General features: G+C 42.5%; 2 protein-coding genes across 2 annotated transcripts in view; both read right to left on the minus strand.

Annotated features, from left to right (window-relative positions):
• Positions 1-2,198: 2,198 nt before the first annotated feature.
• On the minus strand, positions 2,199-13,289 carry efna1b (ephrin-A1b). Its single transcript, XM_050047138.1, has 4 exons — positions 13,017-13,289; positions 4,030-4,325; positions 3,746-3,937; positions 2,199-3,616 (listed from the first exon to the last, which is right to left on the minus strand). The coding sequence occupies exons 1-4, from the start codon at positions 13,112-13,114 to the stop codon at positions 3,495-3,497; spliced, it is 708 nt and encodes a 235-aa protein (XP_049903095.1). The 5' UTR covers positions 13,115-13,289; the 3' UTR covers positions 2,199-3,494.
• Positions 13,290-67,481: 54,192 nt separating this feature from the next.
• efna3b (ephrin-A3b) overlaps positions 67,482-72,089 on the minus strand; it is a 78,225-nt gene continuing 73,617 nt past the window's right edge. Inside the window, exon 6 of the mRNA XM_050047269.1 lies at positions 67,482-71,459. Coding sequence (XP_049903226.1) covers positions 71,341-71,459 — 119 coding nt within the window. The 3' untranslated portion in view covers positions 67,482-71,340. The remainder of the gene's footprint in view (positions 71,460-72,089) is intronic.

Raw genomic sequence — 72,089 nt, forward strand, 5'->3', positions numbered from 1 at the left:
GTGTTTTCGTGTGTGATTCATGTAGATGTACCATCTGCATCAGTAATGTCACACCCTGATTGGTACCCTATTTCACAATGGGTGCTTTTAGTTTGGATACTTTGAATACTCGTCATCGCCTGACATTTGTAGGCTTTATAGGCTTAAAGGTCCAGTGTGTAGGATTTAGGGGGATATATTGGCAGCAACGGGATATACTACAGATAATGAGTACATTTTCTTTAGTGTATAATCACTTGAAAGTAAGAACTGTTATGTTTTCCTTACCTCACATTGACATACACAAGGAGCGGATTGTTGTCTGTGGATATTGCCATGTTGCACCACCAGGTTTCTACAGTAGCCCAGAATGGACAAACCAAACACTGGCTCACATTTTTCATTGGCCACCATATTTAGAAGCCCACCTGCAACAAGCAGCGCCGGAGGAACACTTTTTTTTAATGTATAATTTCTTTATGCAGTGTTTGAATGGGGGAATGAGGTCAGTTTGTTTTGGAGAGGAACTCTGCGGATAATTCAGCTCCTGGTAAAAACCTTCTGAACATCTGGATCTCAACTTATCAGAGAAAAAAGATGAGCACATATTAGCAGGTGCTGGCCTAGCCACCCGTCATGCCAAATAGCGTCTGATTTGCAGCGTGAAACTGCTTTATTCGGTGTTGCTGGTTTAAACCACTGGCCTGGATGTTTTGGAGAGGATAATTGGATGCAAAGTTCTGTAGATAATTCAGCTCCCAGTGAAAAGCTCCTGATCAGATCAGATCAGAAAAAAAGGTGAGCAGACATTAGCATGTGGTGGGCGAACCGCCTATCTCTGACATGCCAAACAGCGTCGGCGAAACACTGATTTATAATGTGAAAGCGCTTTATTCAGTGTATTTATCAGTTTTAAGCACCTGGTTCATTTGTTTTGGAGAGGAGAAGACCTCTGCGGATAATTTGGTTCTCGGTAAAAACCTCTTGAACAGTGAACACTGAAGGAATTCTAGCTGTGAAAAGTTTCAGCTGGTTGCAATCTGCAGTCCTTAATGACTATATGCCACTAAATCCCCCTGAATCATACACACTGAACCTTTAAGTGCAGATTTTGGGAGGGGTATGCAGGGGACACGTCCTGCTCAATATTTTAAACGTGCATTTGCCCCTACAATAAAAAATGAGAGTGGTAGACGACTTTTATTTTGACAAAATGAAAAACATTTACACTTTAAACTTATGCAGAAAATGCGTAAATTGGTGCAAAAAAAAAAAAAAAGTGTTATATGCTCAGATTCTTTTGGCAGAGGACCCCCAAGCCCCTGTGTCATATGTGTTCCACCCAATGTTGAAATGAAACCTACGCCCTTGTTTATATTAATTTTAAATCTCACAGATTCAGTCTGGCTGCATTTCATCATTTTTGCACATTGCTGCATGACACCACCACACATTACCGAGGCACACATTACCGTGAATACCACCATGTTTGGTTTGTGTCATGAGGCACAGTGAAAGCATGCATTACTACACAGACCTCCACAGATACATGGGTGCTAGATTTCTGAGACTGTGTGATCATCTGCAGTAAATTTAAACTATGACGTGATTATGGAAAGACAAACAACTCAGTTTTATGCCCTGGTTTTGAATCTATATGTTGCGTGGTTTTACAGGGGATGGTGACTTTTAACAGTTTTCAGTCAGCTCTGAGGTTTGCAGGTATGAAGGTGTGTGTGTGCGCTGCGCTCCTCTTCATTCCAACACACCACTGTGTAGATGGATCCTCTAAAGAGCATGTGCAGAGCAGTAAAAGAAAGGGGGGAAAAAATGGTGTGAGTGAGGAGGCGAGAGTGACACCTTCACACCCAGTTGTCAGTTTGCTTGTGGGCCTCTCTCGCTGCACTATCCCGTCCTCTCACTCCTTCATCGTCCCCCCACTCGGTTCTCGTGTTTGGTTTTCAGACTGTGAAATCTAAGCCAGGGCAGGCCGTGTCACCAGGGATGAAAGACGGGAGAGGGCAGAGAAGAGGGGATGAGAATAGAGGTTGGGAAAGACCTGGGGGTGGAAATGTGGAGGCAGATGGAGAGATGTCATCACACGGGGAGATGGATCGCTTTAAAATATTGTATCATCCATCAAAATCTCAATGATGTCAGTGGACTTTCAAGATCCCAAATAAACACAAGAGATGATAAAAACCAGACAAAGATTTTCATTACATCACTTTTTTTTATTTCACTGAAGATTTTTTTCACATCATAAAACAGTTTCTTATAGTTTTTTCTATATACACATTTACATATAAACATTTACAAAATGACACGAGAACAAGAAAACAAACATCTGTAAGTGTATTCTGGGAATTCCCTTCAGTTTGAGGTTTGACAATGTGCGAGTGGAACCACATCTGCACACCAGTGTACCATGTACAGTAGAAATGAGTGAATTACCATAAGCACTGGAGAAGCTCAGCTCCCTAAAACCCCTGTTAGTTATATAATGTATCTTAATGTGTCTGCGTGGCGCTCAACCTCAGGTCACAATCCCTCCGGAGAACACGTAATCGACTAGTGAAGACTTGTGACACAAAAAATAAATGTATTTTATTATTGTTTGTTTTTGCAGGCACGGCGCACAATTAAAAGTAATTGCAACAGAGTTAGCTAGTGGCTAATTTGCATCTGTTGTCCCTGGGCAGGATCCAAATCAAATTTTTAATATTATCAAACGTAAAAAAGCACAATTAACTTTACTGTTTAATCTGCATAGGCAGCTGTAGGCATCACTTTAAGGGCTTGTGAGCCAAAAAAGGCAGAAAAAAAAGGTTGAGAACCACTGGTCTGAATAAGACAATTTGTTTGCCTGTGTTGTCTTATAACTGAACTGAATGTGTGTGTTCATCTAAACCACAGCGACTGCTTTTGTATCAGTGATGCTTTGACAGACTTGAATAGATATAACAGACTCAGGGAGATTTAACAGGGAGCTGAGTGCTACACAACAACATGACAAAAAAAATCCTACATAATGCATACCACTTTGGCAGTCGACGACAACATTTCCAATACACAGAATTAATAATGTCTCTACATGTAGAGGAAGAAAAATAAATGACATTAACACCTGGAGATGAGGAGTGTAATGCAACTCTGTACCAATGGTGAAAACACAGGATAACGAAGATAATGTAATCCTCTTGTCATTCTTCAAATTTAATACTACCCATTATGTATTTTTGATCAGTTTGCTCGCAGTTTTGTTCGTAATGACCGAAAAAAAGAGTGCATCTTAAAAATGAGAACTTCCATCCTCATTATAAAGTCATAAAAAAAAAAGGTCCTCTTCTTTGGAACGATCCACGTTCCACATTCACGCAAACAAACACACAAACACACACTGTCCACTCTTGTATAAAAAAATCTGTTTATAAAAAAGTCTTTGAGAGTTCATTTGTGGTCCCAATGGCCAGCATTGAGTTAGCATTGTCTCTGCTGTGGCGTCCGGCTCAGCCTTAGTGTAGCATCAGGCCTAACAGGACTGGGATGGTGGTGAAGAAGAGCGACAAGGAGACCACCTGTGCTCCTGAGCTGCCGATGCTCCTCTGGACATTTGGCTCCATCACAGCAGGGTCATCTGAGGAAAGAAAAGGGAGGGAGCGTCAATATTAGATTTCATCATTCAGGCAGGATAAACACACCCAGCTGAGCTCCTCTGCTGTGACTATTTTGCGTCTGTCTGGTATTTTTTCAGAAGAATCCTCACCTGCTGGGAGCCGGTTAGACGGGTTGTGAACTCCTCCAGCAGCAGCAGGAAACTTCCCTTTTCCTCCATCTGGGCTTTTTCCTGTATCTTCCACCTTGGATTTATCTTGATTGGGCTTTCCAGATCCTTTATGCCCGACAACATCCACTCTCAGCCTTAAACACTCCTGGCCGTGGTGATGCATTGGCTTGGCTGTGGAGAGTCAGAACGAGGGAAAAGTTTTAGTACAAGAAACCATCACAGGATCAGAATAAGTTTGTAAAAATCCTTTCATTGACACTTACAGATATAATAATAGCTCTCTCCTTGTCTGAACTCCTTGCCAAGGGTGAAGGGAGTAAAACGCTGGAATTTCTCAGAGAATTTCTCAGGCGCATGGGGAGCGAATGGCCGCGAGCACTCCCAACGAAGCTGGTCGAAGGAGTGAGGCTTGCACACCTCGTAGTCTTCCCTCTCCACCATGTACAGCACGTAGCGCTCGGCTGAATGCGATGGCACCTCGCCGTGAGCGTAGTGGGGGCAGATGATGTCCAGATAGTCGTTGATGCGCACGTTCACTGTGTACTCGTCCCACAGGAAGCTGCAGGGAGACAGGAAGAAAGGAGGAGGTTACTGACAAAGCTCCTCACCCATGGAAGTGTTTTTCTTTTATTTTGCAGAATTAACACCATGAATAACAGATACTGTCTGTCAGGACACGTGTTCAACACACACCCTGAGAGGCTGGCTCATTCAACACACACAGTGCAAATAACAATGCGGGCTAATCACTCGTAGACACGCGCAGCGACAGGAAGCAGGCTCACTCACGCGAATAACATCATAACACACAGGTAGAGCTACAAAGGTGGCAGTCAGATAACACGTGAGGGTGTTTGTGTTGAAGTCTTTAGGTATACATGTGCAAACCCGTCACTGTGACAGAATTAGAAAGAGCCTGATCAGGCCAGACTTGTTCACTTTGTTTACAGACGAGGAAACACACCTAGAATCCCATAAAGCCTCACCGCCATCCCACTCACACACACACCTTCCTGCTCTCCTCCCTATTGCCTGCAGCAGAAGTTCACTTCACACCTTCTTTAATAGATTTCCTAAATCTCTGTTTTCAACTTCTCTGCCAGTTCACCTTTCTATCTGTATAACCCAGTGTCTCGTCCTTTCAAACTGTTTCTGTGCCACTTGTTTCTTCACCTGGATGTTTGTCCGTCAGTGCCGAAGCGCCTGTTGTGACTCCTCACACTAATTTGCTGTCTCTATGTGAGACTGTCTCTCAATTTCTCCCTGATTTCATCAAAGACAGAAAGAGAGTGGGTGGAGACAGTCAGACTGTCGCTCTCTTTCCCTCTTTTCATCCTTACCCTTCATTTAGTTTTATGGCTCTTTTTAAGCCTCCCCGTCTCCTCTTTGCTCACTTCCTGTGCTTGTTTGGTGTCTTAATGAAGAGACGGTAAAAAATAGGTAGGAATCCTGCTCTGCGCATCTGCAGCAATGATTTTCAGTGTGAAGCACTTTCCAGGAAGTTTTGTTAAATTTTCACCTCAGCAGAACTTTTACTGATTGTTAATAAGAAGCTACGACTCAGGAAGGGACGACTTTGTTGGGGCAGAGGAGGAAATGAATTTATGCGCAACTCCTGGTAGCTTCGCTTTCACTTTCTCATTACTACTGAGTCTTTCCTTTATTGTAAACATGCTGCAGGTGAGGCGGTGCTAGGCTGCAATTTGGGCTTTGCAGCTTTCTGGTAGTTGCTACTGCTGTGAGATCGGCCAAAAGACAGGAGGTGAAGAAAGATTGATATGTGTGTATCACTCTGATTACATCCTGGAAGGTCACAGGTCTCTAATCCTCAAATCTAATCTGTGTTTAAACTGAATGACTGCTTGTGGATGCTTGTGTTTAGCGTGTTGCAGAGAGTGAAAGTGACAAGAAAACAGCCCCTGCATGTCTGCCGTTGTTTTTGTGTGTTTGTGCCTCGGCTTCAAAGTGTGGGACGCGGTGGCCCCTGGCCCCCCTTGTCCTGTTGTTGCTGCTCCTGTTAGGACCCCCTGGCCAAGTCACAGACATGCTGGCTCCAAATCTGGGCCTCTAACCCCTCCTTCCTGCCTCTGCATGTGTGTGTGTGTGTGTATCAGTTAGCGCAAACCTACCTGTCAAAACATGCTTTGTTAGCCGAGCACAACTCTACACTTGTTATCCAGGGCTAACAGGCTGATCACCACCCTCCCCATGCAATCACTGCTTTCTCTCAGAAAAGGCTCTTTGTGTACACTCCTGTGTAGGTGCACGCCTTTGTTTGTATGTGTGTTTCAAGTGTTTCAACGAAAGGGAAACAGACACAGCCTGTAGCAGCCTAATTGGCTAAATAATCTCTGCTCTCATTTTGTTCCTCTCTGCTCCGTTTTATTTGACTCAGACCAGTAATAAGAGAGCCGGAGAAAACAAGGCACTTGGAGATCTCTAGTTGCTCCCTCTGAAGTGAAGAGTAGTTTTAAATTGCATGGGATACACCTTTTTCCCACACTGCGTCCTTGTTAGCGGCCTTGCCGACCTCTGCATGAAAACACCGGCTTGTCAGAAGCCAACAAAACAGATAGATTCTGTTGCTAATTTCATTCACAACTCGTGCTTTTAAGAAAACTCTGCTTTTATCCTTCTCTTCACCTCCTCATTTCCCCTTTCCCCCTCCTCTCCTCCATTGGTCTGGCTAATTAAAAGCTGTTAGGGGTCTGGGGCCAACGTGTTCTCTAAAAAAGAAAGGGGAGGAGGAATGAATGAGGTGTAATTAAACCCTTTCCCTCCCCAAAGACAGAATGCCTGAAGGCTACAGGGCCCCTTCAACCCCTGTACCTTACCCCATGTGGAGCTTTCACTGCCCTGACTGCTGTGGATGTGTGTTATATGTGTGCTCATATGACTGTTAGGGTATTTTAGTGCGTTCACAGCTGCATTTGAGTTGTCTAGAAATGCTTCTTCTTCCTTTCTGGTAAAACCATAGCCCTATGGATGCCTGTTGAACTAGGTCAGACTTTTACAGTGCAAAGCCCGTGTCTTTCCCCTCCATCCTCCTTGCCCCCTCTACTTTACGTTTCACTCATCAAAGCTCTCCACTCCTGGAGACTCTTGTATCTCCCTGCGTCTGCTCTCGCCCCTGACTGACAGCTCTCGGGAGAGTGAGAGTCGCATTAACGTGATAGCTATGTCGTATGTGAGAGTGAGGGCCAGGTGTGTGAGTTGTTGCAAACCTACTTTTCAAACAGCCTCTTCTTCCCGTGAGTTAGTTTATCTCAGTGTGTGTATGAGTGTGTGTGTGTTTTCAAGGGGGGAGGGATTCTCTGAAGACCCTTATTCAGGGCGTCTCATGCCCCGGGCTCATGAGCACATCTGTTTATCAATGCCTACTGAAGCCTCTTGTGTGTTTCAGTGTGTGTGTGTGCGCGTGTGTTTTCTTGCATGTGACTGAGGTGTGGGCAAACAGCAAGGGTTGAAGGTGGCTGTAGTCTTTCTTCCTCTCTGCCGCAAACAGGTCAACTCACACTACAGAGCTACTTTTGCTTTTGCGTCAGTGGGCAAGGTGTGTGTGTGTGTGTGTGTGTATGTATGTGTGTTATAAGGGTAACAGCTACAGCACTGGTTGTGTTAAGACAGTAGGTGACTCCTCCAACACTTGTCCTCCTCACTTAAGCTTTGAAGTCTTGCTATTGTCCTCTAAAACCTCATCCTTTTTTTCCTCCTGCCATCCCTCCTTTCTTTTTCGTCTTCTCCTTGCTGTCCCCGCAGTTTGTCCCCAGAGCTCTCACTGGTGTCGGTCAAACAACTGACACAGGAACTCTGTCTTTCACCGTCCCTCTGGGGAGCAGTTCAAACTGCCAGCCAGGGTCGAGGGGTTAGAGTTCAGGGTCGCAACTTACTCACGCACGCTACAGTCTGAGTCAGCGCTGAAGATATTTATTACACACAACGCACCCATGTAGCGAGTCAGCACCACTGAAACACCAAACAGATGCATCCCCTCCGCCATTTGCTCTGCAGGTAATCAGTAGTAAGTGTGCACACACTGGAATGTCACATCGGGGGTGTGCAGGGGGGCTGCGGTTTGGATAGTTTACGATGTTCTCACAAGGCGTACTCATCAAATTTCCCGGCGCACTCTCACACACTTTTACTTTGACGTGTACACTTAATACCCTATTAATTTGCTGTGGCATGGCAGATTCACACCTCCTTTCACACAGGCCGAGGAGCTGTCAGTGGTTCTAATGGGTTTAGCTGCTCACTGGTGGGATACTCCATTAAAGCCAATCTAATATACACCGAAAAGTCTTTCTATATTAGCTTCCAGTGTAATCTACCCTCATTCTTCCTCTATCTCATTGTCTTGCAATAAGAAACCCAGTGGGATTCTTCCTCTGCTAGGCACCAATAAGATCTTCTGTCCCTACTTACACCGTAAATCCAGCACTCAACTCTATTCCACTACATGTTAATCTGTGTGCTTATATACGCATGCATAATATAGTGAAGACATTGAGAATCCTTTTGGTCCTTGGAAGATGAGCTTTTAAAATTGTCAACCCTGCCGTTTCTCACTTATTCAATTCCAAACTTATCCCCTCCCTTCATCCATCACTGTCCACTCTCTCCTCCCTCCGTCTGCCTCTCCTTTATTCTTCCAAAAATAGGCCCATCCCCCCCTCTCCCTCTCCTCTATTTTCTCCTGTCTCTTAACGCTGACATAATATACCAGAGCTCTTCATCCAGGCTAATTTCTCAACACAAATCCCTTTCTCCAGTTCACCCTTCTCTCACCCTGCACCCCGGGCCTCTCCTCCTCCTCCGCCTCTCTGCCCCCCCAAAATCTTTTCACCCGGCCTCCCTTTTTGTAGCCTCCCATTCTGTCTGCGATGAATAGAAGAAGGCCAAATGGTATCATGCTTGGTTTAATATGTTTTGGGGTCACGGGGAGTTAATCTGTTCGCTTGTGTCTGTCTAGCTGCGAGAGAGAGAGGGAACAAGTTCAGTAACTTCTAAGAATTCACATTAAATATTTAACTTGTCTCATGTGAGAAAAAAGTTTTGAAGGCAAAACATCCTTAAAATACTCCAACTGGAGTCCATCTGACTGAAATCCGTTGCCAATTCTGCCCTTTAGAGGGCGATGGTGGGCTATGAGTGGACAGCAATGCCAAAGTATGCCTGAAATGCTATGAATGAGCAGTACACACATACACACGCATGCTTGCCCACACATACTACGGTAACGCTAGGCAAAAGCAGGCCCCTCTGGTGTTAGCAGAGGCGAGGGCTGAGAGGTGCTCTGTCCTCCTCCGGTGGAAAACTACTGAGGGCCAAGACAGAGGAAGGTCTGTGAGAAAGAGGGGGACGGATGGAGGGAGGGGAGGAAGTCTGGACCACAGATAAGGAAGCGAGAGGAAGAGCAGAGAGAAAACAGAGGTACATGGATACTGTGACGGGGGAGGAGGGTGTCCACAGACCTGAGACACAGACAGAACTGTAGTTTATGCAGTCACTACAGTCCCCAGGTGCTGCTGGGTGCTACGATGCATGAAAGTATGTCTATAAGTGTGTTAGGTAAGAGGACGGTTACATCAGCGGGGAATACACACAAAGCCTTCTGATATTAATTTGGAAGGATGTACAGCAAGATAAGTGGAGATGTTCTGCACTGATCGTAATTGATTGTTCTGATGCAGAGATCCATCATGCATCACAACAATCAATTACAAGTACTACAGGACATCTGGGTGATTATGGTTGAAAAGATCCACTTTGACATCCACAGGTTTATTAAGCAACTTATATATATATATGTTGTAACGATTACACAATAACCCAGATACACACAAACTGATGAAAGAGGTCATAATGAAACAGACAGAAGTTACATCACAGGATCATAAATATATATATAGAATGCCAGCAGGATGATGGGTTTGTGTCTATGGGTCAGATGGTCAGATTACAAGCCGTCTGTAATCTATGTTAGTGTGTGCGTAAGTGTGTGTGTTCTCATTCTGGTGAGATTAGAGGCCAGCAACCAGACGGGACACGGGGTGGGGAGGGGTGAACGTAATGAGTGGAAAGGGAGACAGACAGAAGGGGGAACAAAATGTATAAAATGTACATGTTGGGGGGGGGGGGACGCATCCTCCAGGCCACATGTACTGTACGTGTACAGGCAGGCCCGGCTGCTTCAATAACAGCACTGGCAGACGGAGCCAGAGATAAACAGAATATTACATTACACCAAACTCCTGATAAAGATATTTGCACAGATATGGGGGAGCATGAGAAATAAAGCCGGGCCACTCCGGATGGATGAAAGCAGCCAAATAACACAGAGATAGCATCTATAAAGGAGACTGTGTTAATAGCACATCTGTGCAGAAAAGTAGAGATCTTGTATGCACTTGAATCAGTAAGTAGAGGGGGGAAAGAGATGGAGGGCTCAGGGCCAGTCTGGGAGGAGACCCAGCTGTTACAGAGTGAAAGAGGAGTGAAGATGGGGAGAGGAACAGACAGGTACAGTGAGAGAAACACACACACACACACACACACACACACACACACACACACACACGCAGCTGACGGAGTTGAGTATAGTAACAGCGGAGAGGAATGCTGGCTGTAGCTAATATTAACATCCCAGTCCTCACTCTTGCCCCCCAGTGTGTGTAAGTGTGAGTCACACATTTATCATGTCTCGGTAAGACTGCCTCCGGTAACAGCCACTCCTTATCTTACTCTGACGTTGGGGCAAACACACACAGCAGACACATCAACAATTACGTACTCGGTTCCACAACAACAAAATCACTTCCCGTTAAAAGCTGTTAAAGGGCAGCACAAGTTCAAACTCTATCTCTGTCTCTGACACACACACACACACACACACACGCTCATATGATCAACACAGGCAGAGACACGTACTGTAAAAACAAGACCGGACCAGACTTAGAAAAACATGCCTCTCCACCTGTCATGTAAGAAAACTGTACACACACTCACTCAGAGTATCACATCCCTACAGGGACTTGGAGTACAGGTTTACATTAAATTGCACTGACAGGTTGGTGATAATCATACACACTCCTACACACACTGTGTTCAGAGAAACACACACACACACACACACACCTAAACTGCTGCCAGCTTAATTCACTTCCTCTATACTCCTCAGACTACATGAATGGGCAGACTGCTGCCATCTGGTCACCGTCCTCCACCTATGACAAATCACTGCCGCTCACAATCAGACTAAGAATCAATTAGCATCAATTATCCATGGCCTGCTGCTGTCAAAGCCCCGCTGATGGATCAATGTGATCCTCCGAACAGGTGACTGATTGATCACTGGGGAACAGGGAACAGTTTGGGGCAGGTGCTGGAAAGCAGAAGACAGGAGAGATGATGGAAACATGGACGGGAAGAGAAAGGAGTGAGAGGTAAAGGAGGGGGTCGAGGAATGAGGGATTACAGAGGAGTAATGGAGATTAGGCTGTTAAATTTGGCCAGAAAAATATAATACGAGTAGCATGTGGGGGTCAACTGATAATGGTTTCATTTTGGCTTTTAGCTGCCATTATCCTCCTGATACACATTTCTGTGGCTGAGAAACTATTTCCCTGTAGCTCTTGAGTGAACAACAGAGAATGAGAACGGTCTCGGTTGACTGGAAGTATGACAGATATGACAGAAGCAGAAAAGCCACATGTTTGTGATGTGTGTGAAGTTTATGTCTGTCTGTGTCAGGGTCTATGTTTAGACATCCAGCAAAAGGGATTAGAGTATTATTATGGTTTTTCTTCTGGTTACACAACTCCCATTTGACAGCAGAAATAGTCCAGGGCCGGATTAGAGACAGCAGACCACCCCCGCTCCCCTTCTCTTTTTGTCTTATTTGAACTAAAACTTGGAGCCCCAGTTTCCTCTTTGTACCCAGACCCCCAAAAAGCCTCTTGGTGTCACATTTCCTCTCTTACCTTTCCTTTCAGTCTCACCTGAACCACAGTTCCTCCCCTCTCTGTGTGTGTGGTGACTCAGGTGTAAAACTCAGGTGGGTCAAACCCGGCCGGTGAGTCACGCATGGACTAACCCATGACACAAGCACTTGCTTGTGACGACAGGACTTTCCATTAGACTCCTTATCCAATTATCAGGACAATTGTTTGCCTTGTTGCGGGGGCTCCTTTTTAGCCCCGCGTCTATTGTCATTCTTAAAGGGCAATTAGAGAGCCAGTAATGTAATCAAGACAAGATTTAAAAGGCCATAATGGCTTTTGCCCTTGTTTAGTCTCGGTGGCGGATTTTAATCGACCTCTCTCGGCAGCAGATGAGCGGGGACCGTCCTTCTGTTTCAGCTCGGTTATAAAATAATACTGTCTTTCAAGCGTGGTGGGGGGATCACTCGCTCCACGCTAAAAGCTCAATAAATCGCGCTGCGATATTGCGCGTCTGTCAAGCTCCATCGATCCCACTGAGTGGTCGGATAGCATTACATTTCTGACCTCAGAACAAAATAATCAGCAATATGTGCCTCTCTCTCTCTCACACACACACACACACACACACTGCACACACACTATCACTATCTTCCCCAATGAAGAAACACTTTACTGACAGTCCTGATGCATCTCTATAAAACTGATTACGAAATGAACCCACTGATTTTCATTTATAGACTTTCCATGACACACACTGCACACACACATATACACACAGGTGCAGACCCTACAGACAGCGTCACTGGCCAAGTTCATACTCGTCAGTCTATTTTCTACTATTAGAGTATGTCTGTGTCTATGTGTTGCGGTTAAATATAGTGGTGAATCTGTCCATCTGTCTGGGCATCCGCTCACAGTCCTCTGCTTTTACGCCCCGCTGCTGCTGTGTAGTCTAATACCCTGATCGCAATCCTGTTAGGCGGGTTTAAAAGGTAGACCACACACACCTTAAACGTCACACGAACCTTTAATTGTCACATGAATGAAAAACAACAACAACAAGCTTTGTTGTAGCAGTTTAAGAGCGTGCGCAGCCTCGGGGCCCTTGGGTAATGACACTGCGCGCAACATGGGGACTTTACATGTGTGAGACACACACATACACACACACACACACACACACACACACACACACACACACACACACACACAGAGCAGTGATTGACACTTTACTACTAGTCACATATTAACTTCAGGCACAAACACACGCAGCATTTTCGCGCACAAAAGCACAAACCAGGACTTACTTTGGGTTCGAGCCGTTCCAGTAGACGCTGTGTCTCTCCGCACAGGCGAACCAAGCACCGATGCTCAGCGCTAAACACACCAGATACACCAAATCCATATCTCCTCTTCTCCAAAGGAACCTCACCAAGCTCAGCTAGTAAGCGACAACTCTAAAATACGTCTGCTGTTGAAGATTCAAATGCGTAAATACGCACAGTGGATTTTACGCACCTAGAGTAGTAATCAAAGCTGTTCAAACTAACGCGTCTCACCAAACACTGTTGCAACTCTTGACTGGTTCACAGGAGCGCAACTTGTCTGTTTTGTCTGGCAGTGGCTCCACCCCTCCATGCGGCGCCAACCAATAGCAGTGAAAAGCAAAGTGGATGCCCCGCCCAGCGCAGCCACTGGAGACGCTCCCTCCAGCTGCTCACTCTTTACACCACAAAACACAAAAACAACTCTACTAGAGCTTTAATAACACCATAGAAGAGTACTAAACTAATATAAGTCAGAGTGGAACATTAATCTGATAAGATAAGAAATTATAAACAACATAAGTGAAAACAGAAGTTAAAAAACACACATTTGAAGGACATTCAGACTTAGGAGCAACTTAATTATAATCATGTCAACAGGTTTCATAAGATGTTAAAGAAAATCAATTAAAAGCACAAGTGGGAATATGCACAACAAGACCATCTAAAAACATCTAATCATAAAAATGGCAATGGATAATTTAAAGTAATAATAACACACTGTACAAATAGTGTATTAGCCTACAAGTCTTTCACTCAAAAACATACAGAAGTATTGCAAACAAAGTGTTCTGTGTTGAAATGTACTTAGTATCAGTATAATTCATCATTAAAAATCATTATGCAGAATGTCAGCACTGCCTGTGTTATGATATTATCAGATCAAGTCAGCAGAACTTAAATGTTAACGCTCATATGAACTGCTTTATACACTTTTGGGTAGTTAATCTACAATAATGAGTCATTTCACACACTAATTATATGTTTTTAATTTAAAATCTTAATCTGACAGGTAGCTATAGCTTTTAAATAAATGTAGTGGAGTAAAAAGTGCAATATTTGTCAGTGAGATTTGGCAAAACAGAAGTAAACATTTGCCTAAAATAGAAATACAGAAATAAGGTAGCCGACTTTCCCACTGAAAAATGATTATTTATTTTGATAATTAATGTAAGTTTCAACAGCCATTATGATATGTTGGTGTCTGTTGTTGTTGGAATGTGGTTTTTTTATGTCGTAACAGTCATGTGTTGTTGTTCAGCTGTGTTGCATTGTGTTATGATGCACTACATGTTGCAATTATATTGTGTTGAGGTGTTGGGTTGTTATTATACGCTGTAATACAAGTTTGTCAACTTGTGTTTTTTTGTATGCTGCTAAATTGCATGGTTTTGCACTGTCTGTTGTCACGGTGAGCTGTAAATATGTTGCTGCACTTATGCTTCAGACACAAATTACTTTTATATGTCACATACTGACAAGATTTTGGCGTTCATCATCCCAGTGGTTGTGTTTCAGTCATCTGAGAACCCTGTGCAGAGAGGTGTTCCTGCAGGCTGTTGTTGTCTAGGCACGCTGCTGTACTGATTGCCTTTTGTCAGATAGTAGAGAATTATTACCAGCTTATCAGCCAGTCTAATCTTGTGGTCTCCGCTTAGCCGTGTCCCCAGACAGGTAACTTTAGAAAACAACCTCACAGATGGAGTGGATAAAGTCCAGACCGTGGGGTGTCAGCGGGATTGTGGACCCAGCAGGAGAGGGCTTCCCTCGGGCAGAGATGGAGCCCAGCCTGGGTTAGCTGGTTCAGAGCTCCAGAGCTGCGGGGGAAGTGGAGTGTGTGTGTGTGTGTGTGCGTGTGTATTTGTATGTGCAGACAAGCTGAGTGTCTGACTGTCCCAAGGCTTGGCTGGGCAAGCAGACACACGTCCTGGCACTGACATGATCACACACACACACACACCCACACACTGACTATAGATCCCGTAGGCAGTGGGGGGTTAATCATGGCTGAGGGTGCTTTTCCATTCTATAATGTCTCCCAAAAAATAGGGGTAAAGGAGGAGGAAGAGGGTAGAGGAAGTGAATTCATGTTTGATGAAGAATAATGAGTGTAAGTCCAGGTCATGATAAATTCTTCTAATGCAAAACCTCTGAGGTGATTTCATATATACAAGCAGCTATTCCTGTAATGCCCTCCACTTAGCTCCACTGACACCAGAAGCAACTACATGTATTGATTTCTTCTAAAGAATGACTGAAATGCAAATACTGTTACAGCAGCTCCAAAACTAGCCAGTGATTCACCGGCCCAATTCTCACTCACACACAACACCAGGAGTGACTCTCATAGTGCCCCTCGCTGCCAGCAAGACTTCCGCTGCTCAGACATGGGATCTCCTCATGATACGTTCATGTAACACATCTAGCAACCAACCATGTAGCAAGACAGAAACTCAAATTTAGAAATCCACAACCCACAACTACACCTCCTCTCTGCTGCTGCAGCCAAGAGTCAGATGGTTGGGATACATGTACACGAACACACAGAGAGAGAAACACGCGTGCAAACAAACATTTAAGTCCTCTCTACAGGCTCTTGTGATATGTGTTGTAACTAGTGGAAACCACGGATGACTCTCTGAGGGAGACTTAATCCTCCCACAGCCCGTACGGGCACACACAGATACACACAGACAGGGAAGACCAAGGCTTCTGCGAATGACAGTAAAGCAGAGAAAACTTGATGGCTCCAAAAAGAAACTCACAGGGAAAAAAACGTGTTTGAGATGATGGAAAGCTCGACAGCTCTAAAAGTGGATTAAAGGAAGTCTGGGGGAAGACCTGACAGCCATACAAACCTCTCAGCAAAAGGAAACCGCCTTGTTTATTTCCAAGGGACTTGTCTCCAGGCGTCACACTATCTGCTACAAGTTGTTTAACATGCTATGGAAATCCCACAATTACATAACTTACGTAATGAAGCAGAAGGAAACACAGAGAGCGCGTGGTGCTACCTGTACCTGCCAATCCCTGATTTTCTCTCCAGCTTATTTTATCAGAGGCAACCGTGCAATGGAGTTTTGGGGAGTGAAGACACACATAAAACAAAAACAGATGGTGTCAGAGGAAGATGAAAAGTATCAGTCCAGCTAGAATAAATGTTTTTGTAAGAGGGGTTAAGGATATGTGGGAGACAGCTATTTTGAAAAAAGACAGCGTCCCCCCCCTCAGCCTATTAAATTCTCAGTCTTGCTCCTCTCTTCCACTTCTTCCTCTTCACTCATCCTGTCGGCTCCAGGCTGGGATCAGAGCTGGTCAGGGATCTCTGTCTCAAGATTTGAAGAGGTTTCTTGAGACACACACAGAAATATGAAGCAGGGGTGTTTAATAGAGACGAGAGAATAAATCGAAATGAGGCGGAGTGAAACTTTGAAAAGTTGGGTAAAAGACACATGAAAACCACAGATGGATTACTGAACTGGCCTGGTACAGAACCACAGGCCCAGCGTGTCAAAGGGCCCCCTGGCCTTCACTTGCAAAATGTCAAATGTCAAACTGTAATGTAGCAGCCAGGAGGAGACTCTGAATGACCACAAAAAGGCATGAAAAGACTAAGAGATGCAAAGAAACTGCAAAGAGACACTGAATAACTACAAAAATGGGTAAAACAACCACAAAGAGACACACAATGACTACAAGGAGACGCTTAAGGATAAAGAAGACATACAATTACCTTAAAGAGACAAAAACAACCTAAAGGAGACACAAAATGATTAAAAAAATTGCACAAAATTATCTCAAAGAGACACAAAACAACCCTAAAAATACACAAAACAACCAGAAAAGACACAAAATGACCACAAAAAGACCACAAATAGAGGCATAAGAACTGCAAGGAGACACTGAGGAACCTCAAAAATGGGCACAACAACCATAAAGAGACACAAAGTGCCTATGAAGAGACACAAACCAACCACATATAGACACACAATGACTACAAGGAGAGCTTAAGGATAAAGAAGACTCACAATTACCTTAAAGAGACACAAAACAACCCTAAAAATACACAAAACAACCACAAGGAGACACAAAATGTCCACAAAGAGACATATAAAAGGTGGATAAAACCTACAAAGAAACCCTAACCCACCACAAAGCCTGTGTGTCTTACTCCTGTGTAGGAGAGTTGGAGTGGCCCTTTCCATATCTGTGCCCAGGGGCCCATTATTTTATTATTGTATAATCCACCCATGATGGAAACGCTTGGCGTCAGCCGCACCGAAACATAACAGTGAGCCAAACAGGGATGGTAGAGAAACTACTTAGTAACGTTCGGGTGAGCGTGTGAACACAGATACATGTATTTGCTTGCACAGGTTTTCATTGAAGTTTAAAGCTGTGTAGGAGTGCTCTCCGATCCCTGCTGCCGCTGCCTCTGTTGTTGCCGCATTGAAAAAAGCAAGATGTTGAAAATGTTTCTGCCTCCTTTTTTTGTCCTGACTTCATCACGTCATCACTCGCCGTGCCCTCAAGCCTCAGCCTCAGCTGCTGATGTGCCATTTGTGCCTCTCCTTCCAAGCCTCTCCCACCGAGAATAATCTTAGCTGTTATTGGAAAATGAAAGGTCATGGGGAACAACAACATTATGATACAATAAAAAGGGTATAAAGGGGCTTAAAGGGGCTAAATCATTGTAATATGCTCCTTATTGACTTTAGTTGATCACAGATTGCATTTCAAATAGTTGCCTTTTGTTCACCCAACCTCTGTCATTACCGCTAGCTTAGGCTTGTTAACACTTGGCATTGTTTCATCTACACATGGACAGCTTGTCACCCTGCTGCCCTCTGTCCCTTTATCCCCGGCCTCCTGTGGGCCCTTGGCCCTCTGGCTCATACCGGCACACTCCGACAAGCTGCTCCTTCTCCGGCACCACAAAGGCATGTCTCCCGGCCTCTATTCACACCCATTCATCTGCATACAGGTGGTCACCCCCATTCAAACACAGGGAGGCACACTTCTACTTAATAGCGCTCCATGTGTCTAGATTTAGCCCGGCTGGGGGGCGAGTAGTGATTCTTGCAATGACAAACACGTAATGAGGTGGCGTTTCTGCTCCGAGCATCTTCTGGAAAGTCGCCATGGAGGCTGGGCTGTTTCCAAACGTGCAACACATAAGCTAACAGGGTATCAAAACAAGCCAAGGACACGCATACAAACAAACTAAAACAATGTTGCATGTGTGCGTCGGCAGGGGGTAAATGAACCTCCTCCCTCCCTCCTGGACTAACACTGTCTCACTATTCAGACCGCAGGAATCATTAACTCGCGCAGTCAACAGGCACACTTCACTCGTTCGCTCCCTCCCCGCCGCTCTGTCCTCCTTTCTGTCTCCCAGGGACTCTCACTCCCATGCCCACGCACACACACACACACACCAGCACACAAAAGCACAAACAAACCCCGGTGAAATATTTAACCACGCTACTCATCTTGCATCGCCTCTGCCATCATTTGTTATACTGTATCTCCTTGTCTGTCTCCCTGCCTGTTCTCTCAGCTCATCTGTTGTCTCTGCTGTCTTTCCTTCCTTCCCTTTCTTCTGTTCATCTGTTCAGTTATTTCCACAGAGCGCTCACCAGCCCCTGGCCAGACCGCACTGGGTACATCTCTCCCCGTTTACTTTACTGTCTCATGTTGTCTTTTCACATTGACTAGCTCCTCAGCGTCGACCCGTTACCCTCTTTTATGCTCTGCTGCTCCCTTTCAGTTCGTACTCTCCCCATCTTGGTGTGGTTCGGGTCTCCTCTTCCTACTTTCCCTCCTCCCCTCACTTTCCATCTTTTCTTATCCCTGTTTTTCTTCCCCTACAAGTACCTCGGGCAGTGCATTTGTTAGGAGAGAATCCATTATCCTCCTCCATCCTCCCACCTTCTGTCCTCTTTATCTTCCTCTCTCTTTCCATCTCTTTCTGCATCCCTCTCATTCTCTCTCTCTCCTCACATGCTCCTGGCCCCAGCCCTATATTCATTAACATAGTGTTAATGATCCCAGATGGACTGACATGTACTCTATGGGGGCGAAGTGTGAGTGGCTTCTTCCAAGGGTGTGCGTGGGTGGTTGTGTGTGTATGTGTGTATTTGTGCACGCACGGCTGTTGGCTACATGTGTGCATAATTGTGTGTACATATGTACGTGGCTGTGTCTACATGTGTGCATGTGTGTGGGTACATGTGTTCATATCAGCATTTGAGTAAGAAAGAGCTCGCTTGCTTCTCTCCCGGCAGTGGATTGCTCTGTTATGATGATATGCATCTCTCATGCCCTTTTTTTCAGCGAGCCAACAATAGAATTGATCAGACTGCAGCTGAGGAGGGATGTTAGTTCACAAGGAATTTGCTCTGCATTGCTTTGTCCTTTAGTTTGAAATGAGTCATTTTTGACAAGCTGAACTCAAAATAAGCAGCTCTCAAAGAACAACTTAATGTTTCATCACGTGGACAACAGCTTCATCATGCACATTGCTTATTGTTAATAGCAAAATTTCCTCACCTTTTGTGCCAGTGCTTCAGTATTGCTGATATGTGGGGACACCTGAAGAATTCCTAATCTAGAAAAAGGCTGCTGCAGGAGTTTGAAAACCACTGTAAAGCCATTTTGTTTGTCGACAGATAATCCTTTCATAGATGATCTGATTGACTTCTGATTCCTCAAAATAATGTTTTTTGTTCCACACGCCCATTCCAACTAACTTCCCAATACGAGTGACCACAGTAGCCGGAAGCACAGGGAAAGGCGTGTCTGTTAACTTTTATTCTGAAGCTCGCTTTAAAGGAATAGTTTGGCATATTGGGAAAAAAATGATGATGATGCCCAGAACCCCTATAAAACCATTAATTACAATTTTTACACTTTTTTGTTGGCACATAAAGGCCTAGAACACCAAACCGATGTCAAAGAACTAGCAGCAAAGATGGTCGACTGTTGCATTGCTTCACGTCATCTGTATCTCGGCCAAAAAGTTGCATTTGAACGCACATTAACAACACAGAGAGAACAAATGATAACACAAACAATTACAAACTGTTTCTGCAATTGAGCTTAATGATCATATCTAATGTAACAAGTTTGTTTCGGTCTTACGCCCTGCTGACTTTGGTCATTGTTTACTTTCCTCACTTCCATTTCTATTCTCATGCACTGTGCTGAATCAGAGTGATTTCACTCACCGACAACATGAATAATCAGACGCTCACCGACAGCCTAACATTGACCGACAGCCGGCTGTTGGCTCAGTGTGTCAGAACTCTTGAACAAACGACATATAAATTGATCATTCGGGAGCTTCAGAGGTGTTAGTCGGCAGATTTTGCTACCCTCTGGGCTGTTTCTCCCTATTTCCTAATACTAACAGTCTGTTTTTATGCTAAACTAACAAGATGCTTGTTCCAGGTTCATATTTATGTCACAAACGTTCTGGTAAACAGACTAAAGTTACATTTACAGTACATTCAGTGTTACTCACCAAATGCAGTGTGTATCCTTGAGCTTTAACAAACCTAGTGAATGCATTCCCTTCCTCATAAAACATGTGCAAGGCTGTTTTTTAATCAATTTTAATCCAGAATTGTTTAAATCCATGTTTACCAGGGTTGGAAATTAGCACCAGCCACCAGCCAAATGCTGGTAATATATGCAAGTGGCTGCTATATTTGCGTCCCTTGCCAATCAAAGTAACAATAGTAGTGTATTGAGTGGCTGGCAGATTTTGGAATCCACCAGCCACAGTGGCAGGTGGGGGAAAAAAAAGAATTTCCAACCCTGACATTTACTAGCTGGCAGGTAGTTACCACCACCTGTTGATCAGAGGAATGCTGTGACACCATTGGCATGACTGTGTATTGTGTCAACCATGAGCACGTACACAAGATAAACAAAGCAGGAGCCTACTAATGGAACAACAGCTCCATAACTCAACTAGAGGTAAAACACTCCACAGAGAACTTTTAAGAGATGTATCAATTGTCTCTTGTTTCCTGAAAATGGAGGCTGAAAAATCTCAGATCAAATGGTAAAGCTCAGCAGCGTTGCTCAAATTTTAACCAAGATTCTGTTACTGCATTTGTCTATTACTTGCATAAAATATTTTCAGAAACCAACCCGATCTCATTCCAAAGTCGTCGAATACGGGTGCCTGGGCAATGACTTCCTCGTCAGACACAGATGAAAAAGCTGTTCTTTCACATCAGCATGATATGTGTCCTGACAACAATGTTAAGGGGGCAAAAAGTCCAAGGGTGGTTGGGATGGGTCGTGGATGAGTCCAACAATTTCCAACTTTCACCTGCTTGCTTCCTGTATGAAACTGTACATTTCCTGTGGAAACAAAAGTGTATTTTGAAAAGACACAATGCATGTAACAGGCTGTTGACACGCTGTCCCAGATTGTCAACAACAAAGGCACCCAGGCTATCTTGCACATCAAATGTCGACATGAAAGATCCATGACTAAGCGTCGTTATCTGACGAAGTCGGAGTGAGAATGTGTTGCAGAAACATATTTTAGTTTAGTGTTTAACTGTAATACGAGACCATTTGTTACCAGTTGGTCATCATATTGTTTGCTGACGAGCTCGCATAACCTCAGTGCATTGTATTCTGGTAGTCGTTGGTTTTCTGCCTCCTACCTTCGACCTTTCTCTCTGTGTTTTCTGGTCCTGTAGCACCAATTCCAAGAGTATTCTTTCTACTGCATAGACAGCCTAGTTTTGTAAAAACACAATCTTGCCAGCAGTGAAATATTTCTTTAAGTCGCCACAGGAAAGCATATTTCTCAGAATGAACCACTACTCCTTTAATGGTTTGGCCTTGGCCTGTGTAGTTCCTATTGAGGGAAATCTAAATGCTGCAGCGCGCAATGATATTTTAGACAGCTGTGTGTTTCCAACTTTGTGGCAAGATTCTGGGGAAGGCTGTCAACATGACAATGCCTCTGTGCAGAAAGCAACGGCTATAAAGAAACTGTGTGTAAGACCTTGACTAGCCTGCGCAGAGCCCTGACCTCAACCTCACCCATCTCCTCTATCATAAATTGAAATGCCAAATGCGAGCCCAGCATCAGCGCCCGACTTCTCTAATGGTTATGTGGCTAAATGGAAGCAAATATCAGCATCCTTTTTTTAAACTCCTTTGAAAAGCCATGATTTCCAAAAGTCCACATACTTCTGGGAATGTGGAGCTATAGTATCCATGTATCAGTGATAAAACAATATGATTTATCTTTGGTGAAGTGACCCTCAGACTATACAACATGCATGCTATGGTGAATGTGTCTGTGACTAGACCCAAAGGATCAACAACTTAGAGAAGGCAAGAAGTTAATGGCCTGCAGCTAACCAAGTTTAGGTCCTGTGGTGCACACTCACACACACATAAACACTCACAGTCTGCTAAGGTTACAATGTTACAGGTGCAAGGGCAAAGTTCATGTATGTGTGTCATGGATACGTTAGCATTCTTTGGATGCATACATACATTGCTTGACCCCCTCCAAATATAGTTTACTGCATGCTTACTAGTAGCATAAATCCTAACTTGCACAACATAAAAGTTTCCATCCGACTAACAGAAGAACGCACCAAACAACTCAACTTTATTCTTAAATGCTTCTCTGAAATACTTTTGTTTCCTCTCAGTGGTGTTTCTTTTCTTTTCTTTTCTTTTCTTTTCTTTTCTTTTCTTTTCTTTTCTTTTCTTTTCTTTTCTTTTCTTTTCACATGAATCCATCCAACCGAGTCACGTCGTCCTCTCTGCCTCCTGTTCTGTCTCTCTGTTCTTTCTTTGTCTCTCATTGGCACAGTCACGCTCATTGCATAATCGCACAGTCGCTTAATTATCAAGAACACTCAGTCTGGCACTCGCCATGTCAGGGGGCTGTCCCTGTTCCCTTCTACACGTAAACACGCTCAACCCAGGAGCACACACACACACACACACACACACACACACACTAAATCAATCACTGTCTTTATCGAACCCATCATCTCTGCATCTCCTGTTTCCTCCTGTTGAGCACAAGCGTGGCATAATGCTAATGTGCCACTAGAAAAAAATAACACCTGTAGATGTAATTACAAAAGGCAACTTCCAATATAATACCGGCAGATCCACCCACACTTAGCCACTCAGCCTCACATCTAGACTTATTATGCTCTTCTGTTTGCTAGATTTTTTTGTATGGCAGGCTTTTGTAGTTTCAAATATTCTGTAAAGGATCCCTGAGATCACGTTGTGCAAATGCTGATGATGATAATGAGCACAATGAGGAGTCACTCAGAACGGGAGCACAGATGTGATCCTTGAAGAGATTGCTTAATGAGAGACTGGAAACGAATTTAGTGAACACAGCCCATTAATAATTGATGTGCTCTCTAGTCAAACAGGAGATGTGTATTTGTTTTTGTGTTTGTGTGTGCGCCCCTTGCCAAAGAGTGGTCACCATGGTGATCTCCTAAACTAGGGTCTCCTGAATGACACAAGTGGGTGGCAGCAATGTCTAGTCCAGCTATCACACTACCACACAAAGGCAAGAACACATGTACACACGTATAGGTTTTTCCCTGCTACTGAGAGCATTGTATTGATAGTGTATTATAGTAGAAGGATTCACTGGAGGTCTTACAGGAAAATTTATTTTCTGTTTACAACATGACTTTATCTTTATAATCAGCTCTGCTGGCTATGATAGTTTACACATCATTAGTTGTGTAGATCTGTGGATGTGGCAATGCCACTGCAACAGTCCAACAGGGCAAGAGACGTGAGCGATCATACCCAGGCCAAAGCTACTAATGAGGACACAAAGGTAATTTCCCTCTGGAAATGCAGGCAGTTTAATAGCACAAAGGAGACTTAATATCCTCCATTAATGCACATATTAGGCACACTAGGTTTCAGAAGAGTGACTCTAATATTTGAAACATTTTTACCATAAGTGAAGGAGATAAAATTAACAAAAAATATTATTTCACAGCTAAATGAATGAATAAAATGTACTTTTTTTGTAATACTCTGGAAAAATTAAGACTTTAATGATGGCTAGTCAAACAATCCTTCCCTGGAAGTAGTTTTGCTAGAGGAAGATTGCTCTCCTTGCCTGAGTATTTCTAAACTCCTGGCTGTGGCCCTGCATCAGATTGTCAACTCTAGCCATGTTATCTCCACCACATTCACCACCAAATCAAAAATACCTTTTTTTTCTCTCTTACCTGTAGTGCTATTTGAGATAGTGTTGGTGTGAGCTGCCGAAGTTGGCGATATCAGCTGCAGAGATGTCAGCCGTATCTCAAATATAATGAAACTAGATGGCACTCAGCTTGTGGTGCTCACAGTGCCAAAACAACTCAACAGCAATACCTCTTTCCAGAAATAATGACCTGGTTACAGTAGGTCTACAGACCTTGTCATGAGCAGTTTCATGTAGGAACTATTTTCTTTCTACTGAACTACACCAGCCATATCACTGCACAGGAGGAAGTGCGCATCTACTCCTAGTTCGCCTAGGACTACTGAGCTAGCTAATGTTACAGGTTAGCCAAGGAGAACGCCATTTAAGTTTACATTTTGGGCTGTCTTTTTTTGTCCATGAGTAGATGCATGCTTCCTTCTGTGTGGTGATACAGTTGGTGGGTGTAGTTTGGTAAAAAGATAGACAATAGTTCCTACATGAAACTGCTCGCAACAAGGTCTGTGGATTATCTTGAGCAACTAGGTCATGATTTCTAGAGAAATTGCTGGTGAGGTTTTCAAATCCGAGTTACATCTAGTTCCATTATACTCGAGAGAAGGCAGACATCTCTACCACTGATATCTTCAACACTTGGCAACTCACAGCAGAATAATCTAGACTGATAAACAGCACTACAGGGAAGAGCAAAAATCTGTGTTTTTGACTTTGGGGTGAACTGTCCCCATAACACACCCGAAGTCTCAGTTACTTTCAAATCTCAATGCACAGAAAAACAACCCAAGCCCCAAACTTATGTAGGGAAGGTTGAAGTTAGCACGGGAGTCTGCAAAGTCTAATCCCCACTTGTAATGCACAGATGGGTAGAGATTTAAATGCTTGCCTTTGTTTTCTTTTTCAATTTTGTTTTGGTGAATTTAAGCTTTTGTTTACAACTTGACCTTCCTTGCCCTGTTGGAATCTTCAAGCAGTGTTGTTGTGGCCTCAGATCTCAGAAATTAATTCAGTGAGTCAATTTTTTTTGCAAGAAAACAAAGGATTTTTTGCCTTTATTTGGTACATCTGAATCTGGCCACAACCTTATTCAAGCCCTTACCTCAGATATTAACCCCAAAAGTCAGTATGGGGACTTTCCAGAATGTCTTTATAGACCAAGATGTCCAAATATTAGATCAGTGAGCTGTCTAGTCAGTCTTCACAAGTGTGCAGGAGCTAAATCCGACTACACATACACACACGCTAGGAAGTTTGGATAGTGTATCCTTGGAAGATGGATACATGCACAACATTCTCCTATCACATTGCTGCCAAACCTGATCAGCATGAGGGTCATACACACACACACACACACACACAGGTAGGAATGCTTCCCTTGAGTGATTTATGGACACACAGGCACTGAAATCATCCAAGTTAGCTAGGTGCAGACAGGTTGTGCATCCAGTTCTCTGATGACAGCAGGTGATGGGTCGAGGGAAGGTCAGGTCACATTTTGAAGGTTATTTGGAGAGTTAAAACAGGCAGTGATTGAAAGTTCAGTTGGGGCGGTGGTCTCCTCCCAAGCTCTTAACAGCTAACAGATGGTGTCCTCTACCAGAACGGACTAATGGAATAAAATACCCTGATTTAGTTAGAGGCACGCGAAAACACGTATTGATCCTGAAAGGAAGGAGGCTCATGAGAACCTGAAGGATGTTTTTGAGATCATTCGGTTGCAAGGAATGGGAGGGTCTTTTGGAGAAGTGTTTTCATCAGGGACTCTACTCATTCAAATAAAATGTTCCTTTCTGATGTGGGCTTTTATAGGACTGTCGGAGAGGGAATATGCTCACGACCAAGACGTCTTAGTCACTGTGGCAGGATGCACAATCAGTGCAGCCTCAAAAATGAATGGGATGCATCATAATAAATTTTGCAGATTACACGTCCCTTGATCATAGACTCGGTTTTGACAAAGACAGTAAGACTGGAAGTGACCTCCAAACAGAATCAAAATTGGATGGGTGCGTGCAGGCAAAATGGAAACTTTATGGTCATATTTGGCTTTGATCGTTGCCATGTGTGTAGCCTAGCTGGCAAAACCTGTAGAAACTGTTTCATAGCTTTCACACATGGAATCACAGAATCTGGCACATGCCAATTTTGGGTGTAACACTGATGTAAGACTTGAAATACTAAAGGATTATTCCCTGGTGGGATTCCCATATCCTGTATTTAACGACTACATTTATATGCATAAAACATTCCAGTTTTTGCCCTTATTCCAAAAAAGGCAATATTTCTACCAAGCTGCTAATGAAAATAAATACTCCATTAATATTCCAGCCGTGCAGCCATGCGTACTCTCATTAACATGTTGTTAATCACATCAAAATATGGAAAAGTGCACAGCTGGAGCCGCTTGTGCCTTTTTGCTTCTTTGCATCAAAATTTCATTCAGCCACCTTCTTATAAAGGTCGGCATTGTGATATTTGCGCACATCCAAATCCCTGTGGATATCCAAGTCTTTCAGTATGTTTAAATGTAGGTGTGTTTCTTCTTTTGACCTGTAATGTGGGCTTCTCTTTTAGGCATGCATCTCTACCATAGCCTTGCAAACTGCTGTCTGTAGCTGGTTTGTGTATAACACATTTTCGACAATGCACATAGCTGACTGTAAGCAGGGAAGATGCCGTGTGTCACAAACTGCAGTAAAAACCCCAGATGAGATAAATATACTGAATATGTACTTGTCCAAAGAATACTCCTAAAACCTGAATTACACTGGCATGTCCAATATCTCTTAGTTGGAGGATGCTAAATTTGGAAAAAGGCCTGATTCAGAATATCCAAATGGAATATGCTGTTTACATGACCTGTGTCAAATTCGCCACCAACTCATCAAATTCAGACGCTTGGTCAGTGGCTCTACATGTCAAAATATAATGCTCTAGGTAGCCCTCCTGCTTCAGTTTTAGACACATAGGGATATTGTGTCATCGCTTGTTCATGCACTTTTTAAAAAAAAAAAAAAAACTTTTTGCAGGAAATCTACAGTTTCTGTTCATAACATGCATACAGTCTCTTTTTCTTAAGTTTATGCAAATTGCTCTCTATACTATTGCAGTTACCAGGAGCATCACAAAATGCCACTGCCCGATGCGTCTCATACCGTTCCTAAGGGTGCCTCTGCGGCATTGTCTGACGTCGAGTGCCACTGACCAAGAATCAGTATGTGACGAATTGGAAGAGAGACCAGGTTGCGTTTGCGCAATAGTGTGCATATAAATATATTCACCAACAGTAACATTTAAAACTTTAAGGTTTAAAAGGAAAAAAAAGGACTTTGCTGAGCCTCCAATCCACTTGGCACCTCCCTTCACCTCTTCCTCCTGATCAACAATGTGTGTACAGTGGAAGTATGTTATCTAATACAGCCCTTCAGCTGGAGGTCAGCTGGAATACTATTAAAGGGCAGGTCAGGGGGGTACACAATGAACAGTCAAAAAACAGTACCGGACGGGATTACTTACCTCCTTAAAGTCTCTATTGTTACTCTTACACGATTAAAAGCAATCGCATTACTGTGTCCACGTCTATGCGGGGAGATAAAGTATGAAGAGGAGGCGCAGTAAGTCTGGTTATAACAGGCTTAAGGTTAAGGGCTGTGAGCTTCCAAGCACTGTGCATCATCTCTCTGAACTCTCAGTGTTTGTCATTTAATCTGTGCATCACCTCACTTCTAAAATCTCACATCTGTTGCTGGTTTAACTTCAACTGGCGAGGGTATAGAGGAGGAGAAATCGAGCATCAGAATGAATCCCATAGCGTCACAGAGGATTGATTTTTATGGTCGTCTCAGTGCATGAGGGACCCCTCCTCTCTTTACTCTTCTCCTCTCTTCAATGGAATAAAGGATCTAATCCCATTATTGGATATCATACTTAAGTGGGTTAACGTCAGTGGCTATGCCTATCACAGAGATGTGTGCGTGTTTGTGAATCTGTGCGCACATTCAGCGCACTCTACGGTGTGTTCTAGTGTGAAAACACTATGGAGTATGTCAGTGCATTGGCCTAAATCAGTCATAGGCAGATGTCAAATTTGGAAGTGATTACGGCAAACAAAAAACTCACTTATGCTTTTATCAACATCACATCAGACAGACTGTCTTGAAGCTTGAGTATGTTTGTATTTGCATCATGTGTATGTGCATTTACTCGTACACTCTCTTCACTGTTTGTCATCACGATTTCTTTCTTAGATTTGGGGTCTTTTTTGTGCATACACAGTAATTAGGTATGAAAGTGTGGTTTTCTTATTAATGGCTCCTGGATTGTGTTAAGATGTCTCCTTGCTATTTCATCTTTGTGATGTGCCATTCTGCCTCCCTTTGTGTCAAAGAAAATTATCATTCTCCACAGCAAAATATTACTGTTTAATGTTACCCTGCTTGACTTAAGAGGATTTCAAAATCATTGGGAGCCACAGGTGCATTTAGCATTCATGCGATCCACCAAGCAACACTGATATGGATTTCAATAAAATGTCAACTTTTGAAATTGATTTGTACTGCCGGCCTCCACTCCACACGCATAAAAATGTAGCAAACTTGAAATTTCATTAAAATGAGCTTGGCGGGTGATATGAATGCAAAATTAATCAGTGAACCCTGACGACTCTCTCAAGTTGAGCTCTCTCAAGGTTGTCATATTCTGCGAGGTGTGCAGGTTTGCTGATAAGCGAATCAACGGTAAACTGCCTTTGCAATTGCGGATTTCTCAGACACATTTGAAGTGGCATTTCTTTACATCTAAAAAGAGAAAAGGAGTGTAGTTTGGCATGTGCTGCACACACTGTGATGTGTGTTTGTTTAAGCTGTACAGCCAGTATAGAAGCTGACTGTTTTCTCTGCTGTTTTCTCACTATTCTCGGAAAAAGCTTAATTGCAGTCCTTCACTGTGGCGAGCTCGCTGTGGTTCAGGGTTGCACTCATGTGCTCACACTACTCTCTTCCTGTTCCACACACATGCACACATGATCATGGGACCAATCCCTGTAGTTTTGCATCACCTCTTCGCTGGCCTCCACTCCATCATGACGGCACTGGAAATTATTCCCTGATTACAGATGGCTGCCAACGGGGTTGCCGGTTCAATTCCCTCTCCAGCTGTTTGTCTTGTATGTCTCTGTAGAAGCAGGGCAGAGAAATGGCCAAAGATACGCAATAGGTCAGCTCTGACATTTCTAATTACAGAACGGGACGTAGGAGAGAGAGGGCTTTTAATGCACTGTTGTCTCTTCAGACTGACTGCCATAATTACAATCAGACTGGATTCAGCCTGGCATAGCCGGGCCCTGTCTATAGGGCCGAGGTGTTAAACCACCCGTGGCTCTCATTAGAGGACATGGGCTAATGAGTGCACTCCACACACATACACTGGGAACACACACAGACGCACACACACACACCGTGTCCAGAGTTCACTGCTTTTACTGCATTCTGGCGAGCTTAATTTCACACTTTTGCCTCCAGTGACACACACACACAGACGCAGGCACCCTGAGAGGGGTGTGATTTTAAATAGAGTTGTTATGAATGGAGCTGGGAAAGAGCCAATTAAGAGTGTGTGATTCTAATTATGCCATTCATTTTACTGCGGTGCAGTCCACAAGGGAACCAGAGAGTGCAGGAAATGAGTGTGAGGTTGAATTTTAAGGCAGGAATAAAAATGGTGGAAATAGGTAAGAGAGGAAATGTTTCCAGAGATACAAGGAAATTGGGAGGTTTAAAAAAAGAGAGAGAGAGAGAAGCAGAAACAGAGAGAAAGAGGGAGGAGAAAAGACAGAGTAGGAAAGAGGGGTAGGGTGAGGGTGAAGGAGGGGGGTAACCTGATCTCTGTCCTGATAAAGCCAAATTTATTTTGGAGGGTAACAGAAACAGCTCCGTGTCACTACGCAGATCTACAGGGCATGGGAGAAGAGGAGCGCCTGACTCTGATTCAGTTGGAGAGAGTAAATGAGGTAGAAATATGCAGATTGGGTTCAGGAGATACACAAGAAAAGAAAATGTAAGATTAGAAATGGGGAAATAAGTGACAAGATGACTCTGGTACTGGAAAGAGGAAAGAGGAGAGAGCAGTGAAAGAGGAGAGGGGACTGAATGAACAGAGGACTAAGATAGCCTGCTGGCTCGTCTGAGGAGGTTAGCTGAAGTCAAATACAGCACCAATTATTGCTCTGCCACATGAACCAGGATGACTGACAGCGGGACAACAGAAAATATACACGAGCAGCTGTTGTTCGGAAAGCTAAAATCAACACGTCAGCTAAGAAAAACAGAAATCACCCTCACACGGAAAAATGGATGATGTCAATTCAAAATGCCAAGCTGATGAAATCACTTTTTTTGTTTCTTCGTCTTCTTCTTCTTTTTGAGGTATACACCCAAAGCAAACACAGCTCTGAACGGGTCTCTGGGGACTGGGTGGTCTATTTCTGAGTGTTTGGGTGCGGTGCATGTGCGTTGGGCTTGAGCAATGAGGTGTTTGACTCTTGTTGATCCACGTCCAGTGCGCTTGTTGGCACTGTCAATGTTTTATTAGGATTGGTGTTGACTTTTCTGCAGAGAATGACTTAATGTGTGGACATACGGCAGTCTAAACAAGAGCAGAATCACTCAGATAGTCTGTCTGACCCGCTAAAGAAAACACTGGATGAAAGAAAAGGGTGTATGTACACATATGGTATGTCCATGCATGCAGTGTCTGTCCGAAGGGACTGCCCTGACCTACATCTTACTGTCCGTATAGTTTCAGACAGCTAACAGTAGGCTAATCCCTACTTATGAACAACATTACAGACACCTATTACAGCTTAAAGGATCCTGGTCCGCTGCCATTAGTACAGTGTTAATACAGCTGTCGGAGAAAATGAAGGCTGCACATTTGCTTCTGTGAATTAAGCAGAAAGATGGTCAGAGGACAAACTGTATTTAGGGCAATTTTCCCAGACATTCAGCCCTGATCCCTGTGTCCTTAATGCACGCTCCAGTCCACTACAGTCTTCACACATTAAGGACTGGTTATTACAGTTGAACCTGATTCGGCCTGCTTGGTCTCTGCGGGTCAGGAGGATCAGACGGATTCAGACAGACTGAATTTAAAACAGCAGACAGTAAGCACTCTGTCTCACACATCGATCAAAAAGCCACATTTTTCTTGTTTCTGTCGAGACGGAGTTGTGCGGAGATGAAAGGATAGGAGAGGTTTATGCAGGCAGAGAAGGACGGATGTAGGGATGGAAAAAGGGAGAGAGAGCGGAGGGTGGCAGATTGTAATTAGGTCCTGCTTCTGACTGGCCGGTCAGTCTAGGTTACCTTGGCAACAACGGACACAGCTGGGTGGTATTATGGGATATACGGGAGGTAGAACTGGCAATTTACTCACATTGTACAAGCTGCCAACACACACAACACAAACAGTCACGAGGAGGCAGTGAAAAGATGCCAGTAAGCATAATGTTGCAGGATTAATAGAAGGGAGCACGTACGTGCATAGTCACTCGCTGCATGCTCACGTTAACATGATGTATTGCCGCGCTGAGTCCCACGTGTAAGCGTACGTGCAGAAGGTCATGGCGAGCACCGTGTTTGTGGGAACTATCAACCAGGTGTGTGTGCACCTTGTTCCAGGTGAGATAAGAAAGCCATAAGGAAAGAGATATAAAACAAGAGAGGGAGAGCCTGTGTGGCCGTACTCGTTATCATAACTCAATAAAACTTTTATCTCACAAGTGTACGTGCAAAGTTCGCCCATGTTTCTCAAGAACGGACTTTGAAAGTTGTGTCGTTTTGGCCGAACAGACGATGTAAATTGTGAACTCAGTTCTGAAAAACCTTTCTCTCTGTGTGTCTGGCTGGAATCCATTTAACTCCCACAGAGACAGGCACAGCAATACTCACTAAGGCTTACACAGGCACTATTGTCCCTTCCTCAGACCACCATTGTCTCTGTGTGTGCATGCATGTGCATAGTTATTGCCTTGTGCACCAGTGTGTGGAAGGTATCTGCTAGTGTATATAAGCATGTGGGTTTATGTGTGCATGCATGATGGCATGCCAGAATATCTTAGGAGAGGGAGCCCATGGACTTTGGGGTCGGTAGACTAAAAACAAAACACGTGCAGTGATGTGAAAATGTGAGCCGGAGAGAATGTGGAGCTCGAGAAATACAAAGAAACAGAATTAAAATGGGAGAAAAAAGAGCAAACATAATTCACGTCGAACTGATGTTGACATAGCCTGCAAAAAAATGTTAAAAATCCATGTAAAAACAGAACAATCAGAACTTAAACAGTGCAGTCTGGCCCAACATTATTCCCATAATACAAGAGAGGGAGGGAAATCCGAAACAGGACAGAAAAAAAGAAAGAACAAACCAGGCAGGGATCCTTGTGACCTTTTGACTTATCACAAATTAAACATGGTGACATCATGCCTGCTGTTAAGGCGGGTCACTGATACTACACTGTTTACATCATCCAGAAACACTACTCCTGTTTATCTCACTACCTGGACTGTGTTCCTTCATCTGTCCACTTTTGTGTGATGCCATGGTGTTGTCAGCATTATTCCAGGCACTGGAACTTGAAACCCTCTGCTTAGTGCTACAGTCAGTGATACCCGTGTAATATCACCACTCTAGTAGGGAAGACTGGGTATGACTGCAACAACGGGATGGTTGCCATCACCACTTTTACCAAGAGGGGGATGACCTATGAGTCATGTAATACATTTATTGTATGAGCACTGTCTTCCTGACATTGCTGTGTGAAGACGTGTACAGATTTTACAGGCAAAACACTAATTTTCAGGTGTGAAAGTAGTTTTTTGGACCACTTCTATTTTTTCTATAGTACTGATACTGTTTAAATTAGAACTGTATAACTTGTATTAGATTAAAGAGTAGTTTCTTGGGTAAAATACAAGGCGTTCCATCTTTGCCTATTTCAAACCACCATGTCACTGTAGCTAGCTAATGGCTGACAGCATATTAAAATCTATCTACCCATCGTATACCTTTTTCAGCATTCCAGAAGAGTTGGTGAGAAAAACAGATAAGCCCCATTTCCACTATAAACTTTCGGTATGGTGCCTTTGGAACCAAAAGTAACCCTTCAGACATTGTTCCTAGACCCTAGGTCCACCTGCTGTTTCCACCGCAAACATTACCCTTAAATGTGGGTGGGGTTGTTGACACTTACTGCTTCGTCCACCACTCAGTAGCCCTTTTTAAACAGGAATTGTGCAAATTTGCAGGAAAGCCCAATCACTCTTTTTTTCAGCATTGGCAGTATAAAAACAAAATCGGGGAGTGCGGCAAATTGCCGTCTACCTACTTTTGTTCATACAGAATGCACCTTTTTCGGGGCAATGGGGGGCGTGAGCAAGTAAAAAAACGTGTAGCTCAGCGTGTGACGTAAACAGTGGCGTGGGAGGGAAGCCGCGGCTGGTCAGTCTTTTGGCGATTCTCTCCTAAGTTGGACCGTTCTTCACCGTTCCTGTCATCTGACGGTTAATGGCCTCTTCGTTAGCGTGGACAAGGAGGGCGCGCAATTCCTTGTCTCCCCAGTTGCTCATCTTCATAGTGTCTGTCAGGTTTGCGTTTCCCTCTTGCTACTAGCTGCTCGCTCAGCTGTTTCCTGTTTATCCACCGCCAGTGGCTTGCACGTGCGGCGTCATCAACAGCTCCTCCGACAAGTCTTCAACAGCCCCTCCCGTTGCGGAAGGCCACTTTGTTCTGTTTAAACTAAAAGGGTTCTGCCAATATGACTACCTTATGGGGCAGAAAATTGGGCACCTTGGATCAACTCGCCAATCCGCCTCTGTGTGTATAAACGCTCGCAGCTTACCGGCAAAACAGCCCAACATTCGCCGAAAATCTGGCAGTGTAAAAGGGGCTACTGTATTTCCTCCTTTATCAGCCTGCACCTCGTTTATTATCTACAGAGCGGGGTTGCACCCCAACATTTTCAGCACAAAACAGAACAGCCTGGAGTGTGAGTTTCTCTCAAGGGGGATATTCAAAAATAGTGGGTTTGTGCATTTAGTCCTTCTCAGGTAAGCGTAGGGGTTTAGTGTTGCTGGAGCCCACAGGAACGACACTCCGTGACGTTTTTTGTTTGAGTGAGGATTGGAATATATGCAGTTCACCCAATCCAGTTGAAATTTAAATTTAAATTTTTATTTTTAAGACATTTTGCCTTTATAGGACAGGATAGGTAAGCGTGAAGGGGGGAGAGAGAGAGAGAGGGGGGATGACATGCAGCAAAGGGCCACAGGCTGGTTTCGAACCCGGGCCGCTGCAGCAACAGCCTTGTACATGGGGCGCCTGCTCTACCACTAAGCCACCGACGCCCTGAAATTTAAATATATTTTTAAAGGTGTGAAGATCCACTCATTACTAAAAGAGTATGTCATCCAAGAGAAACTAAAGTTATGGTAAAAGTTGTCACATTGAAATTTAAGGTGTGTTGATGGATTCAAGTCGTCAACTCATACATTGAGTAACATTACAAGTAAATGGCAGCAAAACATCCTTTATTTTTATAGTTACAGTTTAAGAAGTTATGTAAAACTAACAGTGGTTACATGAGCCTCAAAACCGGCCACAGCTCAGCCCTGAGCAGAGTGACCGTCCGCTATTGACCAGTCAACGGACTGCAGTGTTCACAGCTCCACCTTTTAGTACCAGATCTTTGTTCTAGGTACCCCAACAGAGGGGGGACCAAAAATGGGGACGGTAAGGAAAGTTTCCATTACTGTCCCCATTTTTTCACAGTGGAAACAGAAAAAAAGCGCATCAGACAGAACTGAACCGTACTGCTCGGTGGAAACAGGGCTTCAGGGGTGTGCTTGCATTTGTACTAAAGTCTCAAGTCTATGGGGCAAGGCAGGGAGAGACAGTATGGTCTGTCCCCAAAGAATACTTCATCCGCCATGTGACATTGAGCAGATAGTGGAAGAAATTATAAAACCTCAGAGGAAGAGATTTAACACAGCTGCCCTGTGTGGGCTTTCACAGCAATGTGCAGCAAGAGGGTGTCTTGACTGGTTACTTGACTGAGGCAGCAAACTTGTATTTTGGACTCACTCTTTGCGAGGTACTAAGCATCTAATGGGTACAGGTTAGCGAGTTAGACCTTAGTGGTTCTTAGTGTATATATCAGTTTTTGTGTGTATTTTTTGCAAGTGTGTCATCTTTAGTTCTTCGCTCTTACTGTTAAAGTGTAAGCCATGAATTTACCCTGACAGTGGTGCAAGGTTTTGACAATGAACCTCCTGTATCAACTGTTAATGCATTTTGTAATATAGTTGGAGAAGTTGGAAACATGGCTATTTGCAGTAAACAAGTAAGGACAGGCTGCTTTGTGTCAAAATGTGAGAGCTCTGACACAAATATTTAGTAAGTGTAGATGCTGAGACACAAACTGTTACACAGTGTCTCCCTCTATACCTGCAAATTATAGCTTGTCTGCTCTTGTGAGCTTTGACTTTGTTATTGGAGGTTTGATTTGGTTTCAGTAGACAAGAGGTCTGAGCTGAGTAAACACAGAACTGCAGTAAATCTGTGAAGCAATAGGTGCTAAGAATCTTCCTGAGAAGTGAGAGTATCTTTTATCATACTGCATCTTTTTGCCATAATACCTAAGGCCACAGTAAAGGACTCAGCGCTTTTGCAGCATAGAAAGACTCTTCTTGTCAAATCATTTCCATTATGAACTGTTTCCTATGTTTAAACTGTTTCTCACGTGTCGTCTCAGCATGATCCACTTCCACTCTGAGCAAAGAAAAGGCTCTACAGTTTGTGAAACGTGTTTAAAGACTGTCTTGCCAAGAGTTATATGGGAGGATTTATACTGCATTCATGTCCAATGTTGGGGAGTTACTAGTTAAATGTAATTACAAAATAAATGTTATTGTAATCACAGTTACAGTTACTGAGAATGTATGCTTCATTCTGTTGCTTCGCATCTGTTTGCAGTGCAGGAATGCCTTCTTTTGGCATGTTTCCGGACAACGCAGCACAGCAAAGCCATTGAGACAAATCTGAGCGCAACACCATGAAGGGTAGGATGGCTTACAAGGAGCTAGCGGTCTCCACGTCCAGACAGGCTCCATTCATTCGGCAGAGTATGCTCAGATTTTGAGCATTGTTTTTGATTGCTTCTCTTGTTTAAATTTGCACCGTCTTTCATCCGCCAGTCAAATCAGTGCACATTGCTGGTCATGTACGTTGTATGTGTGGAAATTCAACAATATTTTCTTTCTGAAATCAGAAAAGGGCTCCAACATTAATGTCCAAAGTAAAGCTAGTTTAGCAGCAGTGAAAAGTGATTTAATGGTTTATTACATTTTTAATAGGGTGACTAGTGATCTGTTACCTGTTACATTTAAAAGTAACCAAGATATCTCATCATTTCTCTTTGGTTCCAGGGCACTGAAAAACTTATTCTGCCAGAGAGAGCTGGTAACATCTAAGAAATACATAGCAGAAGAAAAGCGTACTGGATATTTAATCTGCACACACTGTCTCCCAAAGGATTAAATGATGAGACACCGTGGCATGTCATGCTTTAATGGATTTGGGGATCTAAAAAGACCAGTTTATGATACATGGCATACGAGTATACATTGCTGAACATTTTGAATAATTTAGGAAAGCTACAAGGCCGATGTGTTCATTCATATAGTCAACATTATTTGTAAATAATCCTGTAAATAGCCTTTATGATGTAAGGAGTTTGAGTTTTCTAGGTTTTTCTTTATGTTTTTCTTGTTCCCTTTCTTACGTTTGTGGGGTATGTGACATATGGTACACAGGCTGTTGTCAGTTATTGAGAAACACACCCACAGCTGAGTAATTCCCTTAATGCACACCTGTGCACACCTGTGAAATGGGTGGGGCAGTTTCTATTTAAGCTCAATGTTGGAAATAATGACGAAGGTCCAGGAGGATGGAAACGAGAAGCGAGAGCAGTGTGTGGGATTTTCTGTTCAAAGACAAACGTAACCTTCCCAAAACTGCTCATGTCTGTATGCTAAACATTAAGTTACCGCCAGCATCCATCTTAGCTTAGCATAAAGTTTATTAAGTTTAAGTTTATTTACTTTATTAATCCCCCTGAGGGGAAATTCAATGTTTTCACTCTTGCTTGTCAATTACACACAGGTCTGAAAGACACACACATGCACAAACAGGACCTATACATGCACAAAGTGGAGAGATCTCAGAGTGAGGGGGCGCCCTTTGGTCAGGCGCCCCGAGCGGTTGGGGGGTTCGGTGCCTTGCTGAAGGCACCGACTGAGCTACTGCCGCCCCAAAAATGAAGCCTGAGCAATAGGTCTGCCTATCGCTCCGGCATTAACCAATGAGAGTTTGCGGCAGGTCTACTGAAGCGCCCAAACATTGGTTTCAATCAAAGACCTGAAAGTCACAAAATCCGCCCACCAGCACCTTTATAGCTCACTAATTAGCAGTCAGGCTGTTTCCCCGTGTTTCCAGTCTTTCGCTAAGCTAACCAGCAGCTGGTGGTAGCTTCATCTTTAGTGTACAGGCACGACATGACAATCTTTTCATCTCACTCTCAGCAAGTAAGCGAATACATTTCTAAAACATCAAGCTTCTCCTTTGAATATATGATAAAAAATGGAGGAAAACAGAGCACAAATTACAATGTTTGGCGTATGAGTAAAGAGTTGTACTTCACCTACTGTAAGTCTGACACTACAGGAACTAGTGTGGCCCAGCTCTTGATTCTAGGCCAGAGAAGATCAAAGCCTCTGCTCGTCTCTTCCCCGTCCTCCCCATCATTTCACGCCTGCATCAATCACCCAATCTCTGTTTGGCTTCGCTGCCACTTCCTTGTACCACAGAGCTCTCTGTGTCTGTCAAAACTCTGTTTGTCTCTGCTCAGTGATGGATCTGAGCAGAATTCTGTTTGTGTCCAAAGGGAAACAATTAGTTCAGTGTATGTATGTGTGTGTGTGTGTGTGTGTGTGTGTGTGCTTGGGTTGGCGGGGGTGTGTACCAACGTGAGAAGAGCAGGCATTCAAGGCCGTCACTAAACAAACTCATTAACCGGCCATTTGTTAGAGCCAAGACAGGACCAAACAAGATATAAAGAGAGAAAGGGAGAACAGCAAGAGATCTGAGACTAATGTGGGAGAAAGAAAATGAGAGAGGAATACAAAACAGACACGGAGCGAAAGTTTGTTTGGGTTTAATGATTGCTGATCATTGGTCAGTGTGAAAACCTTATCTTTAGAGTCAGCAGTTGCAGTGGAGGCAAAACACACACACTTGGACACACGTATGATAGCATATCGCCTGTTATTACAAATGATATGCATGTGATGTTACACATGATGGGGCTGATGGTACTAATTAAATCCTTTCACACCATGTTATTGTTAAATGAACTGTGACAACAGCAGGGGTGGGACAGGCCGACTGAGGGAAGGGGGGCAGAGCTTTGTTCACAGGTCCTCTTCCACACTCAGTGAATAGTATAATCAGTAATATAATTGCTCATAAATACAGTGTAGAAATTTCCAGAAGTACGCCTGCTAAAAAAATCAGTTCACAGTTTGTCATTTTACAGGGACAGTTCACCCCAAACTTAAAGATACATATTTTTCCTCTTATCTGTACTTTTCATCAGTCTGGATTGTTCTCCTGAGCGCTATAGACTAAACTATAGAGATATCTGTCTTTTCTTAAATATAATGGAACCAGATGGCACTTGGCTTGTGGCGCTAAAAGCACCAAAAAGTATGTACAGTATAAATCTTAACAGCAATGTCTCTTTCCAGAATTCATGACCCAGTTACTCAAGATAATCCACAGACCTTGTTGTGAGCAGTTTCATGTAGGAACTGTTTTCTTCCCATCAAAATACACCCAACAACTATCACTGCGCAGAAGGAAACGTGCATCTACTCATAGACAAGAGGCTCATGCTTGTGACAGCATGAGATGTAAACATTAATGACGTCCTCCTCAGCTGAGCTATAATGTTAGCTTGCTAAGAGGTGCTAAGCTAAGAAAATAGTTCCTACATGAAACTGCTCACAACAAGGCAAGGCAAGGCAATTTTATTCATATAGCACCATTCATACACAAGGCAATTCAATGTGCTTTACAAGAGAAATACATTAAAAACAAGAAAATAGTTAAAAACAGTGCAGAAAATGCATTTAAAAAGCAAACATAAAGCAAAAGCAACAGCAGACAAATATAAAAACAATAGCTACAGATTACCCTAACAATAAGTTACATATCTAGTTCACTGGTAAGCTGCAGTAAATAGTAATGTTTTAAGCCCTGATTTAAATGAGTTGACAGTTTCAGCCGACCTCAGATATTCTGGAAGTTTGTTCCACAGGCGGGGAGCATAGAAACTAAAGGCTGCTTCACCTTGTTTGGTTTTGATCCTGGGAACACTGAGTAAACCTGTTCCAGATGATCTGAGGGGTCTGGATGCTTCATAACGTACATGTATATCAGAGATGTATTTAGGCCCGAGACCATTTAGTGCTTTATAGACAAGTAACAAGATTTTAAAGTCTATCCTTTGACACACAGGAAGCCAGTGCAGTGATTTAAGCACTGGTGTAATGTGCTCCACTCTCTTGGTGTCTCTTGCTATGTTTTTAAGGTGGTAGGTCTGTAGATTATCTTGAGTAACCAGGTCATGATTTCTGGAAAGAGACATTGCTGTGAAGTTTTGCAAATGTATGTTTTTGGTACTTTGAGCTTCACCCCAAAATTAAAGATACATATTTTTCCTCTAACATGTAGTGTTATTTATCAATCTAGACTGATAAATAGACTGCCTCTTCTCAAGTCGTTTTGTGGTTCTCAAAACGCCAAAAACATTCTTTCTCAAAACTCAACAGCAATGTCTCTTCCCAGAAATCATGACCCGGTTACTCAAGATAATCCACAGACCTTGTTGTAAGTAGTTTCATTCAGGAACTATTTTCATTCTACTGAACTACACCCACCAACTGTATCACTGCGCTGAAGGAAGCGTGCATCTACTGCTAGCTCACCTAGCACCATTGAGCATCTATTAAAGCTCAGCTGAGGAGAATGCCATTGATGTTTACATCTCGTGCTGTCAGAGACACAAGCTTCTTGTCAATGAGTAGATGCACGCTTCCTTCTGCGCAGTGATACAGTTGGTCGGTGTATTTTGATAGAAGGAAAATAGTTCCTACATGAAATTTGAGTAACCAGTCATGATTTCTGGAAAGAGACATTGCTGTTGAGTTTTACAAATATATTTTTCTTTGAGCACCACAAGCTGAGTGCCATCTAGCTCCATTATATTCAATAGAAGGCAGACATCTCTACAGCCGATATTTCCAACACTTGGCAACTCGCGCAAAAACAATGTAGACTAATAAACAGCACTACAGGTAAAAAGGAAAAATATGTATATTTTGCACTGTTGCATTTACACCTTCCTTATCAAATGGCATACACAATATTATCTTTGCATTGATTATTAATCATCATATAATGGTAGGCTTATACGTTTCTTTATGGCCACTAAACAGTGACGTTTATGATATTTCTCTCAGGAGTTATCAATATAACATGATATGATAGAGACTGCAAGTCTGTGCATCCTGTCCAGAGTCTCTCCAGTTAATGGGGAGGCGATTTGTCTGCCAGTCACAGGTACTGCTGCAGCAGCCAAAGCTGAACAGAGTAGGCAGAATAATCATAAAACACCCACAACAGGTTAGCTCAGAGTGCAAAATTTGCTATTAGCTAATAGTCCTGGGCCCAGGATTTTATATACACCAGCGCAAAGTATTGGAAAGTGGGCGAGTTTTGTATAGAGGAAGAATCACTTGTTTTAAGGTGAGGCAGCTCACTGTTCATGGCTGTTTAATGAATTGTGCAAATATTTGTTAAGCTTTGTGATCGATGTTTTAGGTGTTAGTTTGCAGTGGTGGAAAGTAATTGAGTACATTGTGCAGTACAAGTATTGTAATTAAGTACAATTTTGAGGTAGTTGTTCTTCACTTGGGTCATTCCACAGTCATTTTCAGTTTAAGATTTTACGTTAAAAACCGTGAGCCTTGTGTACGTTCGTTTGTCTCATGACCTCTTACACACAATTAGTGTCTAGTTGGGGCCCTTTGTCACATTTCAGATGTCTGTCAGTTGTTAACAGTTCCACCAAAGAGACATTCCCCCCCCGAAATCCTTCACATGATTTAATTCAAATAATTAAATGAAATTTTAAAGAATATTATTTATCAATTATTCAATATTTTACAAAATATGAAGGATATTTTGCCTCATTTGTAAATACGTAAGCTATCCTGACATTGTTGTTTTCTGCCCCTCTGTTGTGCGCACATCCTCAGACTGTTTGGGGGAAATGGGAAAATCGTCTATAGAGCATTGCTGTCATTAATGCCATTGGTAACATCTGTGCTTTTTCTCCTGTGACAAATCAAAATGTCTGCTATGAAACAGGACGACAGTAAAAAAACATCCTGTAACAGGTCTTTCTCACAGCAGACATTTTGATCTGTCATAGCAGGAAAAGTGCAGGTGTTGCTAATCAATGTATCCTCATACAATGGTTTGTAAGATATCTAATGAATTAACGCCAGACAAATAAGTGCACCTAGGTTAGATTATGAAAAAGAATCATGGTTTGGTGTTGTTACGTAAGTTATGAATGTATCGTGAAGTTACATATTTATTGTAAGGTTACGTAGGTTAGTTTTAAATTAGGAAAGTTACATAGGGTAGGTTTAGGATAAGAATCAGGGTTGGTTGTTGTCATGTAATGTACTTTACATAACATTTTGATGTGACAACGTATATTATGGTAATTCAGAGTTCACTTGGTTTTTACACAGGACAAGAATATGCGTCTCCTATGTTTGTTTGACCCATCCACCACCTCAACCGATCCTTAGGGGAACTAATGTTTTTTTCAACCTGTGAGTGATAGGATGTTCAATATTTGACATTTCTCCAGTATGAAGCTAGGGGTGATCTGCCGCGTGCTATATCAAATAATAGGGCACTCAGACAGCGTCAAACAACGTCAAAATACGTCCACTAAATGTGCATGTTTTTTCACACAGATAGGCTCGAATTGTTAGTATAATTATCCGACAATATAACGGAAAGGAGAAATGAACGTCTGTGTTTGCCTTTAGCTGGATTCGGACATGTTCCTCTGCCTGTTGCAATTTTAGTATATGTACTACCGAAGTAACACTGCTCCCTCTCTCCTCGTCCACTCTTCAATTTCAATGAAGCTCTGCATCTGTGTACGTCCGTGTACTCCGTGTTCAAATAAATACAGGTGGTCATCAAATTCAAATGGCTCATCCAGATCCAGTTGGTCAAAATCGGGTAAAAATTCAGCCATGACTACTCCAAACAGAGTAACTCCTTGTGTTTGTAAGGTCACTCCAGCAGTAACTTCCTGCAACAACTCAAATCTCGTGAGACGTGAGATTTCAGAGTCAGACTTTAGTGTTTTGACTTGCCGCAACAATTATGTCCGAATTTTTCAGCCCTAGCTTCGTAGATCGGAAGTAGATCGGAAAATAGGGCCCAGGTTGAAAAAAAACACAAGTTCCCCTTTAAGCGGACTTTTGCTCTTTATACTACTACCATCTTTATTTACATTAGCACATTCGTCACGTGATCGCAGCCTTTCTGATTTCGTGGGTTATATATAAATTATTGCCTCATGATTAGATGGGTTATAAACTAAGTCTAAGTTCTGGTGCATTATTTTTCAAGAACAGCCTCTTCCAATGGCACTAATGATGATTCTGCTCTATACAAATGTTCAACTGACAGTGACAGTGAGCCAGCATGCACGACACCAGCAGCAAAATGGAATTAATTTCATTTTTAACATCTGTGCTTTTCCTACTGTGACAAGTCAAAATGTCTTTTGTAAATAAAAAAAAAAAAGGCCCATTACCATCAAAAAATACCAAATGTGGATGGAGATTAATGCGCCAAACACCAAACAGTAAAGGAAAACTCAGTAACATCACTTGTTTATGCTGCCCTCACAGAGCTACAGATCAAGATTACTCACCATTTTCGCACTGACTTTCAATGCTGTCGAACAGGAAGAAATCCCCTATGGAGAGGAGGAAGCAAAAATATCTATGTCTTCACCAGCAGTAGCCTCGGAAGACCATGATGGAACACAACCAAAACACGTGTTGTGTTTTGATTAATGGACACAACAACTTTTTCCCACCGGGAAACTCTTGCTGTTACTATCATTAACACCTCTGCTATCACCCGTCATGGTCTACACCTACATATAAACAATAGCTGGATATGTGGGCATGTTTCTTAAGGGATAGTGAAAGTGGTTGTGGTAAACGTAGGAAATCCCTCGCTGGGGTTGTATTACAAGAAGAACACAGATTTAACGCACAGAACAACAGTGTTAACAATATCCAGTGTTGTACTGCGAGGAGGAGAACTGAAAACTTCCTTTGGGGTCATGTAGCCTAATAAAAATGATTTATACCCTGTTGGAAGAGAGAGGGATAGTGTGCTGGTGTGCTGGTGTGTGTGTACTGTATGAGTACACGTTTGTCAGTGTAAGACACCGCCTCTGCGCCGGCATGTCCAGATGTTCCCAGATTGTTATTTTCCTCTCTATATCCCTCCATTTCTCTATCATCCATCATCCTTCACCCTTCTGTCCCGCCCCACTGACTTACTGCTGTTGATTTGTGTAATCCCCACCTTTTATCTCCTTTCTCCCTCTCCCCCTCTGCCCTGTCTTCATCATGCATTTGTTTGTCCATCACTCTTACCATTTAATCTCATCTGCGATACGAGTGGTATTTTTGAACTTGTCAGGTCTTCTGTGGAGGGCGTGAGTGTATTTATAGCCTGTAAACTAGAATGGTATAACCCCCCAGTAGACATGTGTGTTAATATGCTGTTGATGCCAAAATGAATCAAGGACAGCCTGCAGGATGTGTGTTAATGAGGCGTTTGAATTCATTCTAATGTACTGTACTATGTGTGTCAGTGTATACAGTACGTGTGTGTTGGCTGTGTGTTGTTTTATCTGGGTCTGTCTATTGGACTGTGTTACGCAAACTAATATGTTCGTCCTTAGTGCAGACCTGAGGGAGAACATGGGATCAAATCTCCCATGGTGCATTAAATCACATCAACTTCTGTATAATTAACCTGTTCTTCATTCACAACCCAAAATAGATGTTTTCAAATGACTATCATGTGTGCCAGATAGAACTAAGTTTAAAAGTTTAGGGACCCATTTTCATTAACCAATGACACATAACACAAGGAGAAGGCACAAAGTCCCTGGGTGAGGTTTTTTTCTGGTAATTTAATTACCAAAATTGTGACACTCGTTTACTTGACGGGGAGGAAATCATTATCGATGGATGTGGTGAGGGCAGGCATCAGTCATGGAAAATTAAATCAGCTCCTTTTAAAAGCAACACATTATCTGTCATGCAGCACACTTACTGTAGTCGGCATTCATTTGGGAGCCCTATTTAGATGTGCAAGGGCCAGGATATTAATGCACACACACACAGACCTCTACAAGAATGTCTACAGTCATGCTAGTGGCTCTATGAGGTTTAGGTACAGCAGTGCTTCAAGGTATATGCTCACATCCACCTCTTGATTCAATTCAATTTAGCCCTTTTTAGACAGGAATTGTGCAAATTTGCAGGAAAGCCCAATCACTCTTTCAGCATTGGCAGTATAAAAACAAAATTGGGGAGTGCGGCAAAATGCTGCCTACCTACTTTTGTTCATACAGAATGCGCCTTTTTCGGGGCAATGGGGGGCGTGAGCAAGTAACAAAACGTGTAGCTCAGCGTGTGACTTAACCAGTGACGTGGGAGGGAAGCCACGGCTGGTCAGTCCTTCGGCGATTCTCTCGTAAGTCGGCCCGTTCTTCACCGTCCCCGTCATCTGACGGTTAATGGCCTCTTCGTTTGTGAGGGCAAGGAGGGCGCGCAATTCCTTGTCTCCCCAGTTGCTCATCTTTACAGTGTCTGTCAGGTTTGTGTTTCCCTCTTGCTACTAGCTGCTCGCTAATTCCTGCTATCAGCTGTTTCCTGTTTATCCACCGCCAGTGGGTCGCACGTGCAGCGTCATCAACAGCTCCTCCCACAAGTCTTCAACAGCCCCTCCCATTGCAGAAGGCTGCCTTGGTCTGTTCAACCTAAAAGGGTTCCGCCAATATGACTACCCTAAGAGGAGGAAAATTGGGCACCTCGGATCAACTTGCCAATCCGGCTCTGTGTGTCTAAACGCTCGCAGCTTGCCGGCAAAACGGCCCAACATTCGCGGAAAATCTGCCAGTGTAAAAGGAGCTTTTGTTTATGATTCAGAGGGCAATGATTCGATATTAAAACGACTGTTGATGCATCACAATGCATCAAGTTCTTGGATTTCTATACACGATTTATTTTCCTCACTGTGTAACTACTTGATACTTTGAAACATATCATACAGATGAATTTACTTTACATACAATCTGGCTCTTGTCCAGGTCCCTTTCTCCTTAAACCTTATAGCAAATGCTTCCATACCCAAACTTTAAAACCAGGGATTGCCAGGCGGATTGTACAAATCTGCGGTTGCTCATGGTGACCCGCTGTGGGATATTTTTGCCAGCATAGTGTCCAGTGTTCACATACTGTAATATTTCACAGGAAAAAGTTTGCAGTTCCCATACTGTGTGATAATAAATGGTTGGCAGACTTTTTATTTTAGTAATAATTACTGAATTTATCTATCTGAAGCACCTTACAGTCTCCTGCCTGTATGATGGTGACAAAATAAGGGGGATATGTGTTGTTTTAACCTCTCCAGCAGTGGAGAGCAGCCTCTCCGCTGCGCATTAGCTCCGGGAAAAGCCTAGACACTGAGCAGGCCAGGCAAAAGCATTTTTGAGTTGAGTTACTCTTTTCTTCACAGAGGTGTTTTAAGTTGATTAATGCTGCAGTGTGTGTTAGTCAGCCAGTCTTGTTTGTTAGCATTACTGCTAAATGCTGCTCTTCTCTGGTAATGTTTGTCTTCATGTGATGGTGTGAAAGGTATTCACAGTACACTTCATTCCCCTCGCAAATGTAATTATTTAGACATTAAATTAAAATAAGCTTGTAATCGCTGCCTTTTGTAAAGATAAATTGCAAGTTAAGTCTAATATGTCCCCACTGTAAACTGAGTTCTGCCTCTTTCATTCTGTCAACATCATGTTACCAGTAAACATTTACATAATTGATTATTGACATTTGTGAGCCTCCCACTGTTTGCATGCTCTGGACTCTGTGTATAACGGTGCACTGAGATTTATTACCAACTTATTACCAAGCCCCGAACTCATCACTGTATCTTGTATGCTCGGGTTGGGTGGCTGTCTTTTGAATTTCATAGACTTTTTCATCGGCATTCTCTTGTTTACAAAGCTATTATTGGCCTCCTTCCAGCATATTTATGTGTCTACATTAAGCAAAAAATTGAAAATGCCTCTGCTCTCCATTCAAAGAACATGTTTTTATTGTCTGTACCGAGGGCATGTACGGAGTTTGGCAAGCGAGCATTTATGTATGCAGCTCCAAATATGTAGAATCTTCTGCAGAAGGACTTGTGGTTGCACTCTTTGGTTCATCGAGGCCGTTTCAAAACACTGTTGCAGGATTTTTGTACGCAGGCAATGCTGGCATAGAGATGCCAGTGGGTACTTTTCTGGTCTTTGTAATCATGTGTAGTTGCCCCACAAGAGATTTTTCTGGTTAAATAAAGGATAAAGAAAAAATTAGCACAAAACACAAAGCACAGCTGAGATCTTCAGGTATTCATTCACAGACCAAAGTACCAAATTTCATGACAACTGTGATCGTTAGTTAGATATTTCAGTCTGGACCAAAGTGAAGGACCAACACTGCCATCCACAGAGACACATCAGTTGAGCAGCTGAAAATAACAACAGTGAATCAACACCACTCTGACACAGCGTCAATAAAAACCATTATATGCCTCACAAACATGTTTTCCAATGCAGGGCTCTTGACTATCGGATTATGTGGGTGTACCTAATAATTTGGCAGCTCAGCGTGCAGCACTCCAATTCTAAATGAAAATATACATTTAAAAATGTGAATATACAGAGCCCCAAAAACATAAACATACACATTCTCAGACTATATCCTGAGGGCAGATTATACCCTTCTGAAATCACATTCCTGGAAACACTGAAATATTTATCACTATGTTTGAAATGATACACAACATGAGGTGTTCAGCTGAAGACGATGACTGACACAGTAACCAGATGTGCAGGTCCATCTGAAGTGGCAGCAGCATAAAGTGTGATCACATTATTTTGCAGGCTGTCTGTCATTTATGTAGCGTACCTGATTAAAAAGGATGCATTTGGTTAATGGCTTTGTTTGCATTAATGTGCACAACAATGTAACTAAGGTAATAAGCTGATTAAACACTTTAAATGATTGCATAAACTGGCAATTCAACAGACAGTAATCCTTCAGTTTGCATGACTGATGTAATTAGTTTTATTGTTTAGAGAGAGCAGAGGAGATTGTGGACCACCGCACCCTGTCCATAGCAGCCACAGGCCTTTGTAATGAATTTTGAAGGAGGCTGGTGTTTTGGAGTAGCTGTTTAAAGGGGGAGATGGCTTGTTGAACAAATGCATCTCCGGCAACCCAGGGTTTTTGCATCAGGATGGAGTGAGGATGAGTAGGAACATGCAGGCGTTCCTGTGTCCAGTGTGACCCCTGGACATTACCATCTGAAAACTGAAAACACCAAAATGTGTTTTGTGTATTTTGTGTACCTTTTTTATCTTTGCAAAATCCTGGTGCTGATTTTATGAGACAAACACCAGATGAGGCAAACATAACTGTGTATTACAAATCAAAGGCTGCAGATTAGAAATGAATACCTGTCCTTCAGCTGTTGCCTTTTGGAAGGCTATGAAAGGGGACGTTCTCACATATCCTGTCAGCAGCTGTGGATAAGAAATATTAGTAAGAATTGCCTCATATTCTAACACGGTACATGTATCTGCTGCTGAAAGTGTTACTGTGAAGGCTTGTGTGATTTTAAAGGGTCTGTATGTGTTGTGATTGAAGGATGAGGCACACGCATTATTTAGATTTGATTGTGAAATTGCAGTGGTAATGCAGTCATAACAACCCTTATGATATGGCATGTGTGCAGGCAGAAAAAAAAATCTGCTTTTACAGACACAGTCGCCACTTCACTCCTGTTTAAAGACTGTTGTATTTCATATGTGACCAGCATGCAAACAGCGCCCCAAAGCCCAGAACAGAAAAGAGGCATCAGCAGAAGTGCATCTTTTGATCCGCCGCAAACGAGACAACATCAGACCACAGTACATTATAATTCCAGCAGAAAATGTGACAATCACAATTACAGACAGGGAACTGAATGGGTGCTTTTGTGAGTGTTAAGTGCTTTTAGAAAACAGCTTGCAGGGAACCAAAATACTGCAAACTGATCACTTGGAAAGCCGGAGTATTTACACATGATGTTGCTGTCACAATTCACGTTTACAGTGATGCATCTGGAGAACAATTCACTTTGATTTAATGAGCAACCATTAAGGTAAAGTGTGCAGCAGGTGGAGCGTTGACTGACCTGAGGCTTCATCCGGATACAAGAGATCAAAGTAGGGGTTACGTCTGACCGATTGTGAAGAACATTAGATAACAAATCCATACATTAGGTAATGCAGTTCATTACTAACACAGTTTTGCAGGAAATAATGTCTCTAACACAGTCGACCTCTGGGTTAGTGGCATTGTATTGCCGCATGTTGTTTTAATGAGACAGCACTGACAAGATAGGGTTTTGATCTATATTATGAAATGTCCCCCGTGGCTATAGAGGTCATATCTACTGCACCGACGTAGATTCATCACAATAATAACCATGACTGTGTTATACAATGGTCATAATACCCCACTTCTCGCTGTCATTATGAAAACAGTTGGTGCATTTCTGGCATCTGGTTGATGTGAAGGTTGAGGGTCACGACAGATCGGGGCAAAGCTGGGAAACAAAAGCCCACAGCTTTGGAATATAATGAGCCATACGCTTCAGTGAAATCTCATTACAAAGAGGCAACTTTCATAAACATGTCAGAGGATTTATGCAGATCATTACATGTATTTAGATATCTGCAACTTCGAAATTAATCAGTCCTGGAAAAACATTAAATCTCCATTTTGTAAATTTCAGGTTTCTAACATCTGGCTTTTATTCTCACATGCCAAAAATGTTGACCCTGGTATGTATACAGAGGGTGCAGATTGTGTGTGATACAGCTCAAGATAAAGCCCAAATCCTAAGGAGATTTTAAATGTAGAACTTGAGGGTTGATTTGAGGTAACTTACCCCCATAAAATGAGAAGGGCGGTCTGGGACAAGAGAAGAACAGCTTTGAGAAACTCAACATGGAGCTCCTGCACCATTAAGCCACTGCTGATTTGTAATTACACGAGATAAGAAGATGAGTGGGGGTTTAGTGCATGTCTTGACTAAATGAGAGAGGTTATTTGTGTTCCAGGGGGCACGGGATGATACACTCATTTTACAGGCTTAGGCCACTGCGCTGTCTGTCTGTTCCGAGCATCGGGGACAAGGGAGGATGTTTCCCTTTGGTCTCTCTGTGCCTACGTGTGCTAACAGATACACGTGTAATTGAGCATGTAAGCAGACACACATGAGGACGCACGTGTAATGACACGTTGATAGGATGTCATTTTTGCTTATCAGTTCCTTTCTGTCGCCCGAAATGCACAATAACCTACATTGTCACGATGCAGGCTGCAGCCTCAGAGGTGTTTAGTAATCAGTGTCTGAGTGTGTGTTAGTGTGTGAAACGGAGCAGTTACTGAGTCAACCAGAAGGCTTTGAGTTTAGATCTGATTTTCCAGCATTACTGCAGCTGAGACATTTCAAACGGCGAGAAATGATGCAGTGAAATATAGATTTCAAGAGACACTGACAGAGAAATAAAGAATGGAAGACAGACAAAGAGGAGAGCTGAGGGGAAAATGACAAATGACGGGCATAATGACAGCATTGTCAGCGTTGTCACCTCGAAATTGAACTGACAAACAAGCATCTCTGTGAATGTTAAACTCGCTGGATTGAATTAAGCATTAATAAAAAGGTGCGATGGTGAAACCACTTTGAAAGGAGCCAAGCCTAGTGCACTGAAATCACTCCTTGCTGCAGAAACTGATAAGGTTTTTTAATTAACTCATAAGACCTGGGGTTCATTTAAAAGCATATTACAGTTTTGACAGCATAACATTATCTCAGGAAAATTAGAAATGTTTCATGATTGATTTTCGGTTCAGTCTCATATTTAGCATACACCGATACATATATTTTATAATTAGACATGCAGTATGATGTCACTCCATGACAGATAAGCATCCAGACTACGTATTTAAAGGTTAAAGTTTCAGATGATTTAATAAGGCTAATGTAGGACACAAGGGCAGAAGCTTTAAGAACTTGAACAGTTGCTGCAAATCAAAACTAAGATTTAAAGGCTCATTCTAAGGTAACGAAACACAGCAGCTCTTATTTTCAGGCGATTATAGACGAGTAAATACATTGCTATGAATATTATATACCATTTCTGTCAATAGACGCCCTGAAATCACACACAGTGAGCCTTTAACAGTGATGAAACAACATCAGATAAAAGTTAAAGCAGTAGAAAATACTCTGAGGTCTTAGAGATGTATTATATTATGTGTCAGGCCACACAGTACACATTGTCACAGTGTCTCACCAGGACAGCCTGTTATTTTTTCCTTATTAATTCCTCTATTTGGCCAAAGCAGCACTCAGCAAGTTGCATCCTGCTCACAGCTTCAGTCGTGCTCATCAGCTTGTGTGCATGTGTGTGTGTTTGTGTGCGTGTGCGTTGGCCAGACGGCTCAGCTGTTTGTTTCAAAGTCGTTGGGCATTTGAGGGACTTGTGTGGATAAAAGTGGAAATGGGACTCTTAGAGCAAGTAAAAAAGAAAAAAGCAGGACAGAAAAGTAGACAGAGTCAAAATGAGACACATGAGAGATTAAGAAGAAATCTAGGGACAAAGCAGCAGACGACACCATATGCCCCGTGGCCCATTATCCACCGCTCCAGTTGAGCTTGCACTTATGTGCACCCCATGAGTTTTGAAAGCTCAACTTTGCCAAACAACAAGTAAAGCAGAGCACTAAGCCCTTTATTTTGTTCCTAATATCCAGATGAACTAACGCCACGTGAACGACTTCATTCTCTCAGAATCACATGTGGATTTACAGAAATTCATTGAGAGACTAGAATTACCGCCTCATCTGTTGGATGGCTCTGCAAACCAGTTGCAGTTACAGTTTACATTCATGTCTGTGTAAACATGGATGCTTCACACACATCTTCCCCCCGGTGGTGCAGAAGATCTATACAAACAGGTGGTTTCAAGGTGAGTCATCAATTCAATATCTGACCAAATGTCTCCCCTTCTGTTCCTGAGATATGATTGTTATGAACATAATAATGTCCCAAAAAGTGTTTTTATAGAGCATTATGATGTCACAATTAAGTTGACCTTTGACCATATTGGTGTAAAATGTTGCCATAATTAGCATATGAATTCTTGCACTATGGCAAAAAACATGTTTTGTGAGGTCACCGTGACCACTGACCCTCAACCACCAAATTTAAATCAGTTCATTCCTGAGTCCAAGTGGACGTTTGTGCCAAAGTTCCCTCAAGGTGTTCTTGAAATATCACTTTCACAAGAATAACACCGACTCACAGTGACAGTAGCTATGTTTCCAACCAAAAGTGATTCGAATCATTGGGAAATGCGCATTAAAAGAAATACGAATCCTGTGTGTTTCCATTAAATGTACTGACTTTGGTGAAAACTACGAACTCGCACGAGTTTTCCGCAGAACCGGAAACAAAACAAGTCTCGCATTCCTCCTCTTCTACGATTTCTGGTGGTTGGCAACCAGCTTGTAAATGCATTACCGCCTTCCCGACCCAGAGTGTGGATTAAATGCATTACCGCCTTCCCGACCCAGAGTGTGGATATCACCATGGAGAGAGGTGCGCTATGTCATGACTTAATTCGAACATAACTGTTTCCATCCCCCGTTTTGCGAATCAACATTTTTTCGAATCAACCAAAACCCAGCTAAAGCGAGCATATTTTAGTTTGTGTGAATCAGGGGATTTTAATTCGAATTTTGGCGTTTCCATCATAATTTTCCGATGCGATACTTCTAGATGTGCATCTAAACAGGCTGATGGAAACTTGGCTATTGATCTTTAAACTTTGACCACCAAATTTTAATCAGTAAGAAATTCCCTCAAGGGGTTTTCGAGATATCACATTTATAAGAATGGGACAGATGGACAACCCAAAAACATAATGCCTCCGGCCTGCACCACACTAGTTTGAGGTGATACTCCGCCCAAAATGTGACTTTTAATATTAAACATTGACCTTAAGGCTTGAAAGGTGGATGCTTTAATGAAATACTACACTAGAACTACACTAGCTTACTGTAGCTTAGCATAATGGTGGAGGTGGGGGCAAATAGCCAGTCTGCGTAACAACTAGTAAACCAGGTGAGAGTGGACTCAAACACACAACTCTGGAGACAGTTCAGGTAAAATAACAGTCTTTACTGGTCAAGAGGTAGGTTAGGTAATGAGATGGACTATCAGTGGAGGCAAACAAATCCAACAGGGATGAGGCAGTGTCAATCAACAGGCTAAATCAAAAAAGACAAAACAAGACACACACTCAATCCTCTGGTGAGGGGAAGGATAACGAGACACAGGTGAGGCTAATCAGGGCGGGACAGACAATCAGACACAGGTGAAGTCATCAAAATGGAGGGAAAACACGCAGGGGCAGGAAGTGAAGTGATATATGAAACGAGAGGAGATGTGAGTTTCAAAGTAAAACAGGAAGCAACATGAATGAAAGAAATAAAAAACATAATCTGAGAAACTTGAGCTGTGAAAGTCTGGCTCTCTCTGAAGGTAAAAAATCACCTACTAGCACTTATTAGCAGGTTTATCTTGTTTGTTGAAGCCATACTGAAATGACAAACTGAAATGTAGTAATGACAAGTTGTGGATTAAACAAACAACAGATAACATATTAATTTACAAGCTGTAGGGGTGTTAGTTGACATCTTTTTGATCTTTGGACTGTAAGCTCATTAACTCCTGCAGGGGCAGAACCAGACATTGTAAACTTTGGGGGCATGCTCTTTTCTGGGGAGATTTTCTTTCCCATTTATGGCAGCTATATGCACTTCTTTCGAGCCATTTGAGATAATAGATTGGCTAAAAATCTGCACATCATTTGGTAAAAATATGACAGTTGCCAAGGAGAAAAAAACATCCTGCAGCCTATGATCTATTTCATATACAAGTGTATTTCAGCTGTCTTTATCATTCTGATACCATAACATGAATGTTGAGGATGACTTATTTTCACTCCTGCCACTTTAAATGTGGCAAAAAATGATGTGATGTTACTTTTTTTTATGTTACTTAACATAGGTATGGTAGAAAGTCGGCATACCTATCCGAGCATTTCCAATCTTGAAACCTATTTTTGTTATACTCTGCTGGAGTAGAGCTCACAGAATGGATGTTTATCTGAAAAATCTGTTACTTAAATCCATGCCATGATAATCTGGGCTGCTCTAATTGCAAATTAAGGATCCCTGACGATGCCAAGTAAATGGTCTTCAATACTCTGAGTGTTATACCAGGCCAACAGAGGAATATCTACCCAATTATCTTAGATTTCTTTAGGGAATAGCGTAGATTCAGGGCTTGTGAGAAAACATTTGGGGCTGGAGCCCCAGAAGACACACAACCCACCAACCCCCCTCCGTCCCTGGACTCCCGGTGACAGCTCCATTAACACACAGACATGAAAGTGGAATTGATTTTGTCAAGTGTCTCTTGGCAAAAAAGTGAATGAGCATTTCCCAGAATGTTCAACTCCTCCTTTAAGTTTGTCCGTCTTATCTTCCTATGGTGGCACATTTTCATAGTGCTATAAAAGGGACGAAAATCTCCTTAGAAACTTCTCAAATCCACTTTTCTGGCTAAACACACAGCTTCCATGTTGTGCTGTGCCCTGGCAGTGGGGACCAATAGAAGCAACACACTGCCAATTTTGAGTTTATTATGCTTCAGGAGTTTTAAATAAGTTTCTATGAGGATTTTGGGTACTGTTTTTCCACCATGATAACTTGCCACAGTGGAATCTGTGATAAGTGACTGACTCCAAGCTGCACAGCTACTGTTCTCTGCAAACAAGGCTATTAAAATTGTATTAAAGTCACCTTTCAAGTCCACAGTTAGAATCAATTTAACTATTCATCTGTGACACTGCAGTGGAGCAGAATTTAAATTTGCACATTTCAATTTAACATGATTTTTAAAAAGTCGGCATGAAAATTGTTGTATTTAACTAAACAAGCTCAGATTTGTCACGTTACCATGCTGATGAGCATCTGCACCTAGTTATGTATCAGGGAAACATATCTGTCATCATGACCTGACATTTAAGTTGTGAAGCAAACATGTTTTTGTGTCATGAATAAATGAATATATGAATTATGGAAAAGCGGTCACACAGGGTGCTGCAGGTGGTTGTACAGTATTTGTACACATGTGCCGCATGTGCGCAGAAATCCGTCACAGTCTGAAAATAAATAACACAATATGTCCAACCTGATGGCATCCCTGTGTGTCACTCTGTGTGCACGTACAGTATGAGGTTGTGTGAGCGCGTGTATGTACATGTGCACACATAACGTGTCTTGCTTTTGACGACAGAGATGATTCAGGCAAGCTTGTTGCATATGTCTCACCCAAGACACATATCACCTAACTGTGCCAATATCATGTGCGGGTTAGCTAGGAATCTAGTCTTACAGAAATAATTAGAACTTTAAAAAGTTTACTGTCCACCTGAGGAAGTCAGAAATGGTTGTTTCTTTTCTTTAGTGGCCATGTATTTATTCTATATCTTCTTTTGAGAGGTCTAATTTGTCGTTAGGTTTTTACTGTATTATTACAGGTAATTTTGCATGTATAATTAGAAATTAACAAACACAAATTCCTAGTAGCTGTGACCACAACAACCATTTCAAGGTGTGACAGGTGTGACATGTAACACAACAGCATTGGCTCTAGTGTGACATAAAACATATGCAGCAGCATAGCATCAGCGGGACCTCCGTACCCTCGAGCAGAGGACGAGGACAGCGCTTTATTGTTTATAAAGAGCTGTCCTCGTCCTCTGCTCGAAGGTATGGAGCTCCCGGACCACATTGTTGAAGACATTTACAACCACTATACTTCTTCTTTGAGTTGACTGCCATCAGCCACAAGACGCGTCTTCAAAATGTCACACCCTTCCTGCCCATGATTTTGTTTAGTCTATCAGTTTGGAAGTTAACGAATTTTGTTGACTTTTGTTGACTCCTTTATTTTACATTTGGATCACAGATTGCAGGCTGTTCTCATGCACTGTCAATACATATACCTACATAAAGTAATGCACCAGAATTTGTATATGAAGGCTGCTATCAAGTGACGGGAGTAAGGAAGGAAGTAGCATAAAAAGCAAAATTCCGGTTAAAGACAACCTGGTCTCATTGTGAAGTCATCCAATACGGCGCTTGGGTAGTGACGTCAATGTCACACACTGACAAAAAAAAGCCTGTTACACACTGACTCGCCCCCGGCATGATAAGCACCCGGGTGGCGTCAGTTTGTAACGCCGTCTGATGGCGTCAGGCTGACACGCGGCCAGACAACAACGTAAGTAAAAGAGCTGAAGAATCCAAGTAGGGGTTGTGGAGGGGATCAGCAATGTTAGCTTCCTGTGTGAATAAAAAGCCAAACCCTGTAATTTTTTTCTAACCCTAACCATGCTTTTGTTGGCTAAATGTATCCACGTGCGTTTGTTGTTGAAAGAAAAAAAAGTGTATTTCGAAAAGACATAATGCATGTAACAAACAGAAGGTGACACAAAGTCCCAGAGCGTCAAAACCAAACGCACCCAGGATACCTTGCATGTCATATAAAGAAGTGGAAAGTCAAACACACCCAGGACTCTCCTCCAGGAGACTATGGTTTGCATCCTGTTTGAAACTAAATGAACTTTGAGTTATTTAAAGGTACGTCACCACCATGTTTCTTTTCCTAAACCTAGCATATGTAACTTCTGTAACGTCTGTAACGTGACAACACTATTCATAGGGTGCTATTTTGTAAGATACCATAAGAACGATTGTATGTGCATTTGCGTAAGATATCATATAAACTGTTGTATGACGATACATTGCAGACTGTGTCTTTAAACAGATGCGTAATATTTTAAATTTTTTAGAAACAATGCGAAATACCACTCTCAGGAAAAGCATGTAGGAAAAGATTCAAACGTCATACAGTACGTAACAGATTAGGGCAAAGTTGTTGTTGCTGCTGTTGTTGTTGTCAGAAATAAAAAAAACTCGAGAACAATGATCGTCACTCCGGAAACCTTATAGCAGATAATCTGGTGATTAGAGGATAAGAAGAGGGCATAGCAGGTTAGAGGTACAGTTAAACCACACAACTCCAACGCTCTGATTAATTAGATCAATTAGATCTAAATCCATTAATTCTATCTGTTGCCTTGCCTGAACTGGAAGACCAGTTCCAAGACATTGCACACACACACACACACACACACACAAGTACAAACGCTATAAAGCATGTGAAAACTCTGTTTATCTAATGTCTTGATCTGAGAAACCTCACAGGGACGAGTTGAATGATCAAACTACACTTTCAATTAACATATTTACTCTCCAGTCTCAAGAGTTTTATTAATGAGTCTTTCATCTCTAGCGTGTATTACAGTGTTTGTTCAGTGTTAAAGTACATGTGTATTTTATGGATGTGTGTGTGTGTGTCAGACAGACAGAGTAAATATAACCCTCCCATCTGTTCGGGCTGTACAGATGCTGTCTCAGAAATAGAGGATTAGTGCTAAACTTAGAGAAGAGGGGGACATGTGATGAGAGGACGAGGGGAAAGCCAGGCAGTGACTAACACCAAAAGCATAAATCTGGGGGCGAATGACAGCGTCAGAGCAGCCGTTCAGAGGGAGGATGAGAAAATGGAGAGACAGCAAAGCAGGCAGTGCAAAGTTGCGATGGGGCCAGGCACGTTGCATCCATGTGAGGGATGGGGAGTCGGGGAGAAGGAAAATGTACAAAAAAGGAAGACGGGGCAAGACAGACAGAAGATGTAAAGAGGGAAATTTGTAGCGTTCAACACTGTCACAACATCTCATCAAAGCCTTAGATATAGTTGGTTAAAAATACCCACTGTGTAATAAAGTCAGCGTGATGTGGTTGTTGGTCTGCAGGGAGGAAATGTGCTCATATCTGCCTAAGTGTATGCAAACAAAATTAATTTTACCATGTGTGTTTTTGTCTCCGGAGACACGATCAGTCATAACTTCACGATTCCCACCAAGGAATTTTAGAGAAAAAATGAATTTTGCTTCATGAGAAAACAATAGGAATGTTGTCATGTCAGCACAGAATATAATCCACACGGTATTAACTTTATTCATTTATTTAGCGTGGTGCTCTTTATGCATTGCTGAATTTCCTCGGGCCTTTAAATCAAAGATGTAGAGAACTGGGAGGCTTTGAGAAGCCGTAATCAAAATCTCATCTGTTTTCTGCTTGTCAGGCGAAGACACGACATAGCATTGGTGGAGATGCAAGGTTGTCTGATTGCCTTTTCATGGCTGATGGTGATGAAAAGTTCAGCTGTGTCCAAAGTCTCAGTCGAGGAGCTTGTGGGGCAGTTCGCATGTCATCCGATTTCCCCGCTGATGTGCTGCTCACAGCGTGAAAGCGAAAGATGTCTGCAGATTGTAATACCTTAAACGCAGGATATGTAAAAAACATTTTGCAAAATCACTATCAAGTCCTAAATTAAGTGACGTCAAAGAAGACAAGTCATATTTACAGTAAGGTATAAGAAGATTTTTTGTGCTGGAGTTTGAGTTGTTCAAGGTGGTTTTCTTTTCAGTATCTGCACAGCCATGGTGACTCTCAACACTCATGGTCATTTCTGAGCACGGGCTTTTATTTCAACATTATTGGGAAGACATATGAATATTCCATTGTGTAGGGTTTGGGGGGATATGTTGGCAGTGTATAATCACCTGAAAATAAGAATTGTCGTGTTTCTGTTACCTTAGAATGAGACATTTATATCTACATAGGGAGCAGATCCTTTTCTACAAAGATCACCATGTTGCGCCATGTTTCTGCAGTAGCCCAGAAGGGACAAACCAAACACTGGCTCTAGATAGGGACAACTGGCTTTTTCACCTTTTCGCCTCTCTGTATCAGTCACCATAGTTAGAAGCCCCTCCATAAAAAAAGCCTCAGAAAAACACTGATTTCTTTAACGTGAAACTACTTTATTCAGTGTTTTTACCAGTTTAAATTACAAGGTTTGTTTTGGAGGGGAGGAGGCCTCTGCAGATAATTCGACTCCTGGTAAAAAAAACTCCTGGAAGTCTGATTTTTAAGTTTGAAACCAGGTAAGCAAACATTAGGAGGAGCGAGGACAGCAGCCTGTCTCTGACTTACCAAAGAGTGTTGGAGAAACATTGATTTCTTTAACCTGAAACTGCTTTATTCAATGTTTTTACTGGTTTTAATCACCTGGTCTGTTTTTTTGAGAGAGAAGGAGACCTCAGCTCCTGGTAAAAACTTCCTGAACAATAAACACTGAAGGAATTCTAAGTGGAAGAAGTTTTATCTGGTTGCAATCTGCAATCCTCACTCTGCTAGATGCAGCTAATCCCCCTAAATCTTACACACTGTTCCTTTAAGGGAGGTTGGATGTTCCTCCCCCAAGAAATTTTGAGTGCCAAACATTTCATTTCCTGCATTCTGGTTAAGTTTTCTGCACCAATTTATAATGGAAAAGTCTTTTTGTATTCAGAGAAAAACTAAATTCAGGTAATACAATTTAGTCTGTACAAATGGACTATTATGGAATTCATAAACCCGTGGGCTTTCATGGATCATATATGTTTCAGCAAGATTTCTGCTCATGTTCAAAACTTTCTGCACACTCAAAACATATACCTAATATCTGTATCGTCTGAGAAGTTGAGAATTAAGTGACTACATTTTGAGAAAATGTTGTGCAATATGTTACTGCTGGTACTGCTGTGCTGATATGGTAGGATCCCCTTTAGACCATCTGACAGACACAGAGCTATGTTTGGGACTCTCTCGAGAAGGAGGCAAAGTTTAACCGGCTGTGTGCTGCCATTAATTAGAGATGGAAAACCAAAAGTAACTGAAAAAAATGTTTGATCAGGCATAAAACAGGACGATCATGAATTGGAAATAATATGCACTGTCCAGCGGTACAGTGGTGAAGTGGTTAGCATTGTTGCCTCACAGCAAGACGGTTCCTGGTTTTAACCCAGGCTGGAAGGTTTGAACTCAGGGTGGAGGAACCTGCATGCTCCCCCTGCGTCAACAAACTTGTGACTCTAAATCGCCCGTAGGTGTGACTGTAAGCATGAATGGTTATCTATCTGTATGTGTCAGCCCTGTGATAGTCTGGTGACCTGTCCAGGGTGTACCCCGCCTCTTGCCCAATGTCAGCTGGTATAGGCTCCAGCCCCGCCGCGACCCACAACAAGATAAGCAGTTACAAAAAATGAATGAATGCAAGACATGCAATTCGTTCTATATTTTCATGCACAGAACTGTTGGAGTGAGGATAATGTGAACAAGTTTGCTCGAGTCACAGTACGGACAATTCTGTCCTTCCAAAATATTAGACATGTCCCTTCCCTGTATATGCAGACCTATGCCTTTTTTGTTGAGTTTGCCTCTATTTAGTTCAAAGAACTCGCTTTTGCTATCCATAAATAAAGACAAATCACTTCCTGTTCTCAAGAAGATTTTCCCAGCAAGGGTTCAAATTTAAATGAAATGGGAAATGTTGTACAAAAAGATTATGAGTTGATTTAAAAAAAAACATAGACAAGCAGAAATGTATTTATATGAAAGTAACACAGATTATTACTTCAACCTTAAGATTTTTACGATGAGGTTTGAGAAATGGAATGATCAGCATCAGTGATCAGTGATGAAATTGCATTATTTAAACCCAATGGGATCCCTCCAAAGCGCCAGAGAGAGATGTTTCGACGTCAGCCAGGCAGAGCTGTGACTGGAATTATGGGCCCGTGTTCAAGTGAGGATTCTTCTAAGGCTGAAAAACATGTGTGAGTATTTGCAGAGTTCAGAAAACAGAACAAGAATAAGGTTCAAGAGGTTCACCTTTGATTCGAATCGAAATAAATACACGGAAAAGTTCCAAAATATTTGATGAATGTCAACTTTTCTTCAGAAGGCTCTTAGAAAACTGTTAGAGGAATCCCTGATGTTCTTCAGTTATGTGGGAGATATGGGGGAGGCTTCATTTCCATTAAAAGCTTGATCAACCACACCTGAGTTCAATCAGGCTTGATGCTTTGGCAGGTGGGTGAGAGGTTTTCTGAGTGTGGCCCTGGGTGCCACAACGTGACATCAGTGACTCAGCTCGCTTTCACCTTCTGTCTCTCTGGAACACGCAAATACCCAAATTACATTCTCACAACATGCATGAGCACCGAACAAATCCGTGATGATGGAGTCACGCCTTAAGTTCAGTACATTGCCTTGAACTGAACAGCAGACATGATTCAAGGCTGACTGAATCATCAGCTGAATTAATGTGGAGACAGAAAGGCGTGTTCACGTGGCAAGGAGCAGGTTTTATATGCAGGAGCCATAAGGCAGAGTAGGAGGGCTTTCCTTGCCTCACTGCTGCGTCCGTCACAGAGCTCATCACCACACAGACGTGACTAAGGGAGCATGGGGAGCAGGGCGTGTGTCAGCACAGGGGGGATCATCTGTTTCATATGTCTTGTGGTCTTTCTTTCTGTTTATGTGTCATTGGGTGTTGTAGATGGATGGGTGTGGGGACGCTGATGTTTTCTAAATTATTAAGACCATATGTTGTTTAATTTTTGTAGTTCAGGCCATTTGGTTCTATTGGTTCTGATAACTCATTACTCACCAAACTAATTATTGAGATCTTAGAATGTGGCAGCACATCAAAATAGTTTTAAAGATCTAAGACTTTTATGCACACATTATTTCTCTCACATTCTGGTTGCAAATTTGTTAAAATCCACGTTAGTAAGCTCTTCTCCTTTTCCATCCGAACCCATCTGCTAGACATGTCACCCACTGAGCACGTTTGGGATGCTCTGGATCGGCATGTACGACTGTGTCTTCCGTTTCCTGCCAATATCCAGCATCATCACACAGCCACTGAAGAGGAGTGGGCCAACGTTCCACAGGTCACAATCAACAACCTCATCAACTCTATGTAAAGGAGACGTGTGAACAGTGGTCGCACCAGATACCAACCGATTCTTTGGAGTATCTGTGACCGAAAAAAACTGATAAAACTGTACATTTTAGAGTGGCTTTTTACTGAGACCATCCCAAGGCACACCTGTGAAGTAATGACGCTGTTCAATCAGCATCTTGATAGGCCATACCTGTCAGGTGGGTGGATTGTCTTGGAAAAGGAGAAGTGCTCACTAACACAGATTTTAACAAACTTGAAAGCAAAATTTAAGAGAAATATATCTAGTGAGCGCATTAAAAAAGTCTTAGAGCTTCAACTTAAACCTTAAAAAAATGGGAGCAGAAACAAAAGTGTTGCAATTTAATTTTGTTCAGTGTATGCCCAACAACGCATACCTGTAAGCATGCATACATGTACACATGGCCGCAAATACATACACACCCATACACACAATAAGTCTATCAACTGTCAGGAAAGGCCATTCTGTAAAAGTACATTTTCAGACAAGATTTAAAGACATTAAGAGATTCAGCTGATCTGATGCTCAGTGGGAGGCTGTTCCAAAGCCGAGGAGCAAGAACTGAAAATTGCCGACCACCCTTTGTCTTTGACCTGGACTCTGGAGCAGTTAGAAGACCCAGACTAGCAGACCTGAGGGGCCTGTTTGGGCGGTACGGTACGGTGTGTGAAGCTCAGTTATATACTGCGGTGCCAGATCATTGACAGTCTTGTTAAAAGAACTTTAAAATGGATTGTAAAAGAGTCTGGAAGCCAATGCAGGGAAGCCAAAGAAGGTGTGGATCATTTTGTTTTGTCTCGCTGCTGAAATTTGAACAATTGAACAATTTGGAGCTGGTGTACAGTTACCAGGGCGAGAGGATTTAAGAGCATGTATGACTTTCTCTGTGTTATTGAAGGACCAAGTCCATAGGGATTGGAGGGTCACTGGTTCAAGCCTCCGTATGGACCAAGTATGGAGTGTGGACTAGTAGCTGGAGAGGTGCCAGTTTGCCTCCTGGGCACTGCCGAGGTGCATCGAAGCTCTGGCATCTCTCCATTTAATGCCTGTTCTGGTTCTGTTTGTGCATGTGTGTGTATTTCGGGCCTGTGTGCACATGATAACCTTCCTCTTCTTCTTCCTCTTCTTCTTCTTCTTCTTTTGGTTTTACCTTCAAATAAAGTAATCTGCCACAAACCTGTCCATCTGTTTACAACCTATATAACTGTCTGACCACTTGTATTTGTCGCCCCAGTGGACCTATTTGGTGGGATTTTCTGCATTTTGTGATCCCACCAAATACTTTGCTGGTCACAGTGTTGTCATAACCAATAGCTATAAAAATAAAACCCAAGTCGTAATAAATCAGAGTTTCCTTTTAAATCCTTGACGTTTGAGGAGGCCCACATGAGCTACAGGCTAGCTATGACAACAATAACTCTTAAACAGACAGCTATAAATTAGGTTTTACGTGTTCCTCACTTCTTTGAGACGTAAGCTTAGACATGCAGTGGAGACAGTTAGTTGAGGCCCTCACGGAAGAGTATCCTTTTGTTCGTGTGCGTGTTTCAGATATTGGCAGAACAATTGTAAACAGCTTCATATTTACAGGCCTGCTCATGCGTAACATTGTTTTCTCTGTTAAACAAACACAATCAGAGAAGGCAGAACATTTTCTCTTCAGCCTGACTCACTGTGATAAATGAATGCGGATTGAAACGCGGCCTTGACATTCATGAATGGAGGACGAGTTTAAACAGTCTGAAGCTTTGGATGTTCAGTTGTTGCATAATTGTTCAGTGGTTGGTATGTGTGGGTACTCGTCCATGACTTCCACAGCCACTTTCCGGAGCTTTTGGGGGCCTTAGCAAACACTCTCCATGAACTCACCTGCTTCAACATGCTGCAAATTGATGGCTATAACGTAACCATAGAACTGGGCTTCTTTTTTAGGGAACAAATGTTTTTCAGTTTCTGTCACTTTCTTGTTTCCTCTGGACTGTGGGGATGAGATTCATGACCAGTTGTAAACCCCTCACACACCAATATACTCTATATTCTTTAGTTCAGCTGATCATCTTTATCTATGCCGTCATAATGCATCTTCTTGTGTTTTTGTGCCCCTTTGTGCTCATTTTGTATCTCTTTAGAGTTCCTGTGTGTCTCTTTTTGGTCTTTTTTCGCCTCTTTGGGGTCGTTTTAAGTCTCTTCCTGATTGGTACATTGGTACACAGTTGAGCTACATTTTGAAGATGAAGGCCAGATGGCCCCTTATAGATTAGGGTCCTGCCTGTGTCCGTTAGGCTCATACAGTAATCCATCCAAGCACAGAACTTTGCACTGGTATTACTTCATCTATAAAGCCATCCTTGGACTGCAGCCCACTTATTTATCCACTTACATTTTACATAAAATGTGCTGTCATAGTCTGCACACTCAGGGATTCGTCACTCTTTCCATCCCCTCTGTTCATACAGTACTTGAAGAAAAGGCCTTCTCCTGCTCTGCCCCCACAGCCTGGAACTCGCTACAGCAGGAACTGAAGCTGTCCAGTATTTTTCCCTCAGGGGATTTTACACTTTAAGAAACCTGGAGAGCTGTAGGAGTTTGTTCTTGTCTGTTTTTTAACTACCACTTTGGCACTTTTTCATTTGAACGTCCTGTTTACCTGTGACTTTGTGGTGAATGCTGCTCACCAGGTTTCTCTTGAGCATGAGACCTGGTGTCTCAGTGACATCACCTGTTTAAATAAAGGTTAAGTAACAAATAAAATAACCCAGTGAAATAAATCTGCACATTTAATCCCCAACGACTCCAGTTACACAATGCCCATTGTGGCTTTAATGGATTTGTGTATTCAGATAAAGGATTACAAGGCAGGGGCATTAGGGAGCAGCGCCTGTACTCACCGGAGCTGTGACTGAACAGCGGCACCAAGTGGTCAGAAGTGGTTACTGCAGCGTGGACGTGAAAAGGGATTAGTGAGACACAGAGGTGCAGTGGTAGTTGAGGTGGGTTAGGTATTAGGTAGATGTTACTGAGGAGGACGTGGATATACTCTCCTTTACATTTTTAAGGTTTTTTTTGGCTTATAGGTGGGTATACTGTCAACAGCAAGAGAAATAGTGGGTATACCCCCCACACCACTGGTGAGACCCACGAGAAATAAGCAAATTCACAGTTGTTTGTGTTGCAAACTTTGGCCCTTTAACGCAAATTTGTTTTTCAAGCTTGGGTTCATCTTTTGTGTAAACCACAGACATGGCTGCATCATTGAAAGAACATTGAAAAAGCTTTTACTTTAACTTAATTAGGCTGTATGAATTATTCAGACCCGCTAATTCTGTTAATGTGTTAGCTCTTGACGGGTTGGACTTTACCCAGAATACAACAGCAACCATGTGCAGAATACTGGCCTGTGAATAATAAGGGAGGGAGTGTTCTGACAATTTAAAAAAAAAAAAAATCGACAAATATGTCTGGAAGCTTGATGTCACCCTGAAGTGAGTCAGGGTGATTCTCAGAAAAGCAGACTTAATGTTGCCAGAATATGGTTTGTTGGGTGGTGCCAGTCATCACATTCATCCGTCAGGTTCACTTCTCAAATGCCACTGATGTCTGATTCACTGCAGAGATCGTCTTCCACTGGGGCTGATGATGTGCCTGTTACCAAATGGAAATGGTAATGATATTTTTTAAAGCATTAAATCAGCAGGGTTATAAGGACACCTCAGTGCTGTGTTAATAGCCTACAGCAAACAACTGGATCTCATATATCTGTACTTGACGAGGAGCAAATTTGTGTTCCAAACATTGCACTTTTTCTAAATGTAATAACGTTTCAAAGGGAGCATTTTGCAGTACAGTTTCTGCATACCTAGACAAGAAAGATGTGGATGTTTTTGCACACTGATTGAGTGGATATAAAGCGAGTAACTGGACCGCATCTTCCAATTTATCCCTCTCTTATCAGTTGGGAGCCAAATCTGGGACTTTGTGATTGTATCTCATTAAAGTGACACTCAAGCCCAAAAAATATTTGCAGAGTGGGAAACGCTCCCCGTAGACCACTTGGTTTATGAAATATAAACCGCAGTTTCTTCACAGTCACAATTTCCTAAAGCTCAAGGTGACATCTTAAGAGTTCTTGTCTTGTTCGAACCAAAATCAAAACATACTCTGTTCAGCATCACATTAAATTAAGAAAGCAATTAAGCAATTAAGGAACTTGAGCCAGCAAATGTTTGAAAATTCACTTACAGCAGAGATGTGGACATGAGTCAGACTGGAGCCACAGATTTAATGAACCTAGACAAAATCGGCAAAATCAAAAAAGACTTCCAACTCCAATCGACACCAGTGACTCGTGACTTCACTTGGACTTGACTTCACTTTTGACTTGCAAATATTTGATACCTTTCATTTTGGAAAACAGCGTTATGGACATTTTTTCCAATAGGAGAGGAGTTAAATACAAGACAGGATGGACACAGCCAAAATTCATTCAGTTATAGGACTGGTTAATAGTGCTGTAGGCTGTGAAAGTATAATGTCCACAATACTTTTCTATGGTTACGTTCAGTAGCAGTTGTTTCAACAAATAAATTAAATATTTATAAAGCATTATTTTTTGTAAATTTAGTGTATTATTACTTTGCTTTTAACATGGCATTACATCTAGTGAATAGCACATTTTTTAGGACTTAAAATTCAAAGTTAAGGACTTGGGATGTCAGCTTTGACTTGGGACTTGAATCCAGAGACTTGACGGTTACTTGTCACTTGCATAACAATGACTTGGTCTCTCATCTGTGTTTCAGTTGTGGACTGGAACCATACAGATGGTCAACAGAGAGGTGGCTTGGTTTGAGATGCTTCTATGATTATTGTTCAACCTTTTTACAGCCACCTTTCAAGCCTACACAGGTTCAGTGTTAAATATTCAAAAATTGGATTCTGTGCAGAGTATCACTTTGTTTCCCAAACCTCAACTTGCTGCCAGAGGATTGAGTGTACTCATCTTTCACTAACCAACTTTTGTCTTTCACATCTTCTTTCTACAACACCTACCAGAGTGCTGACCTCTATCTGTCCATCTTCTTCCTCGTGCTCTGCTGTCACTCAGTCGAGAATATCTCCCGTATGACAGAGACCTGTTGCATAAGATCACAGACAGTGAACCCGCTTGTGCTCTGACATCAGCAGCAGCTTTATCCCTCCATCAGCTGGTCCAGACATACAGGTACATACTGCTGGCCTGTCCCATTATCATTCAAATGTTGGGTTGGTGATTGAAGCGCTTATCTCTCCTAATCGGAGCGTGTAAAGGTATTACTGCTGAGGGAGAGCGTCGCCACACCAACTTTGATATGGAAAATCACATCTGTGAGCTCCCAAACAACATTATCTACAGAGAACTGAATATACCAGGTAAAACCTTTCCTGCAACCCCCTCCATCTGTTGTCTTGGATTAGCTCCATGCTTGTTCCCTGTTTTTCAGATCCTCAAAGACAGACAGAGCAGGGAGGGCGAGGGGGGGATTAGAGAAGGGAGGAAAATAAAGAGCCGAACACACATCTCGTTAAAAGTAAGATTTGTAAGCTTATTATTTTGTTATCATGATCATTGTTATAACCTCTGTTATGGTTTGTTCAGTTTACAGTTTATTTTCAAGTTCATTTAAAGTCATTCCAGTCGAAGGTAAACATGATTGTAACTGTTGTTTCCAACACTATTAAATGCTTTTTTTTTTGTTTTGCCAGACAACAATCGGTCACACTCGCGCTCGCTCATGCACACATGGGAAGAGCAGAAACAAAGAGACTGTTGCTCACTCGCTCACCCATTCATTCACTCGCACACACATACTGACACCATCACACACAAAGACAGACAGTGTCTCACCCTAAAGCTCCTGCACACAGACATGAAGTGATTAACAGAAATGAGCTTTGATTCTTACTCTCCCTGACACACACACACACACACACACACACTTTCTTGCTCTCGTGTCTAAGTTCTTAAGTGCAACTTCTTGAAGAGTGATTTACCCTCTCGCACAGCTCTTCAACCCTCCCACTCCACACTAGAACCCAAAACCCTTCCTACATCGCCCTCCCACCAAGAGCCATAAATACACCTGGGCTGCTTTGCAGACTGTATCATAACTACATGTTCCTTGTTGAGGTGACAAGAGCGCTTTTACATTTCTATAAATTTAAAAACATGGGCTTTTGCTGTCCAAAGTTTTGAGAAAATAATCTAGCAAACTGACTTTGGAAAAAAGCCACATTATTCTCAAACTACGAGCACACAATGATGTAAAAAATACCTGAATTTAGAATAAAATCCTATATATCAGTGGCTCCCAACATGGTGGACCAGACCCCCTACAAGGACGCAACACTAGTTTCCAGCTTACCTTAGGAATTACTGGGTAAATCTAGGTTTATGTAGTTTGCGTGCAAGAAAATGATGTAATCATCCCTTTGCATGAAGCGCAAATGCTCTGAAAGTTGTTGCAGTTGTGAACCTCTGAGTTTTTAGACTTAACGCCCCTTGCACAGGCTTAACTTTTCATTTCAATAGGGCAGACTAGTCAAACAGATTTGCCTCTTCAGACATCTCTACGACTCTTCATTGAGAGATTACAAGGACAGTCAAATGGCCTTAGCTTATTGGAAAGAAATAGCCACCATAAAGGAAAGAAGAGGCTTTTTTGCCGCAGTGTGTGGAAGAATATGAGACATGGCGGTCATGGAAAAAGTGGCAACTCAGGGGGAAACAAAGCCGTATGACAATTTCGACTTTCGAGGGAAGCGACAGCACACAAATGTGTTGTTTGGCGGGACTACAGTGTGTAATACAGTTGCCAGGCAGCCTAGTTTTCACGTAACATTCTTCCTCTTTGACTTCTTGCTTATTTCCAGAAGATCATGTTTGTGCATCCCCTGGTGCTTCGGAGCATATTGCAACAAACGCGTTTAATGCAAACTCACTCCCACACGCCATCTACAGAGGTGTTGCGCAAGTTGAACAAAGCTAAAGTATGATCATCACTTTGTTGAACTGGTCACTGACTCCAATCCAAATTAACCCTAGTGTCATCATCAGGATTTTATTCACTCCAGAACTGAAGGCATTTTACAACTGTTTGAATAATATTCCCTGTGACAAGTTAACTCATCCCACTGTATTTAATTGGTGAAGTGTCCTTTAAGGGGGTCACGAGCCAAAACAGATGGGAACCACAGCTACTATATATGATTTGTCTATATATTTATCTTTCTTGAAATCATACTAAGTTAACTTTAAAGTAAGAGACTCACAGAGTGCAGCCCAAGTTTACGTATGGCTCAACCCACCCAATTCTCCAGCTTTTAAACCCCCGTCTTCCCCCTCAAGATAACCAAAAATACACCACAGCAAACTCAACAAAACAATAAAAAACATAATAAAAACAACCACAAGGAAACTGAGCTTCAAGTTTGTAAAAATGCTTACATCACATTTCACCTTGGCAAATTTCAAGACAGTTTGTTATTCCATTCTGTTGTCCGTTTGACATTTACACAAGTACTTGAACGCCTCACGTGCCGGTGGGTGAGCCGCTGCGTGACCCGGTTCGGCCAGCTGTCGGCTTGCAGTCCATCATCGTCACCTTCATTATCATTATAATCATTTTCACCTTCATCATTGTTATCAGCTACTATAAGCCATGCCCTACTAGAGTCCATCGTTGGCAGGGTGGGGTAACCATGGTGAATAAGGTGCTAGTTGCTATGGAAACGCTATTCTGAAGCAACCGACTGGTACAGTTGTTTGAGTTTTGAATTGCCGCACCTCCCCACCAAAGCACTTGGTTTGTATGTATTACTTGTTGCTTTAGTTTGTGTTTTGATTTTTTTTTTTTATTTTGCATTTTCATACTTATAAGATGTACAGTATGTGGGTGTATTTTCAGGCTGTTAGTACCATTTAAAATACTCTCTCTCACTCTCACACACACACACGCGCATGTGGCACACTCACACATATGTTTGGCTCTTTCAAGCACGCACCAAACACTCACACAGCAACAGAAAACGTTTACATGTGGCATCTGACGGATGGGTTTACAGAGATGAGATTGGTGGAGCAGGCTGCTACACCAACACTGATCAGTGGAGAGTTTCTTATTGTCCGGGACTGGGCCTGGGCGTAGATGCATGGGGGAGTGACTGTCCTTCGCGCTTCCTCCTCTTGCTCTCCTCCAGACGGCCTGCAGTCGGCTGAGAGGAGGGCTGTATTGCTGAGTGTATCCATGGCTGCTCCGTAGCCATCGTGTGCTTCGTTAACCTCGGAGATGACAGAGGACTAACCGACTACTTCAAAGACAGGACAGAAAAGTAACACGGCAACTAATAACATCAACAAACCCTTGCGGTTTCTGTGTCAATGGCACATCTACAGTAAATCCCCGTTTTCTTTTCTTTAAGTGAATGATTCATCGTTTAAATGCTTTGAATTCCCCTCCCGACCCCGTCCAGCCCTATTGCCTTCATTAGTGCTGGAGACTGATGGTGAACACAGGATGACACAGCAGATGGTTGATATGACAACTAAAACACTGGCGTCTGGAGTCCCAGGGTGCGTTTATGAACTATCAGCTACTTTGACTAGTCTCCTACACAGGACCTGCGCAGTTTGTCAGCTGGTTCCTTTTGCCCCCCGTCCGTGGACTGGGACAAGTTCCCAGCATCAAGATCATCAACAACAATAACAACAACAACAAAAAAAGGCAATTTCAGTTCAGTTCTGATGAAATCTATCTGATTCAGTTCATTTGAGTTCAGTTTAATTCTTGTTGCAAGAAACTATGGCAACTAGCCCTAAGGAAGTGTTTCAGCCAATCAGATCCAGGGGAAAGTCTTCAAATGGTTTTCAATTGGGTGGGTGGATTTGATGCTTTTTCGTCTTCTATTTTTTTTTTTTTCTTTTACTTGGACTTCAGCCCCACCTCTCCTGTTGTATAAATGCTTTGTGTGGTGTGCATGATTCAACACGCTCAACCTGTGGCTTGTTCAGACACACACATACACACACAGACACACGCTCACACACCTGCATCTGTATGCACAGGCTGACTTTAATGGAACACACGGTTCAGTCTGTGTCACCGAGTGCCTGAAGGTCTTTCAACTCCACCAAAACCACACTCCACTCAAACACACAGCTGTACAAACACACACGCGCACACACGCACACACACACACACTGTGATGCTTGAAAACTCTCATTTCTTGCTCCTCTTGCCTTCTGCTCTATTTGTGGTGTTGCAACTCTCCTCTCTCTCCTCCTGACTCCCCCCCTCCCTCCCCCTCCTCAACTCTCCCACCCGCTGATACTGTACACCCTCCCAAGGCTAGTTGGCATGGTGACGCTGATGGGATGGCCGTTGCTAGGAGATGAAGAGAGCGGCCAGAAGGAGCATCGTCACGGTGAGGAGAAGGCGATCCCTGGATGGGCTGCTTCCGCTGACGCTCTTCTCCAGCTTGGGAACAAAGGGGTTAAATTCATCTGAAAGAACAGAGAGAGAAAGAAAAGGGGGGAGAGAATGAGAGAGAGTGATGTCTTTATATCGTCTCATTACAATGCTAGCGGAGGCTTTTTCTGCACTTGATAAACTTGAAAGGAAAACAAGGAAAAAAGAGATAAGTTTATCTGTGCTTCTAATTGAGCTATAATCTGCTTACACAGCACAGCTTTGACTAAAACACTTGTTTTTTTATAATGAAAAAAAAAAAGGCAGCTTACAGCACAAAGTCACACTCCTACTAAAATCTGCAGCTGTTACCAGAGTTATTGTTCTAATGAAGAGACACACTCCCAGTCACCCTGCAACACTCCATTCTTTACACCACATGATGCATATTGTCACATTTTTGCATTGTTAAATGTTGTTCCAGGTCATATACTTTGACATCACTGATAAGCATCAGTAGCATTTGCTACTAGCAGATATAAACCTTCATTAAAACCTTGGTTTAAAAGCCTCTAGGGAGCTGAAGTCGATTGCAGGTTGTTGAGAGCTTTGGGTGTTGATTCTCAATCTCAGAAGCAGTTTAGAGCTGTGACATCGTCAGCTTAACTGATGCACCTGAGCAATCAGCTGGCACCCCTGGTATCAATTAGCTGCTGATACCTTTT

The sequence above is a fragment of the Epinephelus moara genome, chromosome 6, assembly GCF_006386435.1.
Source record: "Epinephelus moara isolate mb chromosome 6, YSFRI_EMoa_1.0, whole genome shotgun sequence".
Classification (NCBI taxonomy): domain Eukaryota; kingdom Metazoa; phylum Chordata; class Actinopteri; order Perciformes; family Serranidae; genus Epinephelus; species Epinephelus moara.

Bases quoted from the DNA above. Each gene is read 5' to 3' on its own strand.
- efna1b (XM_050047138.1), bottom strand. From the start codon at position 13,114: ATGGATTTGGTGTATCTGGTGTGTTTAGCGCTGAGCATCGGTGCTTGG. The intron at 4,326-13,016 runs GTAAGTCCTGGT...GTCTCCCTGCAG, and splicing joins TGGAACGGCTCGAACCCAAA to CTTCCTGTGGGACGAGTACA. The intron at 3,617-3,745 runs GTGAGGATTCTT...TTCTTTCCTCAG, and splicing joins GTCTAACCGGCTCCCAGCAG to ATGACCCTGCTGTGATGGAG.